The 72089-nt window shown below is 45.2% G+C and overlaps 1 protein-coding gene across 2 annotated transcripts; it reads left to right on the top strand.

The window, feature by feature from the left end:
* The first annotated feature begins 34087 nt into the window (after positions 1–34087).
* LOC137438980 (P2Y purinoceptor 1-like) lies at positions 34088–67410 on the top strand. Of its 2 annotated transcripts, none has more exons than XM_068134502.2 (3): positions 34088–34519; positions 56190–57191; positions 66255–67410. In XM_068134502.2, exons 2-3 carry the CDS (start codon positions 56313–56315, stop codon positions 66495–66497), a joined length of 1122 nt encoding a protein of 373 aa, XP_067990603.2. In that variant the 5' UTR covers positions 34088–34519; positions 56190–56312; the 3' UTR covers positions 66498–67410. The 2 variants fall into 2 exon arrangements, with proteins under 2 accessions (XP_067990603.2, XP_067990604.2); XM_068134503.2 differs by having other exon boundaries at positions 34108–34508; positions 66255–66640.
* Positions 67411–72089: the final 4679 nt, after the last annotated feature.

The raw sequence follows: 72089 nt of genomic DNA, 5'->3' as shown, positions 1-72089 counted from the left end.
AACCAGTCGTTGGTTGACTAGCCTTCTGGATACAGGCACATTTGTCAGTTGCTGCCACTCAGCCCTAAGCCGATTAGCTGACTTGGTACGGCCATTGCAGACTAACCGGTGCAGCTGGCGATCATCTCTCCTTGTGGTTCTGCATGGACGTCCTGGCCTCGGTATTGGAGTAGGGACACCCCTCTGAGCATTTCGTTTCAGGATCTTTGACACCTGACCTTGAGTGATGCCATACTGCCGAGCAATAGCACGCTGTTTCATGCCAGAATTTCGTAAAGCCACCACTCCATGACAAACAGCATTGTCAAGTTGACGGACCATCTCCAGAGGAAGCGGCAATAACTTTTGTAGATGTGCAGCAGTTGTTTTCCACTAATACAGAATGCAACAACCCATATATACCCAATTGTGAAGCCAATCGTCAAATGTACCTGTCCTTACATTTTGTCATGCCACCTGTGATATAATCCTGTTATTGACTTCTTGCTGCGAAAGACAATCAGTGACATGGTTCTTTCAACAAAGACATCACCGAAGGGTAAAAGAAACTCACCAGATTGATATACTGAGTTCAGAAAGTAAACCCAAGTCAAGAAAAAAAAAATTCCATATTAAATGCCAAGTCTGTACTATGAAATAACTGAACTATCGCGAGGCTACGTGTTGTTTGTGTGACTAACTATGAGGGGGAAATTTAACCTTTATTGTACAAAACTCAAAACCGCAACAAGATATGTATATATATATATATATATATATATACACATTATATACTGTCGGACCCCACTATTCGCAGGGGATATTCCTAGAAAGTGTCACGATCTACAAAACCACGTATAGAGGGGCATTGTTTCAATGGAAAAAAAGGGATTGGTTCCAGAATCGCTAAAATCCGCGAATGTCAGGGATAAAAACCGCAAATGTCAAGGCAAAATCCGCGAATGTCGATGAAAATCCGTGAATGTCGATGAAAATGCACGAATGTCGATGAAAATCCACGAATGTCGATGAAAATCCACGAATGTCGATGAAAATACACGAATGTCGATGAAAATCCGCGAATGTCGATGAAAATCCCTGAATGTCGATGAAAATCCCCGAATGTCGATGAAAATCCGCTAATGTCGATGAAAATCCGCGAATGCCGATTAAAATCTGCGAATGTCGATGAAAATCCGCGAATGTCGATGAAAATCCACGAATGTCGATGAAAATCCGCGAATGTTGATGAAAATCCACGAATGTCGATGAAAATCCCCGAATGTCGATGAAAATCCATGAATGTCGATGAAAATCCGCGAATGTCGATGAAAATCCGCGAATGCCGATTAAAATCCACGAATGTCGATGAAAATCTGCGAATGTCGATGAAAATCCGCGAATGTTGATGAAAATCCACGAATGTCGATGAAAATCCACAAATGTCGATGAAAATCCCTGAATGTCGATGAAAATCCCTGAATGTCGATGAAAATCCCCGAATGTCGATGAAAATCCCCGAATGTCGATGTAAATCCCCGAATGTCAATGAAAATCCACGAATGTCGATGAAAATCCACGAATGTCGATGAAAATCCGCGAATGTCGATGAAAATCCATGAATGTCGATGAAAATCCTGTGAATGTCGATGAAAATCCGCGAATGATTACCGTGGCATTGTTTCAATGGGGAAGAGGGAGACAACTAATTGCACTAATAGATATGGTGGATTGCTTTCATTCTGCACAGTAACTGGCAGGGTTGACGTGTTATGCAATTGGTGGATATCCCGTGAAGCTGTTCACAGTATGACTGACGGGATATCCCGCTAAGCTATGTTTACTGTGTAAATGACGGGATATCCCACGAAGTTTGCTTGAAGCATGGCTTAAAACATCGGGTGAGGAGGAGGGGTGTTAGGCCACGAGCAGGTCTAAGCTTTCGGTCACTTTCATTCCATTAAAAGGGTACAACTTACCTTAGCTTGAATACATTTCAGAAACATATTTTCTCATCAATAAAAAAGTCCGAATCATGCATTTTTTCCAACACTAAGTATTTTCGGTTAAATCAGCACTATTTTCTTAAAGCGTAGCCGTCGCGGGTGCAGTGAGTTGGTCGCGCTGCGTAGTAGTACTTGCATCCAGCCAATCATCAGCCAGTATTGTCACAATAAGCGCTATATTTATCCAGCAATGGCGTCTTCCATGAAAGGGGTGAATTGCTACGATGTCAACAGAAAAGGCGTCAAAAAATCGCCCCTGGGTGTCATGCACATATCATCTGTTAAGAAACAAGATATTCGTACCTTCACAGATTCTGTAGGATAAGTACCGTGAATATTTAATATAATCAGATGGATGAGTTGTGTGTGTGTGTGTGTGTGTGTGTGTGTGTGTGTGTGTGTGTGTGTGTGTGTGTGTGTGTGTGTGTGTGTGTGTGTGTGTGTTTGTGTGTGTGTGTGTCTGAGTGTGTATATATGTGAGTGTGTATATATGTGAAAGTGTGTACATATGTGAGTGTGTGTTGTGTGAGTATGTATATTTGAGTGTGAGTGTATATTTGTGAGTGTAGTGTGTGTTTGTGTGTGTGTACATGTGTGTGTGTGTGTGTACATATGTGAGTGAGTTTTATGTGAGTGTGTGTATATGTGTGAGTGTGTATATATGTGAGTGTGTGTTGTGTGAGTGTGTATATTTGTGTGTGTGTGTGTATATTTGTGAGTGTAGTGTGTGTGTGTGTGTGTGTGTGTGTGTGTGTGTACATGTGTGTGTGTGTGTATTGTGTGTGTTTGTGAGTGTGTACATATGTGTTTGAGTGTGTGTATATATGTGAGTGTGAATGTATTGTGTGTATTATGTGTGTATGTGTGTGTATTTTGTATTATGTGTGTGTGTGTGTGTGTGTGTGAGTGAGTGTACATATGTGTGTGTGTGTGTGTGTGTGTGTGTGTGTGTGTGTGTGTGTTTGTGTGTGTGTGTGTCTGAGTGTGTATATATGTGAGTGTGTATATATGTGAAAGTGTGTACATATGTGAGTGTGTGTTGTGTGAGTATGTATATTTGAGTGTGAGTGTATATTTGTGAGTGTAGTGTGTGTTTGTGTGTGTGTACATGTGTGTGTGTGTGTGTACATATGTGAGTGAGTTTTATGTGAGTGTGTGTATATGTGTGAGTGTGTATATATGTGAGTGTGTGTTGTGTGAGTGTGTATATTTGTGTGTGTGTGTATATTTGTGAGTGTAGTGTGTGTGTGTGTGTGTGTGTGTGTGTGTGTGTGTGTGTGTGTGTACATGTGTGTGTGTGTGTATTGTGTGTGTTTGTGAGTGTGTACATATGTGTTTGAGTGTGTGTACATATGTGAGTGTGTGTATATATGTGAGTGTGAATGTATTGTGTGTATTATGTGTGTATGTGTGTGTATTTTGTATTATGTGTGTGTGTGTGTGTGTGTGTGAGTGAGTGTACATATGTGTGTGTGTGTGTGTGTGTGTGTGTGTGTGTGTGTGTGTGTGTGTGTGTGTGTGTGTGTGTGTTATGTGTGATTGTGTGTGTGTGTGTGTGTGTTTGTACATATGTGTGTGTATTTGTGAGTGTGTATATGTGTGTGTGTGTGTGTGTGTGTGTGTGTGTGTGTGTGTGTGTGTGTGTGTATGTATGTGTGTCGTCGGTTTGTTATCTCCATAATTTGGGTTTTAGAAGGTGGAGTACAGTCCTCCCAGGACTCGAAGTGTCCACCCCCGCTTCGGTGAAGGATTGCCAAGTTTTGTTGTTCTCAGAGTTTTGTTCCAAGGGCTCTTTTCAGGATCATCACTGAGCCCCGTTCAGCCTCCAACTGTAATTCGTTTGTGTTAATGTTCCCAGGGATGATTTTTACAATCTCAGTGAGGTTTTTCTTTATCATTCCCATTGCCCCAATTATCACTGGTACAATGTCGGTGCTCTTCAGCTTCCAGGATCTTTTCACTTCATTCTTCAGGATATTCTTTTCAAAAACGCTGTGTTTTAGTCATGATAATTATTTTAATAAAGCAAGGACAACCATTGGATTTTGAATTTTTAAAGTTTGTTATCCAGTCTTCGTATCAGTGCATCCCAAGAATGTACCTCCCCAGGAAAGAAGGAGGTGGAAGCCTGATGGAACTAAATCAAGAGCACAGAGCGATGACTATAGGATTAGTAGAGTACATGAAAAGCTCAACAGACTACCGAATACAATTTGTGTACCAGTGATAATTGGGACAACGGGAATGATAAAGAAGAACCTTATCAATATCTTAAAAACCATCCCTGGGAACATTACCACAAAAGAGCTACAGTTGGAGGCTACACGAGGCTCAGTGACGATCCTGAACAGAGCCCTTGGAACAAAACTCGAAGAACAAAACTTCACAACCACCTCCCATGGATCGCAATACTTCACCGAAGCGGGGGTGGATACCTCGAGTCCTGGGAGGGCTCCATTCCACCTTCTAACACCCAAATTATGGAGATAACAACGACACACATACATACACTCACATAAAAACATATATATAAACACACACACACACACACACACACATATTTATATATATATATATACAGTTCTCCAGCTTTCAATGAGCGCACGTAATGACGTCACTGCCATGTACATACGCTCTGCCTGTCAAGCTCTCAAGAGAACCCTCCGACAGAGCAGAATTTTGATCTTAGTTCAGATACTGTCATAAGTGTATGTAAAACTCACAGTTACCGACCTGGTTTCGCCCTTTTTGGGGCTCATCAGGGCAACGCAGTGAGTCCTGCATACACTTATGACTGAAAACCTTTCGGTTATATACCAGTTACTATGCGATTTCATACCATCAGTGGTGAACCGCCATTAAGGTATCCCATCCAGCTATGCTGTACCTTAATGGGAGCGATAAGTACCATCTGCCACATGGCACATTATCTCTGGTATCCACTCATTATATGGAATCGCCTGGATGCAGCCGGGAGCAATCCAAATATATGTTCTCAATCTCAATCCAAATCCAAATAACTGAACCCGGTTTTCTTCCATCGATCATCTCATTTTTATCCAGAAAGAAATGCCTTTTATGCATCACAGTAGGGGTGGGAGTCAAGGGTGACGCCCCGCCTTTTACAGTTATGGTTGTCGGGAGCAAAGGTCACATGCCGCCCCATTTGTTACTGATGTGGCGTATCAATTGGCCAAGATGAACCTCCATGTGACATCATCCTCTCCGCGAGCTTGTCGGTCTGAAAAGGTACTCATTCACTCTCGGGACAACTATGGGCCTCAGTTCCTGACTTAACATGGGGCCGACGTGCATCGTTCCTTGTTCGCTGCCCAAACGCCCGGCAAGGGCTTAGATGGCATGGTAGATAACTGGAGGGTTGCTGCCGACAGGTCAGCCCAGGTTTGTGCAAACTGCGAGGTGAACTTTGTTGGTGTTGGTGCTGCAAGCATGGGTGAGATGGTGCCCTTGAGCAGCACGAGATTGTGGTTGCGGCAGTGAGGTGCATGCAGGTGGTTGAAGGGTTGTGGTTATCTAGTGGATGAGGAGCTGTTTTTGAACAGCGTTGTGGTTGAACACATCTTATGACGCAAGCGTAAGTGAATGGGGAGTAAATAAAGCGAGATGATGGTCATTGGTCTTGAGGTGGAGGAATGTGGTTGTGGTGCTGTGGCATGGAGGTGGGTTGTAGTCATGTGGTGGTTAAACTGCTGTTGAAGCGCTGCTGCTGTGGTGGTGGCAGTTTGGTTCTGGTGCGATTTGAACAGATTTTTGGTGTGCAGATTTGAACTGAGTTTTGGCGTGGAGATTTGAACAGAGTTTTGGCGTGCAGATTTGAAGTGTTTTGGCGCGCAGATTTGAACAGAGTTTTGGCACGCAGATTTGAACAGAGTTTTGGCGCGCAGATTTGAACAGAGTTTTGGCATGCAGATTTGAACATAGTTTTGGCGTGCAGATTTCAACAGAGTTTTGGCGCGCAGATTTGAAAAGAGTTTTGGCGCGCAGATTTGAACAGAGTTTTGGCGCGCATATTTGAAAAGAGTTTTGGCACGCAGATTTGAACAGAGTTTTGGCGTGCAGATTTGAACAGAGTTTTGGCGCGCATATTTGAACAGGGTTTTGGCATGCAGATTTGAACAGGGTTTTGGCACGCAGATTTGAACAGAGTTTTGGCGTGCAGATTTGAACAGAGTTTTGGCGCGCATATTTGAACAGGGTTTTGGCATGCAGATTTGAACAGGGTTTTGGCGCGCAGATTTGAACAGAGTTTTGGCGTGCAGATTTGAACAGAGTTTTGGCGCGCAGATTTGAACAGGGTTTTGGCGCGCAGATTTTAACAGGGTTTTGGCGTGCAGATTTGAGCAGGGTTTTGGCATGCATATGTTAATGAGTGTGTGTTAATTCCTCTGCGACTGAGAGAAGGAGAGTGCATCCGCCTCCAAAAGATAGAAAAGTGGGAGGAAATCACAAACTAATCCCGCCTAATCCCTTTTAAACCCAACAGACGTATTAAGGAAGGACTGATTGGAACATTTAAAACTCGGGAAGCGCAAATACTTTAAGTAACTCGGAAACCGCTACATGGTGGTTGAATTTGCTATGGTCCGATGGTTCGCAGAGCTATGACACCATTATATACACACATATTGATATGTGATCACACACACGTGACATATTACACATTATATACACATGTATTACACACACCACACACACACACACACACACACACACACACACACACACACACACACACACACACATACCACACACACACACCACACACACACACACACACACACACACACACACACACACTATCGGAGGTGCATACTTTGAGACCTAGTCGGTCTCCGTTCCATCTCCTAAAACCCACCCACGTCTGGAGAGAGCATCCAATAACAGCAACTTACACCTAGAGTATTGAGGAGAAGGAGATAATCCTCCAATCAATTAATTCACTCATTTATCGCCGGACGCAGTGGCGTGCGTCTGTAATCCGGCGTCTCGGAGGCTTGGGTTGAGGGATCGTATGAGGACGGGTCATCTGCTCTGTATCGCTCTGTGTCGATCGGGCGTCCACATCAAGCTCGGCATCGACATGGGGAGCTGGGGGTAGCCTCGTGCTCTCCAGGTCTCCTAAGGAGGGATGAACCGACCCAGGCCGGTGACGGAGCAGGTCAAAGTCCCTGTGCTGATCAGTGGTTGGACAGCGCCTGTGAATAGAGGGTACAGGGCAGCCGGAATCATGGCGGAACCCAATCCTTTTTACCCACAGATATTTATATTTCTATTTTTTTTACCTCCACATTCAACTTTTACCCCAGTCCTCATGCCCGTCAGATCGCACTGTATTCGCACTGCATGATTACGTTACATGACGTAATCATGACGAAATCATGCCTGTGCACGATTCCACGATTCCCCTTCATGAAATTCCACGAGCTTGTTCATTTAAAACTTGCTTTGTATTTTTAATGTGTATATTTTTCGTCCTTAAAATTTTTTTTTTAATAGGGGTTTTTTAATAGGGGAAAACTTTTACCCATAAATAGGGGTAAAAGTTTACCCCTGAGCGGATAAACCTGGAAGAATAAAGCATTACCATATGTTCAAGTGTTCACAGACTTGTTCAAGTGTTCACAGACTTGTTCAAGTGTTTACAGACTTGTTCAAGTGTTCACAGACTTGTTCAAGTGTTTACAGACTTGTTCAAGTGTTCACAGACTTGTTCAAGTGTTCACAGACATGTTACAGTGTTCACAGACATGTTCCAGTGTTCACAGACTTGTTCAAGTGTTCACAGACTTGTTCAAGTGTTCACAGACTTGTTCAAGTGTTCACAGACTTGTTCAAGTGTTCACAGACTTGTTCAAGTGTTCACAGATTTGTTCAAGTGTTCACAGACTTGTTCAAGTGTTCACAGACTTGTTCAAGTGTTCACAGTCTTGTTCAAGAGTTCACAGACATGTTCAAGTGTTCACAGACTTGTTCAAGTGTTCACAGACTTGTTCAAGTGTTCACAGACTTGTTCAAGTATTCACAGACTTGTTCAAGTGTTCACAGACTTGTTCAAGTGTTCACAGACAGACGGACTGACAGACGGACGACTCGCCATCCAATAAGCTCCCCGGAACTATGTTCCAGGCGAGCTAAAAATAAACTCGACACCTCTTATCCATGTCAACCTCCTCCACGGTTATATCAGAACGAGCTGATTTGTCACAGTCACAGATTGAGCAAACCCAGCTCCAGGAGCAAACCCAGGTTGTTCAAAAATTACGTAAACAAAAAAAAATTGACGCATTTTTTTTCGTCATGATTATGTCATGTAACGTAATGCAATCTGACGGGCTTTGTTAAAACTTACATTTATTCGACATGTGATTGGATTTTTCGGATTCCACTACCGCCGCTTGCTTGTTCTAACAGGAAGTGACAGGAAGTCGACACCTGTCACCACTCATCCACGGATATTTCTCGTATTTCGCATATTCCAGTGAATTCGATTTGCATATAGGAAAAGTACAGTTTGGTTAACCATCTTGAAGTTGCCACTCTTTCGTCTGAATGCGAAAATTATGTTTAAAACACGATTTGAATCATATATTTCTCCCCAGCAACAACAGGTTAAAAGTTCCTGGAGAGCAGAACCGAGTCACGGCAAACGCGGACACCGTGCAAGCACAAAAGCGTCCGCTATTGCTTAAATCTGTCTTTCTGTCTGTCTCTCTGTCTGGCAGTCAAACATAATTGAAAATCATTCCAACCAGGACACTTACTGTTTTTAAGAGATGTCATAAAGGACAAAAACAGCAGGCACGAATATCTAATTGAATGTTAAATGAGGTGGTGTAAAAAGCAGTGCATCAACGGTGGTAAATCTATTTAATGGGATTTTTTTCTGCAGTCTTTAGAAATTTCATTTTATTTCATATACTTGATACTGTAGAACACAAATCTCCTTGTTTGCACTTCCCTAAATTTTGAGTTTAGCAGTACTTGGACAAAATGTTCCACTGTCTCGACCAATCCAATTTGCTGCGCACACTGTGAGCAGAAGGTTCAACTATGGACTGTTCCATTTGACCAATGGGCTCCGCATGGTTGCCATCGCGCCTGTTATTCAAAGTTCATGAACAAAGCTAATATATTGCTGGGATCGTGCAGGGAAACGCAAAAGCAAGAATTGAAAAGACCAGGCCCATGTCCTTTTTCTCAACACTGTGTGGGATAACATGTTCTATAAACTCTCTGTCGTTTATATAGAGAAAAACAACACCATGATGTGTCGCTCGATTAATACTAAACAATGGCACTGATCGTTATGAACAAGACCGTTTATACGAGGCACGGATCCACCAGCATATCTCTGACACCGTCAAGATGGCGTCCCTCTCATCTCTCCTACAATCTCCTTCCACTTACATCATCATCCATTCCCAGCAATCCCTAAACATCCGGCAATTCACCACCAACAACAACAACAGTAAGCTCGGAAATAATCAAGCACATAAGAATGAACACAACACATGATGATGTCGCAATTCCTTCCCATTGTTCTCCTCCCCCGACTCCCCCCACCCCTTCCCAAAAAATGAAATTGATTAATCAACTGAATGAAATGAATGAATGATCGTTTTAAGGCCATTTTTCCACACTAGAGTGGGGGTTAGCCTTGCGGGCCCCATGACGATCATGGTTCGGGCCCCACGACAATCATGGTTCCCTGTTTGAGGCAATGTTTTTATGGCCAGATGCCCTTTATGACACCAACCCTTAATCGTCTCTTACGATGCACAGGGATGCGGTGTACTTATTCTAAATTGGGGTACACACCAGGATCATTCATTCCAGCAAGCTGGTACTCAATTTGCCGACCTCGGAAGGATGACAGGCTGAATCAACCCCCCTGGCGTTAATTCAGCGATCAGCCGAGGATTCGGAACACCAGGATCCTAGGATCCCAAGCACGGCACCCTAACCGCTAAGCCAACACCAGGCTAATTAAATTGATTAATCAACTAATAGATTAAATTAATTATGTGATGATCTCACAATTCGTTTAATTGAGATGTAGAGAGAAGATCTCACGACTTATTCTGTGTACATCTTGAGAGTCGATCTCACGACGCATTTTCTTTGGTTCTTGAGAGTAGATCTCACGACTCATTTTTTTGGTTCTTGATGGTAGATCTCACGACTCATTTTCTTTGGTTCTTGATGGTAGATCTCACAACTCATTTTCTTTGGTTCTTGATGGTAGATCTCACGAATCATTTTCTGTATATGTTGAAAGTACATCTCATGGCTGATTTTATTGAGATCTTTATAGTGTACCTCATGACTCGGTTCAAAGCTTAACAGTTATAGGGCCAACTGGTATACGATACATATGTCAGTTCCAGGCTATACTGCTAAACGTTATACATAGGTTATCGGCCAAATAGCCATATATATATATATATATAATATATATATATATATATATATTGTTACAGACGCGGCTTTTAGATGTTATATGGACCGAGCGGTGGTGTATTTAACCGCGTCCGAACAGTTACTCCCCGATTAAAACCCGATTTCACCCGACGTTGACCAGATCGCCCCACGGATATTCAATCGGGAAATCTCTAAAGCGATCGCAAGAGAATGAAAAAGAAGAAGAAGAATACGGAGGAAGAACAGATTTATTATACACACACAAGCAATATTTTAGAGCGACCAATATTATTTACAGCAATAGATGGAAAAGAGCAGTCACACAGTGCATTGTTAACTTATTCTATTTCATTTACTTAATCCCCAAGACAAACGAGTAGGACAGGACGTTCACACTCACACGGTGGATATTGCAGGAAGGAATAGCTGAGGTGGACGCGTGGAGGAAGGCAAGGTCGGAGGCCGCAGCACCCCTCGCGGTTTTGGCGGGAAAACCTCCGTCGCGTATCCGCGGCCGTCACGCGCTGGCTCGGCACACCTGCTCCTCTTCCTGGGGTGGAGCCGTCTCCCTCCGTTCAGCGCGTCTCTCCAACGACAGGGGGGTATTGCAGGCAGGCAGGTAGGTAGGTAGGTAGGGCTTGCGGTGGATTGCGCTCCTCTTCCAGGTCATCCCCCAGCGTATCTCTCAAGGCCTCTCTGTAAAGCAGTTCCTTACATTCCTTTTTATCACCTCCGGCGGAATTAAGCCGCCGGCTCCGAGGGCACACCTACCGGGTCACTCACCGCGGTGTTGATTGGCTGTTAGGGCCGGTTCACTCCTGCCCTCTTCTGACGAGGTGGAGCCACGCCTTTCTTCTCCAACCTTACCTCGTGGCCAATGGTGGTTGAAGAGAAAAACCGACCAAAATGCGGAAGGCAAATGGAAGGGAGGTTTTGGGGAAATTGGAAGGGCCTACGCTTATTTTGTTTGATACAATGCAAAGTCAATCTAGTGGAAAACACATACTTAGCCTACATGGAATAAGGAAATACACTATTTAAAAGATATATCGTGACCTGCGTGTATGTTCTATGAAATTAATTAGGAGGACGGCTGCGACCATTATTTACATTACCAGGATGTTACCATACCAAAACCATACTCTTCACATCCGTTACCCTTCCTCCAAAATTGTTACACTCCTCAAAACCCGTTACACTTCTCAAAATCGTTACACTGCACCCTCCTTTCTTCAGGCACGTCCTCGGGCCTACTAGACTTAACTGAGTGTGACATGTAGGTGTAATTCCCTCTACAATTAACCTGACCCTGAGTGTGACAATTTTAAAACACAAATAAGTATGTCCCCCTATTGCATTGCATCCTGTCTAACAGACTCAAGCCCACAGCTAACCGAATTACGGAATTATTCTGAAACTATACATTTACGGTGGGGAGCATTATTTACAATGACGTGATTTCTTATTTACAACGCAACCCAGGACCTGTGTTTTTCTCTTTTTTTTTTTTTTCTTTTTAGGGAACAAGAAAAAGAAATTCCTGTTGGGAGGGAGGAGACAGCACGCATTGCATCGATGCACCAGTACCAATACCACCAAAGCACCCAAAAGCACCCAAACACCACAAAGCACCCAAAAACACCATCCGGTGCGGTTACCATGGTTCATAATAAACACAACAAAACAACTGGTGGTGGTCTTCTCTTTCTCTGCTGGGCCGATGTTCTTCCCGACGTCTTCAGGCTTCATGCGGCCTATTTGGACATAATAAAAAGCACAACTTGTGTCCATTTTTATTTAGGGCCTCAGGGGCCAACTAAGGGTGGTCCACCTCTTTGGCATAGGTGCCACCTTACCGAGGTCCGCAAGCAAGATTCCCTGGCCACTATGGCCGGTTTCCAACAGAGGTGCCCTGCCCCAGAACCTGGGGTCCATCAAGTGGTACTTGGCCGCAGAACAGCGGTCCATAAAGTGGTACATCAACGCAATGCATGCTGGTTCTGGGAATCTCGGGCGCACAATGGCCACCTCACGCACGCTCCCATCGGCACCCAATGGCGCACAGGTCATGTGGGAGACAAAAGAAAGACAATTGAGCGAGGGGTAAGGTCACAAGGGTACACGTCAATAAGGCAATGCAAGGTGAAATGCGTACGGAGGCCGAAGTGAGAAAGCTCGTCCCTACCGTACGTCACCCCCCTGTCACCTACCCTACCCTTGTTCCCACCCCATATGTACAAAAATCTACACATTTACAAATTCGTCACTACTGTCACGTCTTCCCCATATTTCCCCTATACCAAATTCGTCTCCACAATCCCGTTACTTCAAAATTTGCCATCACCAATTCATCATCAATCCTCATAAGGAGGGAGAGATGGAATTACGCACAATGTCACACCCACGTCATGATGCGTCTCACAATCCAAACATTTGCATCATAAAAAATAATCAAAACATGGCATGGTGTGGAGTACCTGTCACCTCAGGTGAGTGGATGCAGATGGTGTGAGGAGATCCTTCATCCTAACTATCCTCTAAATGATTTTAACACACTTTACACTACCCGGGGTCTTTCCCTGCCAATTCATTGGCCAACTTACACTATGGGTTCTAATAACCAATTCCCATTGGCCAAACTGTGGTGCTCCTCAATTTTTGGGGTCTCACTCCCCCGATTCATCTCCCGGTGCTCTAGCACAATTTCTGGGCTGCGACGTGTACCTCTCCCAACAGGTCTACCCACCTGCACACCTCCACCACTGTAGTTGCCACCCGAGCTTACCTAGCTCCTCACCCTAACCTATCTAACTGGGGGCAGCCCCTCTCCTGGCTCTGTCACCCCTTGGTGCCCCTTTGGCACTGGGCTACCCGGGTCCGTCCTCCGGATCCTCGGGCCCCATCCACACAACTACTACCGGCTCCCAGAGCCCACCTGCGGCCTCACCTGGCCGACATCCTTACAGTGGTGGAGTGCCCAACCCAACTACACACACTAACAGGCTACACGCCCAGCCATTTCCACAACACCAACGCACCCATCCACATACCATTCTGTCACCCGCACCACAGATGCCAATATCCAACTACAATTTACCTATACCCTCTACCTAACACTTACACTACCCGCCCCGGGTATCCGTGATGGGGGTCCACTCTTCCCCCATTCACACCTTCGCACCATCCACTCCACTCCACAATTTCCACCATACTCACTCCACGACCATCCATTCCAATACTCCATACCATTTATTCCATACACCTGCCCTCCATTCACCTGTCGTTGCACACCTGTGCAATCTCACCTGGTGCCACCTGCACCCTCCTTTCTTCCTGGACCACTTGGTCATCACAATACACAATCACCCTCACTCACTCATACACTGCTCCATCCACCTGTTCAGTTGCACACCTGTGCAATCACACCTGTTCAATCACTCCCACACACGGCATCATCTCAGCTAACTCCTCCCCTCTGAAACTTGCGCTTCCCAGTCGTCCCTTTAAACTATTGCGCTCCCACGTCATTATCAACCACACTAACCTACCTGCGTCCCCACTACAGGTATCAGTCACTAACTAACCTTATCGTTACCTAAGGTCATCTTCGCTAGATCCCTATCATTATCCAAGCCCTCCCTGGCTCGTTTTCACTGCCATAAACCCCATAATCTATAGCGCATTTGCCCCACTGGTGAGGGATGACAGAGTTGCCATCCCCCCCACAGCGGGGCATCTCCTACTACCATCCCCCCAGTCCTCTGACGCTACGAGCCCCCGTCGCAAGAGGTACTGGGTCCTGCCTCGGCATCTAGAGCCGAGGCGATCCATGAGGGCGCCTGCTCGCCGGCATAAGGTCTTATCCGGTCGGCATGGACGATCCGAGGGGGGGTCCGTGGCCCCATTTTGATCTTAATGACCACGTCACAGATTTGCGACAGGACGACTCCTGGGCCTTGCCAGGGGGAGGTGAGTTTTGGGCACCTTCCCTTCCGCCTCCGGGGATTAAAGAACCAAATCTTCATCCCCGGAGCGTATTGACTCCCCTGGCTCCGGTCGTCGTACCTGCGCTTCATCTTGGCCCCCGCCAGATGGAGCTGGCGGCGGGCGAAGGCATGGACCCGCTCCATGCCTTCCTCCAGGTGACGTGCGTACCCCTCCCTCGGCGGTGTATCCGTGGTGTCTGGCACGGGACCGCATAGCAAGTCGGCGGGAGCCCGTAACTCCCGCCCATACATAAGCAACGCTGGACTGCATGCGGTGGCCCCGTGCTGGCTAGTTCGGTAGGCCATCAACAGGTACGGGAGATGTTCGTCCCAGTCATCCTGACGGGTGGTGGTGAACAATGCCAGTTGTTGGATCAATGTTCGATTGAACCTTTCCACCATCCCGTCAGATTGTGGCCGCAAGGGCGTGGTCCTGGTTTTCCGAATTGACAGGAGTCTGCACACATCTTTTAGCAATTGGCTTTCAAAATTTCGACCCTGATCGGTGTGCAGCTCCTGTGGAATCCCGTGCCGACATACAAATCCTTCTACGAAGGCCTGTGCTACCACCCCTGCTTCTTGGTTGGGGAGGGCATAGGCCTCCGGCCACTTGGTGAAATAGTCCATTACAACGAGGATATACTTATTACCTTGGCGGGTGCGGGGCAGCGGTCCTAGAATATCCATAGCCACCCGCTCAAGGGGGGCCCCCACCTGATGTAATTGAAGGGGGGCCCTCATCCTCCGTGCTGGTCCCTTTTTGGCAGAACAGGCGTCGCATCTCCGACACCAGTCCTGTATGTCACGCCCCATATTCACCCAATAGAACCTCCGGCGGACCCGAGATATTGTCTTTGTCCTGCCCAAATGGCCGCCGGAGCGGGTACCATGCACCTGTTGCAATATGACGTTCTTGAATTTGTCAGGGACTATCACCAGCCAGGAAGTTCTATCAGAGGGAACCTCCACCCACTTGCGATATAAGATGTTGCCTTTCAACTCCAGGGTCTGCCACTGAGCCCAATATGCCTTTGTTTGTGCCCCGAGGGGGGTGACCTCTTCCCCCTTTGGCCTTTGCCCCAATTTGACCCATTGGAACACCGGCCCCAGAACAGGATCCTCCTGCTGGGCCGTGCTCCAAGCCAACTCTCCAAATTCCTCGTCCGCGGTTAGTGGCAAAATTGGCCCTCTCACCCGGGTTGCCCGGACGACGAGAATCGGGGCGGAATCGCCCAATTGCTCCCTCTCCTCGTGTCTCGCACAAAATTTACAGTTTTCCCCCAGACAAGGACGCCGAGAGAGTGCGTCCGCATTACCATGGGCCTTCCCGGCCCTATGGGCCACATCAAAATCGTACTGCTGCAACTTTTCCAACCACCTTGCAATTTGGCCCTCCGGTTCCTTGAACCGAAGGAGCCATTGCAAGGAGGAATGGTCAGTTCTAACCAAAAATTTCCGCCCGTACAGGTACGGGTGGAAATGGTTCATGGCAGCCAGCATGGCCAATAACTCTTTGCGAGTGACGCAATAATTTCGCTCGGGCCTACTTAAGGCCCGACTATAGTAACCAATCACTCTCTCCACGCCCTCCTGTGTCTGGGACAAAACTGCGCCCAATCCTTCCTGGCTCGCATCCGTGTCCAGGGTAAATGCCCCGTTACTAGTGGGGTAAGCTAGAAGGGGTGCGGATGTTAGACACCCCTTCAATTTCTGGAAGGCCTCGTGGCACTCCGGTGTCCAATTAAATCGCGTCCCCTTCTCCGTAAGCCGGTGGAGGGGACGGGCCAACTCCGCAAATTTCGCCACAAAGCGCCGGTAGTAGGAGCAGAGTCCCAAAAATCCCCGCACCTCTTTGATGGTACATGGTGCGGGCCACTCCTCTACCGCTTTAATTTTGTCTGGGTCCGTTTTTACCCCCTCGCGGCCGATCACGTGACCTAGATAGGCCACCTCTCTTGCAAACAAAGTGCACTTACTCGGGTTCAGCTTCAACCCTGCCTGTCTGAGGCACCCGAACACCTGGTCCAAATTCGCTACTGCCTGGGGGAACGTTTGGGCATGTACCAGGACGTCATCCAGGTACACCAGGCATGATTGCCATGGCATGCCGCCTAGTACATGCTCCATCAATCTTTCAAAGGTGGCGGGGGCGTTACACAAACCAAACGGCATCACAGTAAACTGGTACAGTCCCTTACCTGTGGAAAATGCCGTTTTCTCCTTCCCTGCCCTATCCATCTCCACCTGCCAATACCCACTCTTGAGGTCCAAAGTTGTGAACCAATTTGAGCCCGCAACGGCATCGAGGGTGTCATCAATCCTTGGCAGGGGATATGAGTCCTTGAGTGTCACGTTGTTTAGCTGGCGATAGTCCACGCAGAACCGCGTGGTCCCATCCTTCTTTTTGACCAGCACAACAGGTGACATCCAAGGACTTCCCGAGGGCTCGATCACGCCTGCGTCGAGCATTTTTTCAACCTGCTCGTCAGCTTCCGCCCTCTTGCTCCAAGGGAGCCGTCGGGCGGCCTGACGAATAGGCCGGGCCTCACCGGTGTGGATCTGATGTTTCACCAGGCCCGTACGTCCAATATCCTCGGTGGACAGGGAGAAGAGGTCCAAATGGGACCCAACCAGTTTGTGTAAGGCCTCCCTCTGGGTACCTCCCAACTCTATGCTACTACGATTTACCATCTCGCAAATGGAATCGGGCCAATTCCTAGAACTTATTGAAGGCTCCCCCTGGGGCCGGCTCGGCTGGACGTTCTCGCCCCTCACTGACGCGACTTCTCTAACTGGGGTGCAGCCAGCTACCTTCGTGCCCCTCACTATAGTGCGTGGTTCTGTGCTAATATTAATTACTCGGACGGCCACCACCGGCCCGTCCGTTTTTACAAGGGTACGGCCCACGATTAAACCAGGTACGGATAGCGCTGCCACCGGTTCGACCAGGCCGCAGGATTCCTGCCATGTCGGGCGAGCTGACCATCGGGCCGGCACTACGGCCTCGGCCCCCGGAGGGATGGTCACGGCCTCAGGAGCCTCCAGCTCCACCCTCTCGGCCGTGCTCACCCCCTCCAATGGTAGCTCTTCCACTCCCCATCGCAGGATCCCCCGACTCAAGTCGATTTTACAACCGCTGGCAGTCAACAAATCCAACCCTATTAAGCATGGGTCGCACACCTCCGCCACCCAAACCTCTATCTCTTGCTTTACCGATTCCAACTTGAGGGTCACAAAACCACGCCCTATGATCGGAGCCGTTGCCCCGGTAGCCAACTGCAAACTATGATTTTCCAGACGCTGGATTTTACCCCAGCCGTCTGCACTCGAATTAAGGACCACGGGGCTGATGATCGTGGCGCTGGCTCCCGTGTCCACCACGGCGTCTACCCCCACGCCGGCAATTTTGCACCGAATTGTCAAACTACCCGTCCCAATTTGGCCACAATGAATGACCTGTCGCGTCAACGAGGGCTTCTCTCCATCCCCTACTGCCGAACACCGCCCTGCATGCCCGGCACGTTCTAGTTTCCCGGGCCCTGGCGGGGGGGTGTCTGTGGTCGGCTAGGCCGATCGATACTAGGCGGAGTTGAGGGCATCGGTTGGCGGGAAACGTCCCGGCGCGGAGCTCGACACTCCCACGCACGGTGACCCATCCGAGCACAGTTATAGCACCTCACCTGGTAAGGTGCTTGCCTCCGGTATTCCAAATTCCCCCCCCTGTATGTCCGAATTGGGGTACTCTGTCGGGGACTACCGGGTGCCACCGCTGGGGCCGCCTGCCATGGTCCAGGTCCCGCCAGGCGCCGATCCACTAACCTCTGGACCATGCTTTCCAGATCAGGGCCCCCGTCGGGGGCGGGCCCCCTTGGGGGGCCGCCCCCCATCACGGGCCCCATCTGACGCACCGCCACTGCATGGCGCTCGCCTCCCCGGGCCAGGGGCCTCGCTGCTTCCCAACGGGCTGCAGCGTCGGCCGCCTGACTCATGGTCTGCGGGCGCCACATGGCGAGCTGTTGTCGGAGCTCCAGATCCGGAAGGGCCTGAATAAAATGATCCAGCGCCAGGCTTTCCTGGGAACTCGCTGCCATGTCTGCGTGTGCAATCCCTACTGCGCGGCGAATATCGTGAGCAAGTTCCCCGATGGTCTCCTGGGGCTTGCGTTTACGCTGCGCAAGTTGAGCTTTAACAAGCTCGCTTTGCTGCTCGATACCGAAACGGTTAATTAAAGCCGCACGGAGAGCTGGCAGGGTGAGAGCACCCGGTGGTAAAGCTGTCAGCACCTCCGCCGCCGCACCGCGCAGTGCCCCCACCAGGTGTACTCCACCTTCGTCCGGATTCCAACCGTTGCCTTTACACACATACTCAAACTGCGCCAGGTACGCCCTCAAATCACTCTTGCCGTCATACGGCGCGAGTGGGACCTTGTGGGCGCCCGAAGGTCGGACCCCGCGCGTCACTCCTTGCGGGATCAACGCGGGACCAAACCGCTCGGGCTCCCACAGTACGCTATTCCCGGGGGGCTCCCGCGCATCCCCCGTCCCTCCAAACACTACCCCTCCCGGTGTCGATGCCTGGGTCGCCCCTCCGCAACCCGCTACCCATGCCATACCCCCACAGCCTTGCTCACCAGCACCCCCCTCACTTCCCATAGCCAAACCTCCTTGCACACCTCTTCTGTCCATACACTCCGGACCAGTCATACATCTTACCATTGGTCCCTCACGAACACCCGGGTCTACACCACCCCCCAAGCCGACTGAATCTCCCCTCACATCATGTACATTGCCACTCACCTCCGTACCTCGTCGCACCTCCTCTGCCACCTGCAAACTTTTTATTTGGTTAGTGAGCACCGCATCATGATTTGAACACAGACCTTGTACATATTCCATGACTTCCTCCTTTATCTCCCTCTTAGCTTCCCTCCGTCTCTTCTTAATTTCACTCACCCCTTCTTCCACCTCCTCTAATTTTTCCTTTACCTCTTTCAGCTCCCGGTGCGCCCCCTCGATTTCTTCCTCCATTGCTACTTTAACCGTTTCTATGTGCGTCCTTACCTCCCGGTCCTTCGTCTCCATTACTTCTGTCACCTCTTCCAACCTCTTCGTCAATCCCTCATGTACCATTTGACATTCCTTTTGTGTCGCTATTAATTCATTTTTAATGTCCTTTTGTGTTGCTTTTAAACCCCCGATGATTGCAGTGTTCTTTTCCACTTGGTCCGCTAGTTCTTTTTGTCCCACCGTCAGCTGTTCTACTCCTTTCGTCAGGTCTTCTATTCCCCCCTGTAACTTTACCGTATTATTTCTCACCTCTTTCTCGATACGCTTTTCGCCTCGCTTTACCTCCTCGCGTAGCCCCGAGACCTCCTCACTCACCCCTCGTCGTATTTCCTCCATCTGGTTCCCCATCTGTTCGATTTCCCGGGCGGATTGTTCCCCTATTTCCCGCAATTTGTCCTCCATCCTATTTTCTAACCCCATTAACCCATTTTTCACCCCCTCTAACTGATTCTCTTGAGCGGCCATTCTGTTTTCTACCCCCATTAACCCATTTTTCACCCCTTCTATCCCATTGTCTAATCCCTCAAATTTCTTGTCTAACTCCTTAAAATTATTGTCTAACCCCTCAAATTTCTTGTCTAACTCCTTACCGGTACCCCTCGCTTCGTCCCTCATTACCCCCATTTGGTTTCCCATTACCCCCAATTGCTCACTATTCTGGGCCATAAGGGCCTTCATTTGTATAAAAAAAAGGTTCAAATCCATTGGCATCTCCGGTTCGACTACCGCGACCATGGGCGTGGCTAAATGTGGCGCCGCTGTAATCACGTGCGCTAGAGCGCCATTTTGTGCACCTGAAATTCCCGCAACCACATTGCTATTTTCCTCCTCCCTTTCTTCCACATACATTTCCCCTGGTTCCTGGGTTACCCCTAACCCGTCTATCTCCCCCACCGACATCCGATCGCCTTGATTGTCCATGGCGCGATCTAAAAATTCGGGTTTTATAAAACAACACAATTTCGTCCGCTTTATAATTTTGAGCGCGTGCAGCGCGCTCCGGGTCGATCTCACTCCCCGACACCAATTGTTACTCTAATAGTACAATTGGTGTTCCAAAATTTGGGCCTAACAAATTTAGTCCCAGGTTCGAATCCAACTCCTCGACACCAATTGTTACAGACGCGGCTTTTAGATGTTATATGGACCGAGCGGTGGTGTATTTAACCGCGTCCGAACAGTTACTCCCCGATTAAAACCCGATTTCACCCGACGTTGACCAGATCGCCCCACGGATATTCAATCGGGAAATCTCTAAAGCGATCGCAAGAGAATGAAAAAGAAGAAGAAGAATACGGAGGAAGAACAGATTTATTATACACACACAAGCAATATTTTAGAGCGACCAATATTATTTACAGCAATAGATGGAAAAGAGCAGTCACACAGTGCATTGTTAACTTATTCTATTTCATTTACTTAATCCCCAAGACAAACGAGTAGGACAGGACGTTCACACTCACACGGTGGATATTGCAGGAAGGAATAGCTGAGGTGGACGCGTGGAGGAAGGCAAGGTCGGAGGCCGCAGCACCCCTCGCGGTTTTGGCGGGAAAACCTCCGTCGCGTATCCGCGGCCGTCACGCGCTGGCTCGGCACACCTGCTCCTCTTCCTGGGGTGGAGCCGTCTCCCTCCGTTCAGCGCGTCTCTCCAACGACAGGGGGGTATTGCAGGCAGGCAGGTAGGTAGGTAGGTAGGGCTTGCGGTGGATTGCGCTCCTCTTCCAGGTCATCCCCCAGCGTATCTCTCAAGGCCTCTCTGTAAAGCAGTTCCTTACATTCCTTTTTATCACCTCCGGCGGAATTAAGCCGCCGGCTCCGAGGGCACACCTACCGGGTCACTCACCGCGGTGTTGATTGGCTGTTAGGGCCGGTTCACTCCTGCCCTCTTCTGACGAGGTGGAGCCACGCCTTTCTTCTCCAACCTTACCTCGTGGCCAATGGTGGTTGAAGAGAAAAACCGACCAAAATGCGGAAGGCAAATGGAAGGGAGGTTTTGGGGAAATTGGAAGGGCCTACGCTTATTTTGTTTGATACAATGCAAAGTCAATCTAGTGGAAAACACATACTTAGCCTACATGGAATAAGGAAATACACTATTTAAAAGATATATCGTGACCTGCGTGTATGTTCTATGAAATTAATTAGGAGGACGGCTGCGACCATTATTTACATTACCAGGATGTTACCATACCAAAACCATACTCTTCACATCCGTTACCCTTCCTCCAAAATTGTTACACTCCTCAAAACCCGTTACACTTCTCAAAATCGTTACAATATATATATATAGATATATAATATTATATATATATATATATATATATATATATATATAATATATATATATATATATATATATATAATGTATTATATATATATATATACATATATAGATCTGTCCGGAAACCCAAAAGCACTCTTCTCGACAATAAACAACGAATACATCCTGGATAACAAACTGGACTTTCTCTGTCTCACCGAAACCTGGCAACAACCTCTGGACTACTACACACTTAACCTCACCACACCCAATGGATATTCCTACGTCAATAAACCACGCTCGGAGGGCCGAGGTGGTGGAATTGCCGTTATCCACCGTCAAGACATCAAGACCAACCTCATCTCCATCTCATCTGCTCCATCATTTGAACACCTGGCTTTAAAACTCTCTGGTCACACGCAGTCAGTCATGGCTGTCGTCTACCGCCCTCCCAAACCACACCCATCATTCCTGTCTGACTTCTCCTACTTTCTGACCCAGCTATGTTCCCTCTCCCCCTCAATCCTCCTCCTTGGTGATTTCAATATCCACATGGACTCCACTGACTCCACAATAACCACTGACTTCACTGATTTACTCACCTGCTTTAACCTCACTCAACATGTCGACTTTCCTACCCATATCCGTGGTCACATTTTGGACCTTGTCTGCTCCACTGGATTAAGTTTGCACCATCTCTATGGCTCCGACCTCACCCTCTCTGACCACTTAGCCATCACTCTGACCATCAACATCCCCGCCCCAACACCAAGGCATTATCGCACAATCAACTTCCGTAAGCTAAACGCTCTTTCACCTACCTCATTCTCATCCACCCTCTCTGAAAAAATGTCCACTTCTCCCTTCATTGACCTCCACACCCCTTCCGACCTCACTGACTACTACAACCACACTCTCTCCTCCTGCCTTGACCAGCTTGCACCTGTAAAAACCAAAACAGTTTCTTTCACCCATTCTGCTCCCTGGTTTACCCCTGAACTCCACCTGATGAAAACTCGTGCTCGCCAACTTGAAAGACTCCGCAATAAAACGGGTCTCACAGTTCACTCCCAAGCCTACAAGGACCACATACAACACTACAAAGATGCCCTCTCCCGTGCCCGCTCTGCCTACTACTATCAAATTATCCACTCTGGCTCCGGAAACCCAAAAGCACTCTTCGCGACAATAAACAAACTCCTCCGCCCCCTGAACACCACCACCCAGTCATTCACAGTAGACAACTGCATCTCCTTCCTCTCTTTCTTCCAACGCAAAATTGACAACATCTACAACAGCTTGACCACCGCCGCACCCGCTCCCCCTCCAACCACTGTGTACAACTCCGTACTTCCTTGTCCAAACCCAAGTCAAGAAAAAATATATATTCCATATTAAATGCCAAGTCTGTATATGCAATATATATATATATATATATATATATATATATATATATATATATATATATATATATATATATATATATACAGACTTGGCATTTAAAATGGAATTTTTTTTTTCTTGACTTGTGTTTACTTTCTTAACTCAGTATATCAATCTGGTGAGTTTCTTTTACACTTTGGTGATTTATTTGTTGAAAGAACCATGTCACTGATTGGCTGTCGCAGCAAGAAATCAACAACAGGATTATATCACAGGTGGTGTGGCAAAATGTACGGACAGGTGCATTTGATGATTGGCTTCACAGTCGGGTATACAAGGGTTGTTGCGTTCTGTATTAGTGTAAAACAACTGCTGCACGTCTCCAAAGGTTATTGCCGCTTCCTCTGGAGATGGTCCGTCAACTCGACAATGCTGTTTGTCATGGAGTGGTGGCTTTACGAAATTACGGCATGAAACAGCGTGCTATTGCTCGGTAGTATGGCATCACTCAAGGTCAGGTGTCAAAAATCCTGAAACGAAATGCTCAGAGGGGTGTCCCTACTCCAATACCGAGGCCAGGAAGTCCCCGTGGAACCACAAGGAGGCATGATCGCCAGCTGCGCCGGTTAGTCCGCAATGGCCGTACCAAGTCAGCCAATCGGCTTAGTGCTGAGTGGCAGCAACTGACAAATGTGCCTGTATCCAGAAGGCTAGTCAACCAACGACTGGTTCAAGCAGGCTATCGTGCCAGGCGTCCCCTGAGAAAGCCCCGCCTGACCAGACAACACCGCCAGCGCCGATTGCAGTGGGCCAGGGAGCACCGTCAATGGCAGCCAGGACACTGGAATCACGTGATCTTCAGTGACGAGTCTAGATTTCTGGTCTATCGTCAAGATGGCCGCGTCCGAGTGCGCAGACAAGTGCATGAAGCCTACAACAAATATTGTATAGTGCCAAGAGTCCAAGCTGGAGGTGGTGCGGTGACCGTTTGGGCTGCTTTTCATGCAGGGGGCAAAACTGACCTGGTTGTTCTGAATGGAAACCTGAACCAGTTCAAGTACAGGGCCATTCTGGAAGAAACATTGCTTCCATTTGCTCGTGCAGCCTTTCGAGGAAACTTTGTCTTCCAAGATGACAATGCACGGCCTCATCGTGCTCGCATGATCCAACACTTTCTTGCTGACCATGGTGTAGAGCATATGGAGTGGCCTACCATGTCCCCGGATATGAATCCGATAGAGAACTTGTGGGCAGAATTAACGTGTCAAATCGACCACTTGGACCAGCAGCCGACCTCTGTGCGTGAATTGCAGCAGGCTATTGTCACTGCATGGCAAGCGATTCCTGTCCAAACCTTGGCAAATCTCGTGAACAGCATGCCTTAACGTGTACGTGCTCTCCTGAATGCTCGTGGGGGTTACACGAAGTACTGAACTGTAATTTTACTGTCCGTAATCCCAGTCGTAATTTAACTTTTGTTTTTGTTAAAAAAAAATTTGGCTGATGCGCAAAATAAAGAGATACGTCTGGAAAACGTACAGAAGTTTAACACAGTACTGTCCATGAATTGAGTTCGATATCAGTTTACATCACTTTCAAGGATCAATTTATTTGTTTCGAAATGTCAAATGTGGTTTTTGTTTCTATTAAAGGTCACATTAACAAAATCTAGAATAATTTCAACATAATTCCAATGAACTTTTGGTTCTAAGACATCTTGAAAAGTAAGTTCACCCCCACAAAAAAATATTCCATATTAAATGTCGTCTGTATATATATATATATATATATATATATATATATATATATATATATATATATATATATATATATATATATATATATATATATATATATATACATATATATATATATATATATATATATATATATATATATATATATATATATATATATGCAATTCCACACACCTGGAGCAGTCTCCACCAGGTTTTATATATGCGCTGGGGTTACCCAAGTTAGGTTATAGGCACACAAAAAATCCCTCTCAACTCCCCCACCCCCGCAATAAATTTATCTACATGTAGGTGTATGTATGTATGTATACCTGAACCGAATCATCTTGTTCTCGTCACCGACCAACTCATCCACCAAGTTTTGTCATAATTGGTCCACAACTTTTTGAAATATCATGCTATATATCGTTTTTGACCCTATCACTCAATGGTGAGGAATCACTTTGAATTTTAAAAATTCTCTGATCCAGATCCGAATATTCAGCAAAATTAAAGTGTATTGAAGATTTAAGTAATAATTGAAGTAATTGAAGCAAAATGGTTTTCAGAAATTGAGGTTTCGGCCAAATCCAGCCATAACATTTTCAGATATTCTGCTCACAGATAGAAAAACAAACAGACATGGGTGAAAACATAACCTCCATTAACCTCCGGTGACAGAGGTAACTAAAACGGCACTCAGGGGAGAGCATACCTCTGCCTGGTTGTGTCCATATCACTCAATGGTGAAGAATCACTTAAAAATTCGACTACCTGGATCCGGATCCGGATCTTTTCCAAAATTGAATCGATTCTTCCTTGTCACACACACAACCTGTCTAACAAGTTTCGTCCAAATCATCCATAACTTTTTGAGATATCCTGCTTTATATAGTTTTTGGCCCTATCTCCCAATGGTGAAAAATCACTTTTAAAATTAAATAATTCTCATATCCGAATCCATATTCAGATCTTCACCAAAATCGAATCGAATCGTCCTCGTCAGACACCCAACCGTTCCACCACGTTTCGTCTAAATCCGTCCACAACTTTTTGAGATATACTCCTATGTATCGATTTTGGCCCGATCTCCCAATGGTGAAGAATCACTTTAAAAATTCTAGTAGCCGGATCCGAATCTGGATCTTCACCAAAATCTAATCATTTCGTCCTTGTCACATACGCTACATCTCTACGAAATTTCGTCCTAAGCTGTCCACAACCTTTTGAGATATTTTGTTCCCAGACACGGACAGACAAACAGACAGCGGTGAAAATATAACCTCCATCCACCTTTGTTGGCGGAGGTAATTCATTATAGATATTTGTAATTGCCTTAAGCAGGGATCGATCAAAATGTACATCGCCAGGATACAATAATGGCACCATCAATGATTGGCACAATAAGGCTAATTTTTCCATTAGGAAGGATGCTCGTCCATTAAGAGGCTTCCTTAGAACCATGACAATATCACCTGATTAAAATGGATTAAAGTTCAATTTTTTGTTACTGATCTACACAAAATAGCCCATAATGACAAAGAGAAAACATGTTTATATAAATTTTTTACATGTTTATTGAAAATGCAATACATAAATATCTCATTTACATACAGTAAGTACTCAACCCACTCGTCCTCGTCACTCAGTAGAGAGCATACCTCCGCCTGCATCAATACTTTGGCAGCGACTACAGCTTCGAGTCTTCTTGAGTAAGTCCGGATCAGATTTGCACATCTGGATTTGGGGATTTTCTCCCATTCTTCCTTGCAGATTTGCTCAAGCTTTGTCAAGTTGAATGGTGAGTGTCGGTGAACAGCAATCTTCAAGTCTTTCCACAGTTTCTCAATGGGATTCAAGTCTGGGCTTTGGCTGGGCCACTCAAGGACTTTCACATTCTTGTTCTGAAGCAATTCCAGTGTTGCTTTTGCTGTATGCTTGGGGTCATTGTCCTGTTGGAACATAAATGTTCGCCACTGTCTGATGTCTTTTGCACTCTGAAGCAGGTTCTCCTCAAAGATTTGCCTGTATTTTGGCTCCATTCATTGGTCACTCTATCTTTACAAGTCTCCCAGTCCCTACTGCTGAAAATCATCCCCATAGCATGATGCCACCATCACCATGCTTCATGGAAGGGATGGTGTAAGATGGGTGATGAGCTGTGCTCGATTTCCACCAGATGTAGTGCTTTGAATTCAAGCCAAAGAAATCATGTCCCGTCCAAGCCAAAGAAACATGAAATCAATCATGTTTCTTTCGAAATCATGTCCAATCAATTGAAATGACCATAGGTGGACTCCAATCAAGTTGTAGAGACATCTCAAGGATGATCAAAGGAAATTGGATGCACCTCACCTCAATTTAGTGTGTCAGAGCAAAGGGGTTGAATACCTATTGACTCAAAACATTTCAGATTTTCATATTTAATTATTTTGTTAAGATTTCTAAAAACAATTCCATTTTACTTTATCGGTTATTATGTGTTGATCAGTGACAAACATAATTCTTAATTTAATACATTTTAAATTCAGGCTGCAACACAACAAAATGTGAAAAAAAGTCAAGGGGATGAATACTTTCTGAAGGCACTGTGTATTTGAATTTATCAAAGAAGCTTTACATAAAGAGCTCCTTTGTTCCACCATGGATTGGTTGATGTTTTCAAGGCTGGACAGTTTTTACTTTGACCTTGTATTTCAGCCACATTGCAATGAAATTTCCATGCACTGTAATTGCAAGAATGTCTCGTTTATCAGATGTCCCTCTCTTCACTGTGTACAAACCTAAGCCAGTTTTACCCTGTTGCTTTGAGTTGTGGCATTATAAATAGAGTAAATGGTCTAAACACTTTCAACATCTTTGAGAAACTTGTTTATCTTCCTTTTGAACAGTGTGCCTGAGTTTCATAGCGTTGATAGAATGTCATTTCACAATATATCCTAAATACTCTACTCTCTGTCGCTCCATTCTTCATCCCTCAGATCGGCAGTCTGCAGCCTCCTCACTCTCTGCAGACCTGGACAAAATCACAGACTGGGCAAACAAGTGGAACATGTCTTTCAATCCTGACAAATCTCACACTCTTACGATGTCTCTCCGAAAAGACCAACTGGACAACCCTCCCATCCACTTTCTGAATAATCCTCTCCAAGAAGTTCTGTCACTCAAGCTTTTGGGTCTCACTATCTGCCATGATCTTTCCTGGGAAAACCACATTTCAAATCTGGCCTCACGTGCCTTCGATACGGTCTGGCACCCCGCTCTGCTCACCAAACTCTCCTCTTTTGGTATCAATGGAAATCTCCACGCATGGCTGGCGGACTTCCTCTCTCGTCGTAGTCAACATGTGGCCCTGAATGGGTTTCTCTCATCTCCTCTTCCTGTTCAGGCTGGAGTTCCACAAGGCAGTGTTCTGGGCCCTGTGCTTTTTCTGGTCTTCATCAATGATCTCTCTGACTCTCTTGAAAATCCTCTGTATCTCTTTGCTGATGACTCTACTCTCTGTCGCTCCATTCTTCATCCCTCAGATCGGCAGTCTGCTGCCTCCTCACTCTCTGCAGACCTGGACAAAATCACAGACTGGGCAAACAAGTGGAACATGTCTTTCAATCCTGACAAATCTCACACTCTTACGATGTCTCTCCGAAAAGACCGACTGGACAACCCTCCCATCCACTTTCTGAATAATCCTCTCCAAGAAGTTCTGTCACTCAAGCTTTTGGGTCTCATTATCTGCCATGATCTTTCCTGGGAAAACCACATTTCAAATCTGGCCTCCAAAGCCAGTCGCCGACTGGGCATCCTCCGTCGTGCAAAGTCCTTCCTTGGCACACCTGAGCTCCTCACCACATACAAGGCTTTCATCCGCAGCTCAATGGAATACTGCTCTCCCCTCTGGGCCGGTGCTCCTGCCTCACACCTAGCAAGTCTTCACGCTGTTGAAACCAAAGCATTCAGAATCATTGGAATCTCCCGCGATGAAGCTAACTCCAAGGGCCTCTCACTCACTCACCGCAGGCAGGTTGGTGGTCTTTCCATCTTCTACCGACTCCTCTCTGGCCTTGCCCCCCCCCCCCCCCAGCTCTCTCTGGGCTCTGTCCCGCAAATATTCCTACAGGTCGCACAAGATCTGCCTGCAACCCTCTTATGGTCAAACTGCCAAAATCAAGACTCTCTGCTCACCTTCACTCCTTCATTCCTCTCTTCTCCCGCCTCTGGAACAAACTCCCTCACTCTCTTCAATCCCACTCCACCCTCCAGGTCTTTAAAACTGCTGTTCACCACCATCTCTTATCTTCCCCCATCCAAAACCTTGATCTTTTCTACCCCCGCTAATTTCACCCCAATTCCACTTTTTTGAAATACCAACTTCTGTCCTGGAAGTCCTTGGTGTCCTTGTGTTTTATACTTCTCCCTCCCACCCCCCCCCCTTCCCACGCCTCCTCCCCCAAGCCCTCTCCCTTCCACACATCTCCCTGCTCTCAAATGTTGTGTTTGTGTGCTTCCCCTTCTCTCCCCATCTTGTTTTCCCGCTCCCTCTTTTTGTGTGTTTTGTTTATCTGGTTGATTTGTTTGTGAAGTAAATGTTAGCTCTTTCACGAGCCTCGATTCAGTATACAAAAAAAAAAAAAAAAAAAAAAGTCTGACGTGTGGGTATAACTTGTTTGATGATCCCAATCGAAGGATCCTTGTCTGTATGATTTCCTGTTGTGAAAAGGAACCTCCATAAAACTACAGGTTATAAGGATCACAGGAACAGGCATTGTCATTACCGAATCAACAAAGCTGACATATAAACAAAAACAATCCGTTTTGTTCACGAGATCGAGGCTCATGGAAATAGGTATTTTATAGGAAATAGGTAATAGGCCCCCAAAATAGGTATTTTATAGGAAATAGGTAATAGGCCCCCAAAATAGGTATTTTATAGGAAATAGGTAATAGGCCCCCAAAATAGGTATTTTATAGGTAATAGGTCCCCAAATAGGTATTTTATAGGAAATAGGTAATAGGCCCCCAAAATAGGTATTTTATAGGAAATAAGTAATAGGCCCCCAAAATAGGTATTTTATAGGTAATAGGTCCCCAAAATAGGTATTTTATAGGAAATAGGTAATAGGCCCCAAAATAGGTATTTTATAGGAAATAAGTAATAGGCCCCCAAAAATAGGTATTTTTTTCTTTCTTTGTTTAAAGTCTTATGATGACGTCAGTATGATTCTACATGCTGCCCTGTCTCCTAGCAACCTTTGAAATTAGTTTACAATACCGTGATACTTTTTAAAATACCTTTAGTGTGTGTGATATCTGCTTTATTCTACCAGGTGAGCGCCCAGGGGTATCGCCCCTATTTTTCTTGCATTGTCCACGACCTGTAGCACACATGTGCCTATCTTGACTAAATATGTACCTGCGGACTACGAACGAATCCACTTTGCACACCTGTAAAAAGTGTGAGGATATCATTGGTATGGATATGGAGCAAGTTGTTCGAGGTAAAGTCGGTATACCATGTTTTTTTGGTCACCTGCACTTTGTTCCACGTTAATTCCATGAAACTCAATCGTGGGTGTAATTGTTGTGTGGTTTCCGACACACACCTCTTCCTTACAAACAGGTTCTTGTTCTAAAATACAATGAATGGGAGGTGATAGATCAGAATGACGTCATCAGGTACTGCAGGAGATGCTCGACGATGGAACTCAAACTTCTTTCCGACTTTTCTGATTTATTCGTTTCTGTTTAAAGGAATAATTGTTATTAGAGGATTATTTCATTATTTTCCCACAAGGGTTTGGGAGGGAAGAGTGGGAGGGGTTGTGGGGTTGAAAAAAGGAGAAGTAAGAAAATGTAATTGTTGAGCAAAAGAAGAAAAGGGTAGGGGAGTGTGGGAAATAGGGGGAGAGAAAGCGGCTTGATTGGGGAGTGTGAGAAATGTGGGGAGGGGGGGGGTGGGGATTGATTAGGGAGTGTGGGAAATATGGAGAGAGAAAGGGGATTGATTGGGGAGTGTGGGAAATGTGGGGGGGGGGTGGGGATTGATTTGGGAGTGTGGGAAATATGGGGAGAGAAAGGGGATTGATTGGGGAGTGTGGGAAATGTTGGGGGGGGGGGGGAATGGGGATTGATTCGGGAGTGTGGAAAATATGGGGAGAGAAAGTGGATTGATTAGGGAGTGTGGGAAATGTAGGGGGGGGGGGATGGGGATTGATTAGGGAGTGCGGGAAATATGGGGAGAGAAAGGGGATTGATTGGGGAGTGTGGGAAATGTGGGGGGGGGGGGCGGAATGGGGATTGATTAGGGAGTGTGGGAAATATGGGGAGAGAACGTGGATTGATTGGGGAGTGTGGGAAATGTGGGGGGGGGGGTGGGGATTGATTAGGGAGTGTGAGAAATATGGCGAGAGAATGGGGATTGGTGAGAGTGGGAAATGTGGGGAGAGAATGGGGATTGCTTGAGGAGTGTGGGGAATATGGGGAGAGAATGGGGATTGGTGAGTGTGGGAAATGTGGGGAGAGAATGGGGATTCATTGGGGAGTGTGGGGAGAGAAAGGGGAATGATTGGGGAGTGTGGGAAATATGGGGAGAGAATGGGGATCGGTGAGAGTGGGAAATGTGGGGGAAGAATGGGGATTCATTGGGGAGTGTGGGGATAGAAAGGGGATTGATTGGGGAGTGTGGGAAATATGGGGAGAGAAAGGGGATTGATTGGGGAGTGTGGGAAATATGGCGAAAGAATGGGGATTGGTGAGAGTGGGAAATGTGGGGAGAGAATGGGGATTGCTTGAGGAGTATGGGGAATATGGGGAGAGAATGGGGATTGGTGAGTGTGGGAAATGTGGGGGAAGAATGGGGATTCATTGGGGAGTGTGCGGAGAGAAATTGTATTGATTGGGGAGTGTGGGAAATATGGGGAGAGAAAGGGGATTGATTGTGGAGTGTGGAAATTGTGGGGGGAGAATGGGGGTTGATTGGGGAGTGTAGGAAATATGGGGGGAGAAAGGGGATTGATTGGGAGTTGTGGGAAATGTGGGTTGATTGGCTGGTGTGGGAAATGTGGGGAAAGAATGGGGATTGATTGGGTGTGTGGGAAATGTGGGGAGAGAATGGGGATTGGGAAGTGTGGCAAATGTGTGGAGAGAATGCAGGGGATTGGGGAGTGTGGGATACGTGGGGAGAGAATGCAGGTTGGGGAGTATGGGAAATATGGTGAGACAATGCAGCGGATTGGGGAGTGTTGGATACTTGGGGAGAGAATGGGGATTGGGGAGTGTGGCAAATGTGTGGAGAGAATGCAGGGGATTGGGGAGTGTGGGATATGTGGGGAGAGAATGGGGATTGGGGAGTGTGGCAAATGTGTGGAGAGAATGCAGGGGTTTGGGGAGTGTGGGATACGTGGAGAGAGAATGGGGATTGGGGAGTGTGGGAAATGTGGGGAGAGAATGGGGGTTGATTGAGGAGTGTGGGAAATGTGGGGAGAGAATGGGGATTGGGGAGTGTGGGAAATGTGGGGAGAGAATGTGGATGGAAAAACATACTGAAGACCCAAAAGACCCTGAAGACCCAAAACACCTTGAAGACCCAATAGAACCCAAAGACCCCAAAATACCCCCAAAGACCCATAACACCATGAAGACCCAAAATACCTGGAAGACGCAAAAGAACCTGAAGACCCAAAATACCCCAAAGACCCTTAAAGACCCTTCATACCCAAAATACCCTTAAATATCCTGAATACCCCAAAGACCCTTAAAGACCCTTTATACCCAAAATACCCTTAAATACCCTGAATAACCAAAATACCCCAAAGACCCTTAAAGACCCAGAGGAACCAAAAGACCATTAAGACCTAAAAGCCCCTGAAGACCCCGAAGACCCAAAACACCCCAAATACCCAAAATATCCTTAAAGGCCCAGAGGATCCAAACGACTCTGTAGACTTGGGGAGATGTCTACAGAGTCAGCGTTCCAACACTCTGAAGACCCAAAAACCCTGAAGACCCAAAACACCCCGAAGACCAAAACACCCTGAAGACCCAAAAGACCCTGAAGACCCAAAACACATTGAAGACCCAATATAACCTGAAGACTCAAAAATACCCCCAAAGACCCATAACACCATGAAGACCCAAAATACCTGGAAGACCCAAAAGAACATGAAGACCCAAAATAAACTTAAAGACCCTTTATACCCAAAAGACCCTTAAATACCCTGAATAACCAAAATACCCCAAAGACCCTTGAAGACCCAGAGGAAGCAAAAGACCCTTAAGACCTAAAAGCCCTTGAAGACCCCGAAGACCCAAAACACCCCAAAGACCCAAAATATCCTTAAAGGCCCAGAGGATCCAAACGACTCTGTAGACCCAAATGGCCCTGAAGACCCCAAACACAATGAAGACCCAAAAGACCCTGAAGACCCAAAATACACTAAAGACCCAAAAGACACCGAAATGGTCAAAGATGCCTATCCCTCTGAAACGACGTGTGGTGAGGCGCGCGTAGCGCGCCGAGTCACACCAGTGGAGGATAATGGGAGAGAGATAGGAGCGAGAGATAGGAGCGTAGAATGAAGTTGGAATGAAGTTTCGAAGAAATAAAAGAGTGAGTGGAGAGGGGGGGGGGGGGGCAATCGTTATGTGTGGAGCATAAAAAGGGTTTCTTGTAAAAACCGCAATGAATTTGAATGGAATTTTGTCATCGTGCTGGTGGGAGTGTGGAATGAAGTTTCGAAGAAATAAAAGAGTGAGTGGAGGGGGGGGACAATCGTTATGTGTGGAGCATAAAAAGGGTTTCTTGTAAAAACCGCAATGAATTTGAATGGAATTTTGTCATGGTACTGGTGGGTGCTTCGTGTGCCGCCACCCGGCTGATGGTTGCATCATTTTTCTGTGGGCGCGTCTGCTGCTGATGCCTCTCTATAACCAGTTATGTGGTACTCATTTTGCCGACCTCGGAAGGATGACAGGCTGGGTCAACCCCACCTGGCGTTAATGTCATCGCATTGACTTTATTTTCATCCAATGAAAGAATAATTTGCGCTCTTAGGTCGATTTGCCTTCACAACTCATTCATAACAATAAATCACGTGACCCGCACCCAGACCCCCAACATCTCGGGTTCGCGTACGTTTCTCCCTTGGTACTCTCTGATCCATAATGTCTATATGCTACCCCTTTCAAGGCGATGGGAGCGCGAGCGTGGCGGGTGTGGGGATGGGGGTGTGAGTGGAGGAAGAGGAAGACACGGGGCACGAGTTCAACGTCGAGAGGACTTTACGAGCCGCTGCGCTCTCGGGATGAGTGTACATCAGAGGAAAGGATCTTACAGTAATTCCACGGGATCGTTTCGGGAAGTGAGCGGCGACCGCCGGGAATAAAATGATCTTTCCAAAGTAACAATCTAAAGCGACGGAAGGTCTTCCCGACGAAGTCACTGAACGTGTTCGGCGCACCTGGAGGCAACGTGTACTCGGTCCAGGTGCCTGTCCACTAAACGCGACCTCGCCGTGTCCGCCTGGGTCTCGTAATCTGTCTTGGTGCGGACTTAAAATACATCGACGGAGTCAGCGTTCCAGTTTATATCTAAAAACAGCATTGCTCGGCTCCCCATCCCGAATGTGGACACCACTGTTTGGAGACAACAGGTGTGCAACAGGTATACCTATAAACCCTCGGAGTATATATATATATATACACGTGTGTGTGTGTTCGGGTATGTATGTATATATATATAATACATGTATACGTGTGTGTATATATATATATGTGTGTGTGTGTGTGTGTGTGTGTGTGTGTGTGTGTGTGTGTGTGTGTGTGTGTGTGTGCGTGCGTGTGTGCGTGTGTGTTCGGGTATGTATGTGTATATATATAATACATGTATACGTGTGTGTATATATATATATGTGTGTGTGTGTGTGTGTGTGTGTGTGTGTGTGTGCGTGTGCGCGTGTGTTCGGGTATGTATGTGTATATATATAATACATGTATACGTGTGTGTATATATATATATGTGTGTGTGTGTGTGTGTGTGTGTGTGTGTGTGTGTGTGTGTGTGTGTGTGTGTGTGTGTGTGTGTGTGTGTGTGTGAAGGATTGTTTTTCTGACTATATAGAGGGTGCCCATAAAGTTATTGTGCAACTTTGATGTGCACACCATATAAATAAAGTGTAAATGTATTTAATGTTACTGCTGTTAGAAATGTTGTCCTTGTTGCTGTTGTTAAATCCACAACTCCGCTTGGTTTTTGACGAGCTGACATCTTTTGATAAGGCAACTTCAACATCAATGGTAAATTGAACCACCATAATTATCTGCACATTCGCATGACACAGAAACTTCAGGAATTCTGGCAACATGAAAGTCCAAACATCAATACCTGCTGTCATCTCAGTGAATCACGTATCATTACCTGCCATTGGTCCTCTCTTTTTACCTCCCCCGGCGAATGTGGACAGGGGTTATGTCTTCATCCTTGTCTGTATGTCTGTTGGTGAACAGGATGTCCCAAAAGGGGTTCTATTGTCTCCCTATTTTTAATACAAATCCTGATGGTTTTCCAACTGGAAGACAGAGCCCCACGGATGGTTGTCATGTATAAAGGAAGTGTCCTCAGGAATGTGTAAATATTAAAACTTTGGATAAACATGCTCTTAACCTTTGCCAAGCTTAAACCACGTGTAACCAAAGTTTAGTGATGAACCTATATCATCAGGTTTGTCACCTTTATGGCTATAGGTGTATGCGCACCGAAGGTTGGAGGTTATGTTTACACCCCTGTTTATTTGTCTGTTTGTAAACAGGATATCTCAAAAGGTTGTGGACTAATTTGGACAAAACGTAGTGGACGGGCTGGGTGTCTGACAAGGAACAATTGGTTCAGTTTTGGTGAAGATTCGGATCTGGATCCGGATCAGAGAAATTTTAAGTCATTCTTCACCATTGACTCATTGAGTTATGGGGCTCAAACTGACACATCGCACGATATCTCAAAAATTATCGACGGATTATTACAAAACTTGGTGGAGATGTTGTTTGTGGGACAAGGACGAATATAATCATATTTGGTGAAGATCCGAATGTGGATCCAGATACGATCATTTTTAGTCATTCTTCACCATTGAGTGATTGGGATATAAAAGATATAACATGATATTTCAAAATGTTGTGGCCGATTTATGACAAAACTGAGTGGATTAGTTGGGCAAGTGACAAGAACAAGCCGATTCCATTTCGGTTCAGGTCCGAATCCAGATCCGGTCTATCAGTGGTATACAAAATGTAAACTGTTCAACCTGGTGGAGGTATGCGCTCTACCGAGTGACGTTTATTGTTACCCTGCGCTCACGAAGCGAAAACGGGGGTAAGCATTCAAATGCGTGTGTGTGCCGTGTGCCGTGTGTGTGATGTGTGCCGTGTGTGCCATGTGCCGTGTGTGTGTCGTGTGTGTGCTGTGTGCCGTGTGTGTGTGCCGTGTGCCTTGTGTGTGCCGTGTCGTGTGTGCCGTGTGTGATGTGTGCCGTATGTGTGCCGTATGCCATGTGTGTGTGCCATATGCCGTGTGTGTGCCGTGTGTGTGCCGTGTGTGTGCCGTGTGTGTGCTGTGTGCCGTGTGTGTGCTGTGTGCCGTGTGCCGTGTGTGTGCCGTATGCCATGTGTGTGTGCCGTGTGCCGTATGCCGTGTGTGTGTGCCATGTGCCGTGTGTGTGCCGTGTGTGTGTGCCATGTGCCGTGTGTGTGCCGTGTGCCGTGTGCCTTGTGTGTGCCGTGTCGTGTGTGCCGTGTGTGTGTGCCATGTGCCGTGTGTGTGCCGTGTGCCGTGTGCCTTGTGTGTGCCGTGTCGTGTGTGCCGTGTGTGTGCCGTGTGTGCCGTGTGTGTGCCGTATGCCATGTGTGTGTGCCATATGCCGTGTGTGTGCCGTGTGCCGTGTGTGTGCTGTGTTCCTTGTGTGTGCCGTGTGTGTCGTGTGTGCCGTGTGTGTGTCGTGTGCCGTGTGTGTGCTGTGTGCCGTGTGCCGTGTGTGTGCCGTATGCCATGTGTGTGTGCCGTGTGCCGTATGCCGTGTGCCGTATGCCGTGTGTGTGCCGTGTGACGTACGTGTTTGCATTAAAAAAATTCATTTTCTTGGCAACCGTTGGTCCGATTGACATGAAATTTTCACCATAAGAGGGCCTCATCCTGTAGAATATTTTAATTTATAAATATTATGACATCATCGATCACGTGTTACAGGCGGCATCTTGGAAAAACTTCGCACCTCTAAATCTCTGAAACCACTCCATGGAAAAAATTGAGACCTGGCTCATTGACAACTACTCCCCATGTGGAATAAGATACGTTAATGATGATGTTGAGATGGAGATCTCGCGAGATCACGGCGAGGTCACGTCTTTTCGAAGCTGCTCCATGCGCTCACGCTCTCGAAGCTAAGTGATCTATCACAATCGTGTTTTTGTCGAGACTGTATCTATCTTTCGGTGTATGTACCTATAGCGTATCTTTTGGAAAATTTTCGGTGCTAATTTTTCGTACATGTATACACAATCGTCGGTTAATGGTATCGAGTATTCTGCGGCCTAGTACTCGTAGGCTTAGACTACCGTACCGTCTCCGACCTTGTGGTTTCGTTTTTCTCTCAGCGATTCGTCGAATGCGCTGAAATTATTTTCGTTCTCTGTTTCGTACCAGTCGTTCACCCCGTACCTCCTTGTTTAATATCTGTACTTCCAAAAAAAAAAAAAAAAACCCCAAAAATATTTCCTTCCCAGGTCTTATTCGTTTATTTGTTGTTCTTTTTGTTCGTTCGTTCTTCGTTCGCGATCACGCGGTTAGAAATGTATAATCTCTCCCCTGAACAACTATTTTCTCTCATATATTATAACACCCTTTTCTTCTTTTCCTACAAAAGGATGCTTTCGTCTTGCTCACCAAATCTATTCATTCCAAAAAATATATATTATACCATCTCTTACAGTTCCTCCTTTCTACATTCCCTAAACTATCCAGAACTCCACCCCTCCTCCAGTGTCCTCAAACGTATTTTTGACTCGAAGGTCTCAAACTCATTTTGCAAAAAATGTTCGTTTCCCATGAATCGTACACTTTTCAAAATCCAATCTCACCCCTCCCCTCCAAATCCTCCCCATCACCCATCCCTTTCAAATCTCCCCCCTTGCCCCTTCCCTCCCCTCCCTCCTAAACTCCCCCCACACCCCTCCCCTCCGAGACTCTCCCTCGCTCCTCCCCTCCTAGACTCCCCTCTCACCCCTCCTCCTCAAAGCATCCTCCCTGCTTCTTCCCCCTTCCAACTTTCACCTTCATCTCCCCAAACCTTCTGCCTCGCTCTTCCCCCTCCTCAAATAACACCTCACTGTGCCTCACCCAATCTCCATCAAACCTTTTGTCCGCCCCATTCTTCCCTTTCTCCAAGCTATTCTGAAATCTCTGAAATCTCTGACACACCTTCAACAGCTCTCCCTACCTCTTCCTCCTCTTCCACATCTTACCCTACCCCTCCCCCCCCTGTTCTGGACCCGATGCTCCCCCTTCCTCTTCATTAACGGTATGGACCTCAAACATCCGGGGCCTTCGCTCAAACTTGACTGACCTCTCCATACAGGTTGCTTCTGACAAACCAGATGTGATCTGCTTAACAGAAACTTTCCTCCTTCATGATGTCTCTGATGCCTTGGTATCTCTCCCAGGTTGCTCACTCCTCCGGTATGATAGACCTGAGCCTCGTCCTGGAGGTGGGGTTGCTATCTTTATAAAAAACTCTCTTCCTCACTCGCCCTCCACTGCCCTCTCTCCACCTCACCCCCAGGAATACCTTTGGCTACGGCTTCCCCTTCGCTCCCACCTTTTGTTCATATGTGTGTTGTACCGTCCACCAAACAGCGATGACTCCATCTACATCTCACTGTCTGAAAATATGGACCAACTTCTATCTACCCATCCCAACTCTCTCTTCCTCATATGTGGTGATTTCAATTGTCACCATGCCAGTTGGCTGGGTGTGGGTACCTCTCTCACCAGCCATGGCTCTTCAGCAAAGGACTTCTGCGACTCACTGGGACTGACACAATCTGTCAATTTCCCGACCCGGATCTCAGTCAACGGAGCATCTTCTCTTCTGGATTTGGTTATAACAAACTTCCCTGAAAATGTCTGCTGCTCTTCTTCTGCTCCAATCGGCTCAGCTGATCATGTGCTTGTCAAAGTGGACATCTCTCTGACCATTCTCAGAGAGCCTCCTCAGCGTCGACGAGTCTGGCATTTCAATCAGGCCAACTGGCACGGTCTTCAAGCAGCCATCAATCATCTGGACTGGTCTCCCATCTCTACGGCCTCTGACATCAACTCATCCTGGGAATTCTTTCAAAGTAAATTGCTCTCTCTCATGCACAGATTTATACCATCTCGTCTTCAGTTGTCATACCCTTCCTCCCGTCCATGGTACACGGAATCTTGTGGTGAGGCTGTTGCCCTGAAACAACTTGCTTTCGTCTCCTGGAAAGCAAATCCAACGGAAGGAAATCTCATTTCCTTTCACAAAGCCCGAAACAAGTGTGTGTCCACCCTCAGGAGAGCCAGGAAACAATATCTCACCATTCTCAAGACCGAACTCTCTTATCTGTCTCCCTCTTCCAAATCCTGGTGGCGTCTGGTCAAATCTGTTTCTGGTGTTTGTTCCCCCTCCATCTCCTCCCTCACCTCAAACGGCTTAACAGCTGACTCCGCACGTGAAAAAGCTGAATGCCTCAACTCTGTGTTTGCCTCTAAATCTTGTGTCCCAAACCCAACCTCTCTGTACCCACCGTACCCAGTCGTACCCAGCTGCTCCTGGACTCTGTGTCCTTTCCTCCTGACAAGGTGGAAAAGTTTCTGTCAACCCTCGATTCTGATTCTGCAACTGGTCCTGACGGCATCAGCCCACGGGTCCTAAAATCATGTTCTTCTGCTCTTTCACTCCCTCTTTCTGTTCTCTTCACCCTCTCTTTTGCTCAAGGTCATCTGCCATCTGCTTGGAAATCAGCCAACATCACCGCTTTGCACAAAAAAGGTGCAAAAACAGATCCCAGCAACTACAGACCAATCAGCCTTCTCCCAATTATCAGCAAAGTCATGGAATCCATCATTGCTTCAGATATTAAATCTTTCCTCTTCTCCAATGGCTTGATCTCTGATCATCAATTTGGTTTCAGACCTGGTCACTCTACTCTGGACATGCTGCTTCTGCTTTCTCAACAATGGATGGAGGTCCTCAACGCCAAACAGGAAATTAGAGCTGTCTCCCTTGACATTTCACGTGCCTTCGATACGGTCTGGCACCCTGCTCTGCTCACCAAACTCTCCTCCTTTGGTATCCATGGAAATCTCCACGCATGGCTGGCGGACTTCCTCTCTGGTCATAGTCAACGTGTGGCCCTGAATGGGTTTCTCTCATCTCCTCTTCCTGTTCAGGCTGGAGTTCCCCAAGGTAGTGTTCTGGGCCCTGTGCTTTTTCTGGTCTTCATCAATGATCTCTCTGACTCTCTTGAAAATCCTCTCTATCTCTTTGCTGACGACTCTACTCTCTGTCGCTCCATTCCTCATCCCTCAGATCGGCAGTCTGCAGCCTCCTCACTCTCTGCAGACCTGGACAAAATCACAGACTGGTCAAACAAGTGGAACATGTCTTTCAATCCTGACAAATCTCACACTCTTACAATGTCTCTCCGAAAGGACCGACTGGACAACCCTCCCATCTACTTTCTCAACAATCCTCTCCAAGAAGTTCTGTCGCTCAAGCTTTTGGGTCTCACTATCTGCCATGATCTTTCTTGGGAAAACCACATTTCCAAGCTGGCCTCCAAAGCCAGTCGCCGACTGGGCATCCTCCGTCGTGCGAAGTCCTTCCTTGGCACACCTGAGCTCCTCACCACATACAAGGCTTTCATCCGCAGCTCAATGGAATACTGTTCCCCCCTCTGGGCTGGTGCTCCTGCCACACACCTTGCCCGGCTTCACGCTGTTGAGGCCAAAGCTTTCAGAATCATTGGAATCTCCTGCGATGTAGTCAACACCGAGGGCCTTTCACTCACTCACCGCAGGCAGGTTGGTGGTCTTTCTGTCTTCTACCGACTCCTCTCCGGCCTTGCTCCCCCAGCTCTCTCTGTGCTCTGTCCCCCCCAATATTCCTTCAGGTCGCACAAGATCTGCCTGCAACCCTCTTATGGTTAAACTGCCAAAGTCTAGGCTCTCTGCTCACCTTCACTCTTTCATTCCCCTTTTGTCCCGCCTCTGGAACAAACTCCCCCACTCCCTTCAATCCCACTCCTCCCTCCAGGTCTTTAAAACAGCTGTTCACCACCATCTCTTATCTTCCCCCATCGAAAACCTTGATCTTTTCTACCCCCGGTAATTCACCCCAGAGTCCTTGCAGTGTTCATTTGTTTTATTCCTCTCCCACCTCCCCCCAATTCCTCCCGATGTCCCTGCTCTCAAATGTTGTGTTTCTGTCCTTCCCCCTCTTCCCCCTCTCTTTTGTGTCCTTCCCCCTCTCTCCCCATCTTGTCTGCCACTCCCCTTGTTTTTTGTGTTTTGTGTGTCGGTTTTGTGTGTCGGTTTGTCTTTTTGTGTGATTAATGTTAGCTCTTTCACGAGCCTCGATCTTGTGTACAAAAAAAATTGTCATCGGTGCCTTCGTTATGACGTCATAATTCGACAAATACAACACTTATCCATCCGATCATCATTAATTTTTTTCAGCAACCGTTGGTCTGATAGACACGAAATTTTCAACATAGGAGCGCCTCCTGCTTTAGAATATTTTAATGATAATCATGACGTCATAGGTCATGTGGTACAGGCGCCATCTTGGAAAAACCGAAAAATGTTGCACCACTATATCTCAAAACTGCTGCATGGAAAAAATTGAAACATGGCTCATTGTAAAGAACTCCATATGGGGAATAGGTGTTGTTAACAATGACGTCATTGGTGCCATAATTATGACGTCATAATTCGACAGGGACAACGCTTGGTCTGATCAGTTTGAAAGGTATTGAGCGACATCTATGCAACAATTATATTAAAGAATATAAATTTATGATGTCATCGCTCACGTGGTCTGGCAGCCATATTGGATCAAAGAAAAATACCATCTGGTTTATTCCTGTGTTTGAAAAGATCCAAACACGGATAGCGATAGGTCCAACATTTTGAATGGTGTTCACTCCATCGATGTTCTGAAGGTGTGTTCACTCCATCGATGTTCTGAAGGTGTGTTCACTCAACTGATACTTGTGGATGTCACTCTACATAGTCTGAAAATAAAAAGATTTGCTAACACCGTAATTAACAAGACCATTTTGATCTGATAAGTGAGTGTGCACTGTCCCATGAAATGATGGCATCATGGAACCATGATGTGGACGTTCGATCAACCTTATGAAATCGAACCTGCTCCTTAGTTAAAAACCACATATTATTTCACTATCCAAATGTGGAACTGAAGTCATGAACACTGTGTACACACGGGCACAGCTCGAGGCATATACTCGTATAAGGTATAGTCATCCAGCGGACAAGTGACACATCATATCTGTGCTGATATGGGAGACAACATGGTTCATCTAACCAGACTATTACCAAAATCATGACTTCACTCGAACCACTCTGTAGGTATGTGGGATAAAATATGAATATTTTCCCACAGTACTGCGCTGCCAGGCTAGATTAATACCATACAGTGCCTTCAGAAAGTATTCACACCCCTTGACCTTTTCACATTTTGTTGTGTTGCAGTCTGAATTTAAAATGGATTAAATTGAGATTTTTTGGTCACTAATCTACACACAATACCCCATAATGTCAAAGTGGAATTAGATTTTTTACAAATTTTCACAATATAATTAAAAATGAAAAGCTGAAATATCTCGAGTCAATAAGTATATTCAACCCCTTTGCTATGACACTCCAAATTGAGCTCAGGTGCGTCTAATTTCCTTTGATCATCCTTGGGATGTCTCTACCATTGATTAGAGTCCACCTGTGGCTAATTCAATTGATTGGACGTGATTTTGAAAGAAACACACCTTTCTATATAATTCGTAAGGGGTTGACAATGTTGACAATGCAGGTTGACAGTTGACAATGTAGGTCAGAACAAAAACTCCACAATGAAGTCCAAGGAACTGTCGGTAGAACTCTGAGATAGAATTGTGAAGAGGCATAGATCTGGGGAAGGGTTTAAAACAATTTCTGGACTGTTAAAAGTTCCCAGGAGCACAGTGAGCTCCATCATTAGGAAATGGAAAGAATATGGAACTACCCAGACTCTTCCTCGAGGTGGCCATATGAGCAACCAGGCAAGAAGGACCTTGGTCAGGGAGGTGATCAAGAACCCAATGCCCACTCGGACAGAACTAAAGAGTTATTTGACTGAAATGGGCGAACCTTCTGGAAGGATAACAGTCTCTGCAGCACTTCACAAATCCTGGCTTTATGGGAGAGTGACCAGACAGAAGCCACTCCTGAGAAAAAGGCACATGACAGCACACCTGGAGTTTGCAAAAAGGCACGTGAAAGATTCTGAGAGCATGAGGCAAAATATTCTGTGGTCTGGTGAGACGAAAAAATAACTCTTTGACCTGAATGCAAAACGCTACATCTGGCGGAAACCGAGCACAGCTCATCACCCATCTAACACCAATCCATCATGCTATGGGGATGTTTTTCTGTGGCAGGGACTGGGAGACTTGTAAGGATAGAGGGAACAATGAATGGAGCCAAATACAGGTAAATCCTTGAGGAGAACCTGCTTCAGAGTGCAAAAGACCTTAGACAGTGGCGAATATTTATGTTCCAACAGGACAATGACCCCAAGCATACAGCAAAACAACACTGGCATTGCTTCAGAACAAGAACGTGAAAGTCCTTGAGTGGCCCAGCAAAGCCCAGACTTGAATCCCATTGAGCGTCTGTGGAAAGACTTAACGATTGCTGTTTACTGACGCTCCCCATCCAACTTGACAGAGCTTGAGCAAATCTTCAAGGAACAACAGGAGAAACTCCCCATATCCAGATGTGCAAAGCTGATACAGACATACACAAGAATACTCGAAGCTGTAATCGCTGCCGAAGGTGCTTCTACGAAGTATTGATTCAGGGGGCTGAATACTTATGTAAATTCGATATTTCTGTGTTTCATTTTAAATTATTTTGTAAGAATCGGTAAAAGGAAAATTCCATTTTGGCATTATGGGGTATTGTGTGTAGATTAGTGACAAAAAAAAACTTAATTGAATCCATTTTAAATTCAGGCTGTAACACAACAAAATGTGAAAAAGTCAAGGGGTGTGAATACTTTCTGAAGGCACTGTATGGTATTAATCTAGCCTGGCAGCGCAGTACTGTGGGAAAATATTCCTATTTTATCCCACACACCTACAGAGTGGTTCGAGTGAAGTCATGATTTTGGTAGAAAAAGTCAAGGGGTGTGAATACTTTCTGAAGGCACTGTATGGTATTAATCTAGCCTGGCAGCGCAGTACTGTGGGAAAATATTCCTATTTTATCCCACACACCTACAGAGTGGTTCGAGTGAAGTCATGATTTTGGTAGAAAAAGTCAAGGGGTGTGAATACTTTCTGTAGGCACTGTAGATGACAAGCAGTAAAAGTACGAAACAGTAATCGATGATGGAGTGCCTTGTACTTTAAACTCTTCATGATTGGGTCTTGTTACGTAATAAGGTTATCGTTTGTGTCACTTTGTCATTCTGTCATATTTAGGGTTCATTGAGGGGCGTCCACCTACGTTGCATGAAAGACGAGTATGAACAATGGAACATGTTGAATGAAACAACATAGCTTGTGGGATTTGAAGCTAACATCACAGTGTCGTGAGGCACTGCTTGCTAAAGAATGCCAACCGGGCCAATGTTCACCTTCCGACCGAAGTGTAGTCGGTTGCCGAGTGACAAAGGCACGAGATAAATCCAGCTGAAGGCTGCACTGCAGACAACAGCCCGGTATCATGACCGTTAGTCCAGTTTCTCTCGGAATCGCACTGTTTGCAAAAAAAGATGGCAAACTATTCAAAAAAGAACTGTTGATTAGGCAAACTGAAACATGGCACACTGAAGGAGAATAATTTTGTGCTCCTACTTGCAGCGGAATTTGGCACGGTGTGGTTCACCTTGTGCAGTGGAAAGATTTTTTTTTTTTTTTTTTTTGTATACAAGGATCGTGTAAGAGCTAACATTAATCACAAAAACACAAACTGACACATACAACATAAGATAAAGGGAGCGGGAGACAAGATGGGGAGAGAGAGGGAAGCACACAAGTACAACATTTGAGAGCAGGGACATCGGGAGATCTGTGGGAGGGAGAGAGCTTGGGGGGAGGAGGCACGGGAAGGGGAGGGGGGTGGGGTGGGAGAGGTATACAACACATGGACACAGCTAGGACTTCCAGCACAGAAGTCGGAATTTCGAAAAAGTGGATCTGGGGTGAATTAACGGGGGTGGAAAAGTTCACGGTTTTGGATGGGGGAAGATAAGAGATGGTAGCCATGGCAAGATCACGCGATACCTCCACTACCAAAGCTGCAGGTTATGTTTTCATCCCCGTTTGTCTGTCTGTGGGATATCTAAAAATGTTGTCGACTGATTCGGACGAAACTTGGTGGACATGTTGGGTCCACCATTTTGGTCGGGGGATCTGTGGTGGACCACTTTGGTGGACCCAACATGTCCACCAATGTTGGAATCGAATTGTTGGAATCGAATTCCAGAACGAATCTATTCGATTTTGGTGAAAATGCGAGTCTGGATCCGGATGCGAGAATTTAAAGTGATTCTTCACCATTGAGAGATTGGGCGAAAAACGATATATCGCATGATATTTCAAAAAGTTAAGGACGGATTCGCACGAAACCTGGTGGATAGGTTGGTTGTTTGACGCGGACTAATTGATTCGATTTTGGTGAAGATCCGAGTCTGCATCCGGATCAGAGAATTGTTATCTCCGCCACCAAAGGTGGATGGAGGTTATGTTTTCACCCCTGTCTGTCTGTCTGTTTGTCCGTCTGTGAACAATATATCTCAAAAAGTTGTGGACGGATTCGGACGAAATTTGGCAGAGATGTAGCGTATGTGACAAGGACGAAATGATTAGATTTTGGTGAAGATCCAGATTCTGATCCGGCTACGAGAATTTTTAAGGGATTCTTCACCATTGGGAGATCGGGCCAAAAACGATACATAGCAGGATATCTGAAAAAGTTGTGGACGGATGATTTTGATTAAATGTGATTCTGTATTGTGATTTTCTGGTCTACTGTAAGATACAAATCGTAAACTGTTCACCTGGTGGAGGTATGCGCTCCACTGAGTGTCATTCGAGTTTCACTTTCATCAGTTATTGTCATCTAACCTAAGCTGTCGCCTTAATAAAAACGTTTAAGCTCTACTATTTTTATTATTTATTTATTTATTTATTCTTTCATGCATTCACTGTTCATTGTTTGCTGTCACCTTACAAATCCATTCATTCACCATGTCAACTCAGGCTAATATTTACAGAGCGCATAGGCGTATGCTGGGATGTGACTGCGTGGATGTAAACTCTCATGAAACTTTGGACTTCCGGGAATAGAATACAAGAGGGAGATCAAAAAGTCCATCACCTGACATAAAGATCCAATGATATGTTTAACAAATTTTTCTATCTTGTTCTTTTATAACAATTTTAACTTTTTAAAACGTGAGCGATCATTCGTTTAGACACCACAGACTTGCTCCTTTGTCAGTTCTGGATTTGTGAATTAATTGATTTGCCCATTTTCTCATTCTGATTTGTCTTACTCTGTGACAGAGCGTCATTGCTGCTGATGTAGTTTTTTTGGCATCGGTTTTACTGGGTGGTTTGCCATTGTCTTCCCAGCAGTAGTTAGGGCAGGAATTTTCAATGTGTTCAGGGTGCCGGTGATGGTGAAGGATACCGTGGGATCTTTAACGTCCACCAACTAATAGTTGTTTATAGCTGGGTCTGGATTCAAACCAAGGCTAGACAGCTTCTTCTTTTTTTTTTGTATACTGAATCGAGGCTCGTGAAAGAACTAACATTTATTTCACAAACAAATCAACCAGACAAACAAAATATACAAAAAGAGGGAGCGGAAGACAAGATGGGGAGAGAAGGGGAAGCACACAACCACAACATTTGAGAGCAGGGAGAAGTGTGGGAGGGAGAGGGCTTGGGGGCAGGAGGCGTGGGAGGGGGAGGGGGGGGGGGAGGTATAAAACACAAGGGGACCGAAATTAGCGGGGGTAGAAGAGGTGTGTGTGTGTTTCTGAGCCATCTGGCCAGCTCATTTGCCCATTTAATGAATGGTAATTACCCTGCGCTCACCAAGCGAAAAGCAGGGATAGGCATTCGGTTGGATACGTATGGTGTACGTGCATGCGTCTGCATTAAAAAAAAAACATTTTCTCGGCAACCGTTGGTCCGATTGATACGAAATTTTACCATGGATGCGCATCCACTTGTAGAATTTTTTATTCATAATTATGACGTCAAAGGTCACGTGGTACGGACGCCATCTTCGAAAAAAGTTACTCTATATCTCTGAAACCGCTCAATGGAAAAATGGGAAGAAGGCTCATTGTCAAGTACTCCCCATGCGAAATAATATATGTTCGTGAAGATGTCATCGTTGCCTTCATTATGATGTCATATTTCGACAAGTACAACGCTTGATATGATCAGTATGAAAAAGCAAAACCGAAAGTCTAAGAGCGGCGTAGCCGGGCTTGTTTGATACTTTAGTTGAACAGGATAGTATGACCTGGGTGGAAATACCAGTTAGCAAATAATGTAAGTATTAAATTATTTTGAAGTACTGTAAGTCTCTCAGCTGTCTGTCACCATGGAAGTGAAGAGATTGCATTGAGACACCATATGGTTTATTCTTTATGTTGGTCAGTTAGTACAACACTATCAACGTGACCTCAGCACCTTCCCGATACACACCACTGTGTGTGTTGCAGAATGAGGTGTTTTACGGCGGCCGGAGTGCAAATCCTGCCACCAACCTCCTTGAGAGAGGACCCAGTGAGTTGGTACTCATTTTGCCAACCTCGGAAGGATGACAGGCTGGGTCCCACCTGGTGTTAATTCAACAGCTGACTGGGATTCAAACTCAGGACCCTAGGATCCCAAGCCTTCCACCATAACCGTTAAGCCAACACCAATTATATATGATCCAGGAGGCATTCACCCCCTCCGTCATATATCATTACCCTGTTGTCATAATTTCAGTTCCCCCAAATCATCAAATGTGTTAATTTGCCCGAACCAGGTCTATGACGTAATATATGAACGTTCCTTAAAGGGTGTTGAAAGAAACACAACTGGTAAAGCCAAATAGAATTGCATTCTACCTTTCAGAATCGTAATTGTCGGCTATAAAACTCACCCAATATGTAGGATAAATATGTGAGGGACATACATACATACATACATACGGAGAGACAAACACTGTAAACACAGGAACCAAACATCTACACCATAAAAAAATCGTTTGTTTAATCACCAATTTGCCAGTTCTAAAACTAAAAGCCTCTTTGCGATTTGAAGAAGAGGAAGAAGCGCTAATGTATGGTTAATTCACGCAACAGTTTGAACGGAAACATTTATTATTCTACGACAGGAGAAACACCTCAGGACAAGGAACGAGCATACAAAACTCTATACATAGACGTGATATTTTGCGAAGCAATAAAAAAAAACTACACAGAAAAACCCACAAACAACAACAACCACAGCCACGATAACAATCGATTGTTATAAAAAGATCCTTATTTGCACGTGTTTTACTTCATGTGTTTCACGTGTTTGTTTGTGTTTCACACTGAATGAAAAGCGTAAATGTAGAGCATGTAGATTGTGATACATGACAAGTTCAACGATATGTCCGGCCTGAACGGCATAGGAATCAAAATGGCGCCGTGTGGAGTCAGCCCACGGAGGTATATAATATGGAGAGCCAATTGGCCACCTCGCAGCATTAGCCGCCGTGAAGCCACCGGAAATAGTCTGGCGGCCATATTGGGAAGCCGATTGTTTTGTAAACAAAGCCTGTCAAAGCAAAGGCATGGCGCACTGATGATGCAGCTGGAGCGAATTTTAGGACCGCCGACTATTTAATTAATATAGAATACTAATATTTGAACTGATATTCGGGCTCAGAATTCCGTTCTTTAAGGAAATGGTGTTCATTAAGTTTGAAGTTGATTCTAGACGCATTTTTCCTGGGGAATCCAATGGTTTAGAGCTTGTTTGAAAAAAAAGTGCCCAAAATTACCGCTCGGTGTTCTTTATCGTTCTTCTCATGACCCAATCACCCACTAGTAGGAATAAGAATCCTGACATGTTACACCCCTGTTTAACTCCTGTCTTCAACTTGAACCATTCTGTTGTTTCACCTTGGTCGACGACCGCACATTGAAAGTCTTGGTAAAGGGCTTTTACAAGGTTCACTAATTTTCCAGGTATGTTGTATTTCTTCATTATGACCCAGACTTTCTCTGGGCAAGGAGTCGACAGCTTTCTAGAAATCTATAAAATTGAGGTACATCGTCGTTTGCCATTCTTTGGCTTGTTCTATAATATTCCTCAATATAAAGATCTGATGTGTTGCCATGTTATATGATGTTACTTAATTCAGTCATTATATTGTAACTAAGATGTGTATGTTTCTATTACCGAGATGTTAGAAACCACGCAGATATAATGATAACCAGAGTTTATTCTACACTGACATGGGTCAGCAACACATCAACAGTGAGTCAGTCACATAAATGACATGAAACGCTGTCATGTAGTTAACCCACACAATTCATTGGGTTTCGGAAGTTTTTGCTATTCATAACATACAAGACTTACATGTTGCAATGGAACGTTCAGCAGGACATGGTAATTGTTACATGAATAATGGAGCGGAGATATAGACATCTCATGCAACACATCTTTTACAGTTTAAATATTTACATGAAGTGTTGGTGAACTCGCCATATCAGACAAAGGGCAACTATCCATTAACCATGGAAAATTAAAGATTTGTGTTCACAGATATACCATCAGATCAGATCTGCTTGCCACTGTTCTATGAACTATCTGTGAACACAAATCTTTAATTTTCCATGGTTAATGGTTGACCAAAGTTCACGAGTTTTTGAAAACAATGCAGGACAGTTAATACATGTTTGATCAGTTGTTCTACACAGGCAATTTGTCAGTGAACATAACACCCACAACTTATTCCACATACCTCAAAGCAATTCATCCCATATCAAACAATGATATAAACATGGACATAATGAAAATAATGCCAATTGTACTTAAATACATTGAAAATGCACTTGCATGAACATCATAAATTGCAACCAAAAGTAGGCCTACTGGACCAGGTACTTCATTGCTTTTCAAACAAACGTATCGGTACTCAAGTCACCAAACAAAGTAGAAATACATATTTCTCGAGCTTCCAGCCCGACTTACTCTTCCAGTATTAAAACATAAATCAATAGATATACAGGACTACATCTTCCACAACTAAACACCGATATATATTTATGCACAATTCTGCACAATTCACGCGACTACCATGTAGAGATGAGGTCGCTCTTATATTTCAGCTTGCTCTGGTGTTGCCTCACTGGTGAGCAAACAGGACCAGTTTGCAATATTTTTTCCTGATGCGCTCTTCCTTCATGTCATCATCGAGTGTTCTCACAACATGATGGAAACGTATCTTGCTGTATGATTGTGATACAGAATGTATTAAAGCAAACACATGGTTGCTGTTTGCCTCACAGTCAAACATGTGCCGATCCAAGGAAGCAAATGTAGACGGACCGACCTCAGAAAGGACAGAAGTGGAAATTGCCGCTCTTATCCCACTTTCACGAGGCATTTTGCCATTGCTTACAGCCAGGAGCCTCTTGACACAGCGTTCAGTCGCCTCACAGACACGAACAACACTGTGCGAGGGAACTATGAGGCCACCCCTGTTCTTGGTAACAATCAGGCTGTACATTGGTGTGGTTTGCCATTCTTCGTTGTTACTGGTCAATGCAGAAAGACATTGGCTACACTTCAGAGTCTTCCTCACCATCCTCACCACATAGCCGGCAATATAGCCAACACATGACTCTGTAAAGATGGAAAGTTGCTCAAAATTTGGAATATCCGCATAGTCGTGGTCCTCTTTTGCCGGCGATCTCAGCTCCAAGTCGTATCGTCTGGCCACCAACATGTCGTGACTCTCGTCAGGCACAGCCTGCTTTGCAACGCACTTGAAGGAGGCCGCATTCAGGATTCTGGTTGAGTCCTGTGCAGAACAGTTCCCACTTGCAGACTTGATGTCATGTCGCATCAAGAGGCGCTTATATGCGGCAACAAACTGCCGGGCCGTTGGGTTATTCCCACTTCCACATGCAATGCGGACCGCTCCAAAGAAAAGTTAAATGTGGTCTTGGCTCATTTTGTACGTGAGCAGGTATCGCAGGGGAGATGAGGCAGGTTTGACATATGTGAAATACAAAATTGTGACACTCTCTATGCAGATCATGAAACCTCGATCATGAAATCTCGATACTTCAATCTGAATCAATGAATGAGTCAATCAGACATCAGTCTGACATACTCACATAGCCCTAGTGAATACACAATACAGTTATATTTGAGATCTGTGTCGTATTGCACACCCTGCGCATGGTCTAACATCATCAAATTCAAACACAGTGTTCAAACTTCATTGAAACTTCATTGAAACTTAATTACCTAGCCCCACCACCGTGACCACGCCAAAAACTGAAAAAGCAGAACACCCGCGATCGCGGTTTGTCACTTACTTGTGAAATGTGCATGTGGAGGCCTTCCCTGAGGTATTTGTGCAGTCAAATGCAACACACTGTGGTATTTTGAAACAGCGCGTTCACAAATAAGACTCCTTACAGTCGGTAAGCATCCAAAATGAATCAGAAATTGTGAGATCAGCTGATTGTGAGATCAAACACGGACGCGGACACAATCGGCTTCCCAATATGGCCGCCAAGCAACTTCCGCTAGCTTCAGCCGACAGCCGTCATTGGCTCTCCAGGTTTATTATATACCTCCGTGAGTCAGCCGTCATACCGACGTAATGACATCACATCACCACTCTCATGTGACCAGATCCTCAGCTCTGATTGGTGTATGTTTGAGGGGCAAACCTACATATATACGGGCAGACAAACAGTTCCAGACGGCTTTGTCCTATGGGCTACGCCATAAAATTTTCTCTGCAACTGTTAGTCTGATGGCCATGACATTTTCACCATAGGAGCGCCTCCTCCCATATAATTTTTAAAATGATAATTATGATGTCATAGGTCACGTGGTACAGGCGCCATATTGGAAAAATCGAAAAACATTGCACCACTATATCTCCAAAACCGCTTCATGGAAAAAATTGAAACGTGGCTCATTATAAAGAACTCTGCATGGGGATTATGTGTTTTTAACAATGACGTCATTGGTGCCTTCATTATGACATCATAAGTTGACAGGGACAACGCTTAGTCTGATCAGTTTGAAGTTTCTTGAGCGTGATCTACACAACAATTATATTAGAGAATATACATTTATGATGTCATCGCTCACATGGTCTGGCAGCCATATTGGATCAAAGAAAAAAAACCTTCAAAAACAGAAGAGTTGGCTCGCACCAAGTTGACTGGGCAGGGCAAGTATTCTATGAATACCATCTAGTTTATTTAATGAATAATTATTTATATAGATTGATGTTTTTGAGCTCCCTTCAAATTAAAGACTTTTTACTTCTTCACTTTTTGCTTTCAGCGAAGATGACGTGCACCTGGTGGGAATTTTGATACCCTGGTCTGACTGGTCTTCTGTGTCTGATTCCAATCATTGTCCACCCATTTGGCCAGAAATACACTGCCAGGCATCGAAGCTTCAATTTTGGTAATTTGGATTAAAAATCTAGATTCTTTCCCAAGGACTTGTGCCAGATCACGTGATGCTACAAATATGACATTTGGAAAAATGCAAAAAAAAATTCAAAAAATTACAAAATGGATGCAAAAGATTCCATTACTCAGATATGATTATATATTGAACTTTTTTTTTTTTTTTGATTCTTGGACTATTGTATCTTGCTCAGAGAACTGTTTGATTGCCCCTCAGTTCAAGTGGTTAATGGAATGGAAATGCACACTTCGTGTTTGCCAGTTGATGGGAATTGATAATAAAAGTGGTGGAAGGAAATGGGGAAAGTTTATAACCATACCAAAGGTGTGTTTATAACAAGAGAGCAGTGAGCTCGAGATAAATCAATGCAAATTTAAATGTCGGATTAGTATTTATCCTCGACCATCAGGAATGCGAGTTATACAACTGCGTGGATAATTATTTAAATAAATAAAAATTAATGACCTGCGCCACTGAAGGTAGATGGAGGTTATATTTCACCACTGTCTGTCTGTCTGTGAACAAGCTATCTCAAAAAAGTTGTACACGGATTCGGACGAAATTTGGCAGAGAGGTAGTGTATGTGACAAGGACGAAATGATTAGATTTTGGTGAAGATCCGGATTTGGATCCGGCTAGTAGAATTTTTAAAGTGATTCTTCACCATTGGGAGATAGCGACAAAAACGATGCATAGCAGGATATCTCAAGTTGTGGACGGATTTGGACGAAACTTGGTGGACCGATTTGGGTGTGTGACAAGACCGAATTTTGGGGAAGATCTGAATATTGATTCGGATACGATAATTATTTAACTTTTAAGTGATTCTTCACCATTGCGTGATAGGGCTAAAACCGATACATAGCACTATATCTCAAAAAGTTATTGACGGATTTGGATGAAACTTGGTGGACCGATTTGGGTGTGTGACAAGGAGCAATCGATTCGATTTGGGTGAAGATCTGAATATCGATTCGGATACAAGAATTATTTAATTTTTTAAGCGATTCTTCACCATTGAGAGATAGGGCTAAAAGCGATATGTTGTGTGATATTCTTAAAAGTTGTGGACGAGTTATGACGAAATTGGAGGTGAGTGAGTTAGGTGACAAGAACAAGCGATTAGATTTTGGTTCAGGTCCAAATCCAGATCCGGCCTATCAGTGGGATACAAAACAAACTGTTCAGCCTGGCGGAGGTATTCGCTCTACCGAGTACCATTCTAGTTTTATTTGGATTTGCAGGGTAACCTAAAGGTATGCACACTCACCTCTGATCTGTCTCCCCTGGGTTTGAATTTTGGCCCAGCTACAAACTGTCATCCTGGTATCATGCCTCGGTTAGATTTTGCACCAGTGGACCAGTCTGCCAGCACTGGCCTTTGTTAGTCATTAAAGATGTCATGGTGTCTTTTGAAAACAGGAGGCGAGTTATTACCATCACTGAACTAATTACAAATACCTGTAGCTTCGATTGAGTACCTCTGTGACGGAGTGGCGGGTCCTCCATCACACGGTACCCAACGCCCTGGCTTGCGGTCCTCTGTTCTACAAGGTGACCTGAAAGTCGCTTTACCCCTCCGCAGTAAAGCATTCATTATTAAACTCTTAATATACATGTTCTATTGTACAGTAATTCCAATAAAATTAATCAGTCAATGTATCTGTATGTGCTCCATCATTCTTCTTGCACCACTGAATTTGTAGTCAAGTCCTCTTAGACATCTTGTGTAGCATTTGTGGCGTCACTAAGAATGATTTATTTATGAGGGATAGTCAGGGCCCTTATGGATATTTTGGTTCAAATTCTTCCAAAAGCATCAAATTTGGCGCAGATGTTGCCCATGCCATACTCTTTCGATTTTTGACGGGCGCCAAGGGCGGTATGATCCGGGGACCATACCGGTCCATCCCGCCATGTCACCTGACCTATGACGTCATAATTAGGATATGCATCCAATCACATGGCGTACTATAAGTGGTCAAAGTTCAAAATGAATCGATCGAAAAATGAAGGCAGGGATCCATTTTTAAGGTTTTCATAAAATCCAATATGGCCGCCAGGTCACATGACCGATGACGTCATATTTATGACATGTATACAATCATGTATACATGAACCCGGATCATGATCGCACAAAAATTAAACACAAGGATATGGCATACAGTTCATAAAACATCAAAATCCGTACCTTTGTAATTAGACTGATGAACTGCATATGCCTGAAAATTAGGAAATAGACATGTAAATATTTCCTCTAATTGTCAAAAATAAGGTCAGAGTTCGATTACCCAACCCAGAAACATAAAATGGTGAACCTCGCGTAAATCTTGACAAAAAAACTCAAAAACCGACATGTTTGACTCAAAAATGACCTTTAAGATGACCTTGAGGGTTGACCTTGACCTCGAATCATCAAAATAACATCATAATTGGATTCCTCGATCTCGAAAACCCCTGAAAAGTGGAATCATACATGATTCCAACCCTTTTGGTTATTTAACTGATTTTCCTCTAATCTGGGGGGTGGCCATTTAGTATTTCGCCAATATGGGGCCCCCGGGGGGGGGGGCGCGCCCGTCTTGGCGCCCGTCAAAAATCGAAAGAGTATGGCATGGGCAACATCTGGGCCAAATTTGGTGCTTTTGGAAGAATTTGAACCAAACGGCCCCAAAATATCCCTAAGGGCCCTGACTATGAGGGGTAAAGCGACTTTCAGGCCACCCTGTAGAGTACCCTATAACCCAACATCCTGAAGCTCTGCCAAGAGTAAAGGTCTCCATTATTATACCATCATTTGAATGAAGTTTCTTATGATTATAAGCAAGTTTGTTTTTGCACAAGTTTATCAGATATGGATTTTGTCACTTTCAGGCCTTAAATGGCACAGGAAGTATATTTTGTAACTTTTCAACTTTGAACTCCTGCTCATCTTTCAGGGTCAAATGCAGAGTTTTATATTTCATGTAATTACAATCAAAGAAATCTTTTTGCAGTTGCAGGAGATGTGCACAGTGATCTTTTTGATAAGTCTGTTGTAAATCAAGTGAGGCTTCAGTGTTGAATGACCTTTGCCTTTGGGAGTACATCAACCACACATGAGGCATCAACAATGTACCGCACCTGTAGATGCCTCATGTTTGGGCGTTTCTTTTTTCCAGGAAACACAAGCACCATTATGAGGTAAATGGCAATAGTAACATGGCTATTGATTAAAATGCTATCATCAGTGAAAAGAAGGAAGGATTGTTTGAACAAAAGTTTATTCACTCACCTTCATTGTTTCCTCCTTTCTTTGGCAGATTTTGGCAAGACCTGGTGGCAAGATTTTGAAGAGGAAGATTCGAACTCAAGATATTTTAGCAACACAAGAAACGAGAAAGAAGGTTAGATAGTGGAGTTGAAGAAAGCAAGCATCAAAGGATATGAACAGCAAAATCATAGTTAATACCTTAACGACTTTGATACCGGACGGTGATGGTGGAAATTCATCCATGCCATGCCTTTTGGACAAGGCCTTTCAATATGTCGTCCTGCCAACTTTCTACAGTATCTCTTTCATCTTCGGCCTGGCAGGCAACCTGTTTGCACTTGGCTTCTTCTGCTCCTCCAGGATGCGACCGTGGAACGCGATCACCGTTTACCTGTTCAACCTGGCACTTGCTGACCTGTTGTATATCACCACCCTACCCTTCCTCATTTCGTATTACATCAACCAAACAGATTGGCCCTTTGGGGAGGCACTGTGTCGTATCTCACGCTTCGTCTTCCATCTCAACCTTTATGGCAGCATCTTCTTCCTGACGTGCATCTCCATGCATCGGTATGCCGGTGTTGTGCATCCGCTCCGTGCCCTGGGTCGCCTCCACCGACGACACGCGGTACTCATCAGCTTTTGCGTTTGGCTTTACGTCACGATTCTCTTGCTCCCCAGTGTCGTATTCTCAGACACGGGGAGTAACAAAAGCAACGGCATGACCTGCTACGACACAGCCCCAAGCGATAGCCTCAAGGCCTATCAGACGTATAACACAGTACTAACTGTCATGGGGTTTGGCCTACCCTTTGTAGTAACACTCATATGCTATGGCTTTGTCGTGCGTACGCTGAGGACGCGTGTGAGGCCGCGTGGTGCCTCCTTACGGTCGCGATCGTTGTGGCTGGTCGCTGTCGTCCTGGTGTCTTTGTCCCTCTGCTTTTTCCCCTACCACATCATGCGGAGCCTAAACATCTGGTCACGTCTACATCTCGGCCTGAAGCCCAGCACGTGTTCTATATCGCGGACAATCTACGCTACGTACCAGGTGAGTTTGTTTGCATGGGAATATCCGGTTTGTACATTGTTCGTATTTCCTCCAAAGGTCAGTAAGAAAGTTTTGGAATCCATGGTTACCATTGTTAACACTGTTCAACTCATTTGTTTTCTGTCAGGAGATACATCGTCTATCTGGTGCATTGTTACAGACACTTAAAAGTATCGATAAAAAAACACAGTCGACTGTGTTTGTTGGCCCAGCTACAAACCTGTGGGTAGGTGAGGGTAGGTGAGGTAGGTGACCAAGGTAGGTGACCTACTCACCTGTGGGTAGGTGAGGTGAGGACCAAGGTGAGTTGGAAGGTTATTTGGGTAGGTGAGGTTAACATCATTATAGAGCGAGAGCGTACGTCTTGCGATCCGCAGGTTGCACAATTTCTGCTGAACATGACATTTCAAAGAAGGAATGTTGTCTAAGTGTCTTCAGGCTCAACAGTGGACAATATTTATTTTTGCAGATGAGAAAGCTAGAAAGCATTTGACACCTTCGGAGATGATTTCTTGTTAATAACTTGCTGCAAACACTCTCTGTCCACAACCGTACGGTCTCAAAGCTTCCTCAGAACCCACACCGTCCATTTTGAACAAGGGAAGAACTTGCATTCCATTGAAAAATACAACCTGGGAATCTGCCCCAAGGAACGCTGGGAATTCATGTTGACCGTAATGGTTACATTTTAAACGAAACAACATTCCAGAACAGGCTTTTGTGCTCAACTAAAGTTTGAAGACATTTTTGTGCCTTACAGTCCGATCAAATCACAGGACACTTTCCATTGACCATGAAAACTCCGCTGCACTTAACGTAACCGGTCTCCTCGCACAAAGCGGCTCATATGCGCTGGGGTCGTTGAAGGTCGACGAGGAATGATAGCTCGCGATGCTGAAATTTTGCGCAATGATATTTTCTACCTTGAGCAGGTTATACAGGGAGTGAATCAATGCTGGTCAAAGCATTCTGGGTAAAAAACAAGATGGTGGCCTATGTAGTAACGCGCGTGCTGTGGACCAGAGGTGTATTATTCATTTCGTAGAGAGAGAGAGAGAGAGAGAGAGAGAGAGAGAGAGAGAGAGAGAGAGAGAGAGAGAGAGAGAGAGAGAGAGAGAAAGAAAGAAAGAAAGAAAGAAAGAAAGAAAGAAAGTATCCTGTTCTGTATCCGATGCTCCCCCTTCCTCTTCTTTAACAGTATGGACCTCAAACATCCGGGGCCTTCGCTCAAACTTGACTGATCTCTCCATATATGTTGCTTCTGACACTTTGTCAGTCTGACACTGACTGACGTTGACTTCTGACACACACACACAAAGGATTACAAAACCCCATCTTCTGCTGCATGGGCAAATGGGCTACTCACCAATAATTCAAAAGTCAGGGTATTTATACGGTTATGGCAGCTGTGTATATACGGAAAGATGATGTCTGCATATGATCTGACATGTTATCAAATCAAAAATCTGAAATTCACAGGAAACTGTCTGCACAAGTTAGTTGTCAATTTGGGTCTTTCAAGCATTGCCGCAAATTGCCGCAAATGAATGAGCAATCTTGAAGGTTCTCACTCTGATCAGTCCACCGATAATGGGGTTTTGTGACCTCGGCAGTTCAATTAGTGTGGAATTTGTTGAATGTGAGAAAACCATCAATGCACAGCAATACAGTCACTTGTTTATCAATGAGAAGAGGAAGCAAAACTCCGAATACCTTTAGCTATAAGTATACGGGCTCAGAGCATGACTTGATTGCACAACAATGCTCACCTTCACCACCACTACTCTACTGGAGAACGGTTCGGAAGTTTCAAATCATCCCTCGCACAGTCCAGACTACAGTCACCTCCTGATTCTTATCTTTTTGGACAAATCAGGGGACTTCTGGGTTGCCTGAAGTTTGCAATGCAGGTGTCCTGAAATGGGCGTCTCGATGGTTTATGTACACATGTTTTCAAGGCATCCACCTTGATGGCACAAGTATATTCATGGAGCTGGGGAATATTTTGAGGAGCAGGTAAAGTTTCATCAACTCATCTGTACTTTTTGATTTACCGGATTATCAAGGCAAGTCGACTTCGAGCAATCCTCGGATATTTATACAATTGTACACTTAACTATAATGTGTATTTTATGTACTGAACTGTGCTGCGATATACTCTACATTTTTGGGGGTAGGTGAGGTGAGGTTAACAGTTCGTTATAGAGCAAGGCATGGTTGAAGCTTATTGGGGTAGGTGAGGTTAATAGATCTCTGAAGACCAAGATGAGTGGGAAGGTTATTTGGGTAGGTGAGGTTAACATCATTATAGAGCGAAGCGAGGTTGAAGGTTATTTGGGTAGGTGAGGTTAACATCATTATAGAGCGAGGCGAGGTTGAAGGTTATTTGCGTAGGTGAGGTTAATAGATCTCTGAAGACCAAGATGAGTGGGAAGGTTATTTGGGTAGGTGAGGTTAACATCATTATAGAGCGAAGCGAGGTTGAAGGTTATTTGGGTAGGTGAGGTTAACATCATTATAGAGCGAGGCGAGGTTGAAGGTTATTTGCGTAGGTGAGGTTAATAGATCTCTGAAGACCAAGGTGAGTTGGAAGGTTATTTGGTTAGGTGAGGTTAACATCATTATAGAGCGAAGCGAGGTTGAAGGTTATTTGGGTAGGTGAGGTTAACATCATTATAGAGCGAGGCGAGGTTGAAGGTTATTTGCGTAGGTGAGGTTAACAGTTCATTGAAGACCAAGGTGAGTTGGAAGGTTATTTGGGTAGGTGAGGTTAACATCATTATAGAGCGAGGCGAGGTTGAAGGTTATTTGCGTAGGTGAGGTTAACAGTTCATTGAAGACCAAGGTGAGTTGGAAGGTTATTTGGGTAGGTGAGGTTAACATCATTATAGAGCGAAGCGAGGTTGAAGGTTATTTGGGTAGGTGAGGTTAACATCATTATAGAGCGAGGCGAGGTTGAAGGTTATTTGCGTAGGTGAGGTTAACAGTTCATTGAAGACCAAGGTGAGTTGGAAGGTTATTTGGGTAGGTGAGGTTAACATCATCATAGAGCGAGGCGAGGTTGAAGGTTATTTGGGTAGGTGAGGTTAACAGTTCATTGAAGACCAAGGTGAGTTGGAAGGTTATTTGGGTAGGTGAGGTTAACATCATTATAGAGCGAGGCGAGGTTGAAGGTTATTTGGGTAGGTGAGGTTAACAGTTCATTGAAGACCAAGGTGAGTTTGAAGGTTATTTGGGTAGGTGAGGTTAACATCATTATAGAGCGAGGCGAGGTTGAAGGTTATTTGGGTAGGTGAGGTTAACAGTTCATTGAAGACCAAGGTGAGTTGGAAGGTTATTTGGGTAGGTGAGGTTAACATCATTATAGAGCGAGGCGAGGTTGAAGGTTATTTGGGTAGGTGAGGTTAACAGTTCATTGAAGACCAAGGTGAGTTTGAAGGTTATTTGGGTAAGTGAGGTTAACAGTTCATTGAAAAGCAAGGCCAAGTTGAAGTTATTTGGGGGTAGGTGAGGTTAACTTCATTACAGAGTGAGGCGAGGTTGAAGTTTGTTGAGATTAGGTGAGGTGAGGTTAACAGTTCAATGAAGAGCGAGGTGATCGAGGGTAGAAGGGTAACACACTGTTGTTACCCCTGCCTCTCTTTGCAATGCTATTCCTCATCTAGTTTACAGTTCATATAACTCTTGCTTCATCCTCATCCATTTTTGACCTCCTGCTATTATGGTATTTATATGATAATATGGCCCCTCCTATTATGCTGATCGAGTATCCACAAACGGTGCATCGCAATTAACTTTGGGTGGAGACTGTTGAGGAATATTGAGGAAGTAGTTCGTGTGGTGTGGGTATGCATGTGCGTGTGGGTGTGCATATGCGTGTGGGTTTGGGTGTGGCGACTGTGGGCCCTGGAACTGCCTTTGGAGGCCATTTTTCCCCACAGAGCAGGTGTAGGCCATATTTGGACACCCTGGTCCCCTTTTTGAAGCAATGTTTTATAGCCGGATGCCCTTCCTGCTGCCTACCCTGTTAGTCGCCTCTTGCGACACACAGGGAATTACCAGTTATCTGGTACTCAATTTACCGACCTCAGAAGGATGACAGGCTGAGTCAACCCCCCTGGCGTTAATTCAGCAATTGACCGGGATTCAAACCCAGGATCCGAGGATCCCAAGCCGGCACCCTAACCGCTAAGCCAACATCAGGCTTGGACTGGGGGGGGGGGGCTGGCTTGGGTGATAAAAATGATCCATATTCTTTTGTCATGGAACAATTTCCAATAGTTTTTTTCATTATTTACTCGCTTACATGTGGAGACAATCACACAAACATGGCCAAGCCACGTGGGCCAAGTCATGGCCAAACATGGCAAAGTCACATGGCCAAATCAAAAGCAGGATGTAACTACTGGATTCGTTCACTTCGTCATGTGTCATCTAGTAACACTGTGCGGCTGTACCTGAGTGTAGGTGTGGTGTAAGTAAATACCAGCGGGTGTATGAATGGTGGTAATTGATAACGTTTGCACATTACAAGATGGCAGCAGATACCTGCTTGAGCCTTGTACAATACAGAGCATCATGATTCATGAATAGAGTTATTATTTTCCTATGTTATTGAGACTGGAGGTAAAGTTATATTCAATGGAGAATTATTATTATTACCCTTTAAGGTCAGCAAGCAAAATGGTTAAAACCTCAAGGGAAGAGATTAAAAAGAGATGTAAAACTTCAGTCTTGGATATGCGTACGATATATCACACAATGACATCATCAAGACAAAATGAGCTCTAAAACACACACATGTGGTGAGAATGGGAGGGGGTCAGATAGTGAGGAGAGGAGAGAGGGACAGGGGGATGGAGAGAGAAGTGGGGTGGAGAGAGAGGTAGGTGGCATGGGAGGGTGGGGGGAAAGAGGGGGTGGGCAAAGGAAACAGAGGGGGGCGGGGCGTAGAATATAATGTGCGAAAAGGGGGAGAAAAAGATGAGAAAGTGTGTGAGGGAAATGGGGGGGTGGGGGAGGAGTGGCGCAGAGTGAGGGCAAAGGGGGTGGGGAGAGAGAATGAATCACTCACTCGTGCGTGCAATATCCCAATGACCTACAAGGAACTTCAACCCAGGAGGAGGGCATAGGCCCACCAGGCCTGCACAATTGTGCCAACATCCGATAGTACCTCCCTCCCCATTCCTTCCACATACCTATGCAACTCAATTTAAAGAAAATCCACTGACTCTACTGTCACTACCCTTGCAGGGAGACGATTCCATATGCATTCACCACTCTCTGAGTGAAAGCCGCCTGCCAGACTATACCATCCAAAATCTCTTCCTTCAAGCTGTGCCTCCTGGTCCTATCACTGTCCATTTCACTGAATCACTCTTCTGTACTTATTTAGTCTCTACCCTTCATTATCTTAAACATCTCCATCATATCCCCTCATAACCCCCTCCTTACTAAAAGAAACAGTAATGTCTCTTTCAACCGCAAATCATAGCCTCGTCTAGCTTGGCCCGGAATCAATGTAGTCACGCTGTACTGAATCCTCTCCATCCCAACTGCCTTTTCTGACAGATGTGATGATCAAAAATGTACACAATATTCCAGATGAGGCCTTACTAAATTCCTGTATCACGTCTCTGATGGATGAGGAGAGGAACTGGAAGTGGAAAGGTCATTTATTGCGTTGCTTTGTCATCAATTTCCATTCACAAAACCGTGAAACGGAAAACCATTTGCATGCTCCACTGGTCGTGAAATGTTGCCTAGGATTGGCAGAGCTTCTGGAAACCTGCTTTCGTTGTGCCAATGTGGGAATACCAATTTGACCTCAGATAGCAGTGATGTCACCATTGGTGATGGCACCAGTATGATGTTATTTATTAAGAACTAGCAGAAGTACCCGGCGTTGCCGGGTGGGAATGGAGGGGGGAGGAGGGGAAGGGGGAGGGAGGGGGGAAGAGGAGAGGGGAAGGGTGGAGAGGGGGGGGAAGGGGAAATGGGGGGGGGGGGTGGGGGGAAGGGGAGGAGAGGGGGGAGGAGGCAAGAGAGGAAGGGGGTTCATATATATGCTGGTGGGTAAATGTGGCATTTAGCACGTTGCTGAGTTAAGTGTGATGCCGATCAGGAAGAAGAAGAAGCCGTACTACCAACTTCGTTCACTTCCGGAATTGTTTGATTTATTTGTATTCAAATGTCTGGTGATTGTTTTGTATTTATTTATGTGAATGTGTACTTGTATATAACTGTCATTAATTATTTTTTTTTGCCTAAAACACTCCCAGGCACTCACTGATGAATCTCTGAAAGTTTGACGAACATCCGTTCAGCCATCTCTGAGAAAAATGGCGACACACAGACAGACAGACAGACACACACACAGACATAAGAATCACTCCTCTTATATCCTAGAAGACTGCAACCGGACCGGACAGCTCGGGGGAAATTGCACTGCTTTTGAAGTTCCCTGGAATCCTGGTCCCAAAGTGATGTTCAAACAGTTATTGGGATTACTTTGTTCACCCAAACACCGAGGACAGCCTTTGGAATTTGTTATTTTTCATCTTATCGGTACAAAGTTCATTTCTTGGCCCGCCGCAGTTGTTTGCTGTTAGTCTCGTCACTATCTGCCTGAAAACATTCCTGGAAAATGTTTGACATAGCACCCAAAGACTAAATACGGGAATACCTCAACTGCCAGAAGTTGAACTATGGGGCGAGAGGAACTCATGAAGTTGATGAATGCTCAAGAATCGTGAGGGATTTAATTTTTTCACTTCACATTGAACATCTCTGTGGTTGAGTGTGGAAAGTGTTGTTGCATTGCTCTGACTGATGTGGGTTCATTTCCCATGGCTGCTCGGGGCAGAACATGCGCTCACCCTAAGGTTTAGTGGCAACCTTCCAAAGATTGGTTCTAAACCACGGGAGCATTGACCACTTGGCGTGAGTGACACGATGCTCCATAAAGACTTTGGGCCACCACCTTTACCATTCACACGAGCAAATTGTTTGGCCCCAGGTTAGGTTTTATGGTTTAGAATATCAAAGGAAATCGTGTAGAGGATTTCCAATGATCCCCTGTGTGTACCTTTTGATTCCCCGATGATGGCGGTCGTGGCCTAGTTTGTTGAATTGGCAGTAAAAATCCAGGGCCACCTCATCATTGATCTCCAGGGAGAGGGTAATCCGCCTGCTTGATCTACATTTTGTTGAAATCAAGGATCAGGCAGAATTACAATGTGACAATACTCTAAAATAGATCATGACCCTTAAAAGACAGAACCCAATGTTGACAGGGCCCGTAAGTGAAAATAGCACCTGGTACAACAGTTGGCTTTGCAGTACATTCAAGCAATGACATTTTCAGGGGTGCAGCAATTCTTCTGAAGTAGTTTGGCAAAGCCATTATGAACTGATGTGGATGTAAACCCAGGACAGAGAGACACCGACTGGGCAACGAGTGTCCTCACACGCTTTATTCTACCTTCGTCAGAAACCTCAATTTGTGTACACATACATGCTTTTCCCCTGAAATCCAAACAAAGGAGGAGTCAATACACATACATTTCACAAGCCACCATAGGTTGGCAATCTTTTTTTTTCTTTTTTTTTGTATACAAGATCGAGGCTCTTGAAAGAGCTAACATTAATCAGACAAAAAGTCTAACCGACACATAAAACACAAAATAAGGGGAGCGGTAGACAAGAAGGGGAGAGAGGGGGAAGGACACAAACACAACATTTGAGAGCAGGAACATCGAGAGAACTGTGGGAGGGAGAGGGCTTGGGGTGGGGAGGTGGGAGAGGTATAAAACATACGGACACTGCAAGGACTTCCAGGAAAGAAGTTGGAATTTCAAAAATGTGTATTTGGGGTGAATTAGCGGGGGTAGAAAAGATCAAGGTTTTGGATGGGGGCAGATAAAAGATGGTGGTGAACAGATGTTTCAAAGACCTAGAGGGAGGAGTGGGATTGAAGGGAGTGGGGGAGTTTGTTCCAGAGGCAGGAGAAAAGCGGAATGAAAGAGTGAAGGTGAGCAGAGAGCCTAGATTTTGGCAGTTTAACCAAAAGAGGTTTGCTGGCAGATCTTGTGCGACCTGTACGAATATTTGGGGGACAGAGCACAGAGAGAGCTGGGGGAGCAAGGCCGGAGAGGAGTCGGTAGAAGACAGAAAGACCATCAACCTGCCTGCGGTGAGTGAGTGAAAGGCACTCGGAGTTAGCTTCATCGCAGGAGATTCCAATGATTCTGAAAGCTTTGGTTTCAACAGCGTGAAGCCGAGCTTGGTGTGAGGCAGGAGCACCAGCCCAGAGGGGAGAGCAGTATTCCATTGAGCTGCGGATGAAAGCCTTGTATGTGGTGAGGAGCTCAGGTGTGCCAAGGAAGGACTTTGCAGGATAGAGGATGCCCAGTCGGCGACTGGCTTTGGAGGCCAGCTTGGAAATGTGGTTACCCCAGGAAAGATCACGGAAGATAGTGAGACCCAAAAGCTTTAGTGACAGAACTTCTTGGAGAGGATTGTTGAGAAAGTGGATGGGAGGGTTGTCCAGTCGGTCTTTTCGGAGAGACATAGTAAGAGTGTGAGATTTGTCAGGATTGAAAGACATGTTCCACTTGTTTGATCAGTCTGTGATTTTGTCCAGGTCTGCAGAGAGTGAGGAGGCTGCAGACTGCCGATCTGAGAGATGAGGAATGGAGTGGCAGAGAGTGGAGTCATCAGCAAAGAGATAGAGAGGATTTTCCAGAGAGTCAGAGAGATCATTGATGAAGACCAGAAATAGCACAGGGCCTAGAACACTACCTTGGGGAACTCCAGCCAGAACAGGAAGAGGAGATGAGAGAAATCCATTCAGGGCCACACGTTGCCTACGACCAGAGAGGAAGTCCGCAAGCTTGATGCAACAAGTCCGCAATTGTATAAGCTGGATGGGCCTAATGGCCTCCTCATGCCTTTAAGTTCCTTGAACTTCCCAACTAGTATTTAACATTTGTCAATGGTACGACTACAATCACTATTTCTGAAGGTAACATCAGAGTTAACCGAGAAAATGTTTGTTTGCAGGTAACGCGCGGCATGGCGAGCATAAATAGTTGCTTGGATCCTGTTCTCTACTTCCTCGCCGGGGACGCATTCCGTCGCCGGGTACGGTGGACTACCCGGCGAAATGGAACATCAGGCAAGGATGCCATCATAAGTCCTCTGTCGCTCCAGTCGATCTCCAATGAACCAGCAACTGCGAAACCTCATGCGGCCTGCCCTCTGAATTACATGCAAGGTGGCCGTGAATCTGGTGTTGAGGCGTAAGTCTGGGTGGGAGTAAACTTTACCCATTGAGGGCTGGCAGGATGACCTGTAGATGGGAAGCATTGGCCTTGAAAGTGATGGAATGAGGACGAGGTGTGAGACTTGATTCTCAGGTTACTTGCGGCGATCATAACGAAGGACGAATCAATGCGATCAAATTGCACATGTGACCAAATTGTACAGGGTCGCCTGCCATCCTCATGTCCATCACTCGTCGCAACGAGAACAGGAGGATTATTCCAAAAAGGCACTGGGTTGGATAAGGAGGCTGAAAGCAACACACTTGATGGAAGACAACATTGCGAAGTCTCAAAAAACTTTTCAAGAAATTGTACTAACCTGCTTCGTTGCTGCAAACGAAAAGGGTAACTTATTGAGTTGGGTTGCCGCAAAATGGAGGCGGCCATTAAAAAAGGTGTTCCCTTTAATGGGATAGTTATAATACGTAGTTGTTCATGATAAAAGTGTTCCTTGAAAGTACAGAGAATGTGCTTCATCGTAGCAGGCTTATACCTTGTGACATCTTGGAAATCGATTTGTAGATAAGTGTACAAGGCCATCATCACGTACCAAGGTAGATAAGGTACATCATTGGCGTTCAGAGATTCTGGGACAGAGATAATCATAATAGTCCAAGAAGCTCCAACATTTTTGCTTTATTTTTTAACATGTAAGTGTCATGTACATAATTAGTAAGAATTGTTGTTTTTTTAAATCACTATCTATACTTGAGGGCTGGCGGGATGGCCGAGATGTATATGCAATCCCCCCCGAGCTGTTTGGTCTGGGTACCAGTGTCGACCCACATATAAGTTGTCGTCCGGGTGTTCCGCATGTCGGGCGAGAGGTATCGTTATTTACAATCGTCCATCCAATGGATGGTTAAAACTGGAGGACCCATATGCCCACACTGGTTATTGGTGGATGTTAAAGATCACGAAGAGTAGAAGAGGTATGTATCGCTGCCACCTTAAACAATTTACATATTCCAACCCAATCTCTCTCATCAACCTGTACTTAGCAAGCTTGGTGAGCATGCCAATACCCCAAACGTGCGTTGAGAGAGGCCTATCGTCCTGGACCTACATCAGGCTGTGACGTGATACTTCCACATTGAAAGATAGGACCACTGGACTTGTAGCTTATCTAGGCCCTGGCCTAATGTTGTAACCCAAATTTGGTAGCATTCTGACTGGTGGATCCAGATAAGATTTATGAACAAAATTACGCGACCGCCATTTTGACACACTTCTTTTTCACATCATTGGCATGGCCTCTGCAATTTAACATCAGGCCCCTGTATTACTGTTGTACCCCACATTTGGTAGCATTCTGACGGGGGGGGGGGGGGGCGGGGGGAGGTCTGGAGAAGTTTTATGAACAAAGTTACTCGACCGCCATTTTGACATACTTCTTTTTCACATCATTGGCATGGCCTCTGCAATTTAACATCAGGACCCTGTATTAATGTTGTAATCCACATTTGGTAGCATTCTGACGGCGGGGGGGGGGGGGGCAGGGGAGAGTCTGGAGGAGATTTATGAACAAAATTACGCGCCCGCCATTTTGACACACTTCTGGTCACGTGATTGGCATGACCTCCACAATTTAACATCCCCACCCTGGCCTAATGTTGTAACCCAAATTTGGTAGCATTCTGACTGGCGGGTCTGGAGAAAAATATTTTTGAAGAAATTTACTAAGTTGGCCATTTTGACACACGTCTGGTGACGTGGCTGGAAATGTCGAAAAAGGTAACGGACGGATGGACAGTGCACAATGACGATACCTTATCTGGAATTTAAATTCCAGATAAGCTAAAAATAAAAAACGTTGGAGTTTCTTGAACTCCATGTTGTAACTGTTCTGAGAATATTTCAGACGCCACATGTAGAAATGAATAATGGCAAATGAAGGATTGAGAGTTAGTGAGTTAGCGGCTCAGGTACTCATGCCTCGGACTTGATATAAAATGAAATATACACACCCAAAGGAGATACTACTCATCATGACGAAACTAAAGACTTGGAATACAAGACTCGATTTAATGATTGAAGCATGTACAGAGTGTTCCAAAAAGACCCGGACAACTTTGGTTGTTAATATATTTAGAACAACAAATGACACAACGATACCCTTTGGTTTGTATGATACAGAAACTCATAAGGTTTTGTGCACACCATCAATACACTTCAATTTGGGCTCTGTTTGTCGCGGGCAGGGTATCAAGGCGGTACACGAGTTCTTGCCATGTTTCGCTCGGCATGATTGCATCTATCAGTGCAGTGCGCATGCAGCTGTGATCGGAGAACGAAGATCCTGCACGTTTGCCACCTTGGTGTTGTAGACAACATCTTTGACAAACGCCCACAGAAAAAAAAATCAAGGGGGGGTTAGGTCTGGTGATCGTGGCGGCCAGGAGGTTGGTCCGTCTCGGCCAATCCAGCGACCTGGAAATTTTTCATTCAGGACAGCTCCAATGAGGGGGAGCGCCATCCTGTTGAAAAATGATATTGGGTTACAGGTCTTCAATCTGTGGGAAGGCGAATCCTTCCAACATGTTCATGTAAATTGTTGTGGTCACTGTATTTTACCAAAGAAAAACGGACCCACCAAGGGCATCATGGAGAAGGCCACACCACACATGGACCTTTGGACTGTTGCGTATGTGTTCAATGACCACGTGGGGGTTTTCAGAGTCCCAGATCCTCACATTGTATTGTGCTGGTTGACCTTCCCTGATACATGAAAGCAAGCTTCGTCTGTGAACATGACCTTTTCCAGGTAATCTTCGTCATCATCTATATGACTGAGCACTTCTAAGGCAAACGCCTTGTATGTGGGTCCGTCATTTGGTTTGAATTCCTGCAGAATCTGCACCTTATAGACATAAAGCTTCTTTCTGTTATACAATATCCTGTGTACAGTGGTGGTTGGTAGTCCCAGTTTTCTGGATGCGTGCTGGATAGATTTTCTGGGATTTTGTTGAAATGATTCACACATTCGTTCAACTTCTGCTGCGCTTGTGCTTGGTCGACCGGTACTTTTCTGTTTCTGATAACTTCCAGTCTCCTCAAACCTTTTGTACCACCCTCTGATACTAGTCCGCGATGGCGGATTCCTTGCATACCTTGTACGGAAATTACGCTGAACCTGCGTGTCAGATCTCGTCTCTGAACCATTTGATGCACGAAACTTTCTCCTGTGGAGTCTCCATTTTCTTTTACATTAAATCACCAGACCTGAATTTTTTTTTTTTTACATTATGAGTTTCTGAATCATAAAACAACGGGTTTTATGTTTAGTTGGGAATCCTGTCGGGAATTCCTGTCGGGAATTTATGTTTAGTAACATAAATTGTATCATTTATGTTACTAAAAATATTAACAACCAAAGTTATTCAGGTCTTTTTGGAATACCATGTATTTCAATGTATTCCTATGAACACAATTATTTGTGTCTTACTTTATTTCTTCACAATATTATATTGTAGACGATTGGTTCATATTCTTGTAACAAGTAAGAATACTAATTCTTGCTGTTAAGCAGAAAACAAGTCTTAGATTAATTAAACTGTTGTTATGGTGATGCAATTAAGATGTCAATACGTCACGATCCGGTTATTCCTTCTTATTTCGTGAGAACATCTCAAAAACATATTTCATGGGCTACAGCTACAGGGTCTTGATGAAGGTAACCACCTGAGCCCAACTACGCACCCGTTAGGGCTTACACTATGCCCACCTGGCTGGACTTTACCTAAACTTGGTCAAATTATATAACACAAAATGCACCTGGAAATCAGGAATGTGGATCACCTTGTTGTGACTGTGAATGCCTCGCTGTTTGTGTATTAAATTCCAGCACATAACCTCATACCTGTTAGGTGTGCTGTACGGACATCATACCTGCTAGGTGTACTATAATAATCTCATAACTGTGAAGTGTACTATACGAATGTTGTACCTGCATGTTAGGTGTACTATACGCATCGTGTGCCTGCATGATAGGTGTACTACCAATATCGTACCTGCTAGGTGTCCTACCAACCACATACCTGTTAATTCTACTGTACGAATCTCGTAACTGCATGTTAGACGTACTACCAACTTCATACCTGTTAGGTGTACAAGATGAATTTCATACTTGTTCGGTGTGCCATGATTAGCAAGCAGCTTACGATGATGAACTTCATTGATGAACTAACTAGCATCTCCATTACATTTTCCATTACAAGATCCATTACAAAGTTTCCATTACAAAGTCATCAAACTTGTAGAACATCCTAAAGCACAGTGTTTGGATAGTAACCGTGGTCCAAGATTCATGGTGGACGTTACTATGCCGCCCCCAGGTGGTGCGTTCAAGAATGATTCGAGTCACTGTTAAGGTCGCGTACGAAGACTGTTCATTTAGTGCTAAGACATTCGTTCGTCTTTAATTCGCCAGTGTGTTTCCTTCGTAAGTTTTGTTGTTTGTATCGAATTTTGTGTGTCAGCTTTTATCCCAGAAAATTGTTTGGAAGTCCTCGAAATGTGTGAGGATCTTTAGGATTCCTTCTCCGATCGGGGTATCCACCGGTACATCTGCATCTTTAATTTGCTTAAGTTCATCCAGCATTAGTTGCAAGTGTTAGCACAAGTTCATGCGGATCTCTCTCATCAGCAAACCATCCACAACATTTCTCAAGATCGACTCCATTAAATGGATCGCAACAACCATCTCCTTCGTTTTTGCAACACCGCAGCCACCACCTATCTCAAGGCTGGACTGCAGCCTTGGTTTTATAATTAAATAATTATATCTCATCGATTATAATGGTCACTGTCTCCATAACATTCAAGATTCCTAATCCAAAATGTCTTGGCTCTGGTTTCCATCTACATGGGAAGTGAGTTGGGACATGATCTAACCTACAGGTTTTGAGCTGGGATCATGGATTGGGCTGGAATCTCCTTGACGTTTGTCCGAGTCAACCTCTCCAAAAGGAAGAGGTATATGTAATCAACAATGCACAAATTCACACACAGAGGCCGATAGGTATGGGGGATGAATTTGGCCGAAACCCGGGAGGCGACCCAACTCAGGTGTGATTCCTGTCGAAAATCAAAGCAAGATTGTGTGTCTCTCATGATGTGAGCGAGGCTGGAATCTAGGACGAAAAGAAACAGTTTGTATTGAATAAGTAGGGTGTGTCCTGATGTGTAACGTTTGGACATGTACCTGCACGCAGGATGCTTTTGCATGCAGGTAACTGTGGTCTCACCTACAGGCATCCCGATTTCGAAATCTGTCTCCGTTCCATCATATACGCATTGTACATTATTCTTTTTCCTGCAGGTATATACTATTGGCTGATATATTTACCTGTTTGCCATTCCCTAAACTGAAACAAATTTAGTTGCATCACCTTGGCATGTTGGTGAGCGTTACCTGTGATGTATATTGTGTTGGGATATGCTCGATGTGGATTCAAACAGGATTCTCATAAAGATTTTTGTTAATACGAAGAAATGCGTCGGTGAAGATGTAAAAAGATTGTACAAGGTGCTTGAATGATTCTTTATTTTTATACAACTCCTTTTGTTTAAT

This window comes from Myxine glutinosa, chromosome 13 (genome assembly GCF_964187855.1).
Source record: "Myxine glutinosa chromosome 13, kmMyxGlut1.1, whole genome shotgun sequence".
Classification (NCBI taxonomy): Eukaryota; Metazoa; Chordata; class Myxini; order Myxiniformes; family Myxinidae; genus Myxine; species Myxine glutinosa.
The sequence above is the reverse complement of the archived record's forward strand: the minus strand, read 5'-3'. Positions and strand labels throughout refer to the sequence as shown.

Excerpts from the sequence above, each read along its gene's own strand:
- LOC137438980 (XM_068134502.2), top strand. The coding sequence starts at position 56,313 with ATGAACAGCAAAATCATAGTTAATACCTTAACGACTTTGATACCGGAC. Across the intron at positions 57,192-66,254 it reads CAATCTACGCTACGTACCAG|GTAACGCGCGGCATGGCGAG; the intron begins GTGAGTTTGTTT and ends GTTTGTTTGCAG.